Source organism: Oculina patagonica, chromosome 11 (assembly GCF_052425735.1).
Source record: "Oculina patagonica isolate OP01 chromosome 11, crgOcupat, whole genome shotgun sequence".
Lineage (NCBI taxonomy): Eukaryota > Metazoa > Cnidaria > Anthozoa > Scleractinia > Oculinidae > Oculina > Oculina patagonica.
This window is the reverse complement of record NC_135768.1, coordinates 7,055,910-7,127,998: the sequence shown is the minus strand read 5'-3', so window position 1 is coordinate 7,127,998 and position 72,089 is coordinate 7,055,910. Positions and strand designations below refer to the sequence as shown.

At 38.7% G+C, this 72,089-nt stretch overlaps 3 protein-coding genes across 5 annotated transcripts; 1 reads left to right on the top strand and 2 right to left on the bottom strand.

Annotated features, from left to right (window-relative positions):
- The first annotated feature begins 29,458 nt into the window (after positions 1-29,458).
- On the top strand, positions 29,459-35,036 carry LOC144630031 (von Willebrand factor A domain-containing protein 7-like). The gene is made up of 5 exons (XM_078488309.1): positions 29,459-29,776; positions 30,614-30,732; positions 31,490-31,796; positions 32,199-33,005; positions 33,573-35,036. Exons 1-5 carry the CDS (start codon positions 29,542-29,544, stop codon positions 34,184-34,186), a joined length of 2,082 nt encoding a protein of 693 aa, XP_078344435.1. The 5' UTR covers positions 29,459-29,541; the 3' UTR covers positions 34,187-35,036.
- Positions 35,037-36,949: 1,913 nt separating this feature from the next.
- LOC144629548 (REST corepressor 1-like) lies at positions 36,950-51,241 on the bottom strand. 3 transcript variants are annotated; one of them, XM_078487784.1, is made up of 17 exons: positions 51,026-51,241; positions 49,638-50,040; positions 49,474-49,533; positions 48,031-48,117; positions 46,743-46,795; positions 45,700-45,778; positions 44,679-44,761; positions 44,467-44,588; positions 43,521-43,578; positions 42,834-42,890; positions 42,075-42,187; positions 41,157-41,301; positions 40,258-40,437; positions 39,776-39,833; positions 38,910-39,176; positions 37,949-38,112; positions 36,950-37,358 (listed from the first exon to the last, which is right to left on the bottom strand). In XM_078487784.1, exons 2-17 carry the CDS (start codon positions 49,774-49,776, stop codon positions 37,188-37,190), a joined length of 1,836 nt encoding a protein of 611 aa, XP_078343910.1. In that variant the 5' UTR covers positions 49,777-50,040; positions 51,026-51,241; the 3' UTR covers positions 36,950-37,187. The 3 variants fall into 3 exon arrangements, with proteins under 3 accessions (XP_078343910.1, XP_078343911.1, XP_078343909.1); XM_078487785.1 differs by lacking the exons at positions 49,638-50,040; positions 51,026-51,241 and having other exon boundaries at positions 41,157-41,244; positions 49,474-49,491; XM_078487783.1 differs by lacking the exons at positions 49,474-49,533; positions 49,638-50,040; positions 51,026-51,241 and having other exon boundaries at positions 41,157-41,244; positions 48,031-48,101.
- A 2,611-nt stretch (positions 51,242-53,852) lies between these two features.
- LOC144629593 (D-aminoacyl-tRNA deacylase 1-like) lies at positions 53,853-60,592 on the bottom strand. The gene is made up of 6 exons (XM_078487832.1): positions 60,453-60,592; positions 60,182-60,272; positions 59,432-59,534; positions 55,901-56,033; positions 55,269-55,369; positions 53,853-53,978 (listed from the first exon to the last, which is right to left on the bottom strand). Exons 1-6 carry the CDS (start codon positions 60,493-60,495, stop codon positions 53,853-53,855), a joined length of 597 nt encoding a protein of 198 aa, XP_078343958.1. The 5' UTR covers positions 60,496-60,592.
- Between the last annotated feature and the right edge of the window lie 11,497 nt (positions 60,593-72,089).

Here is a 72,089-nt window from a genome sequence, read left to right as displayed (position 1 = left end):
TGAGACTTGAAATGCACGGTTTGTTTCTTTTTTGAAATCGGCCATCACATGGATTCATCCCAATTTTCATTCCAAGTCCAAAAGAATGGATTAAGAAAGTGCTACACGAACCACAGAAAGTGACGATTTTGGACCCGTGTGTTGGAATACCATCACGTAGATTTAAGCTTATTTTCTCTCTAGATCCAGCAAAACCGGCCAGATTGAGACTTGAAATGCTCAGTTTGGGTCTTTTTTGAAAACCGCCATCACATGGATTCATCCCAATTTTCATTTCAAGTCCAAAAGAATGGATTAAGAAAGTGCTACACGAACCACAGAAAGTGACGATTTTGGACCCGTGTGTTGGAATACCATCACGTAAATTTAAGCTTATTTTCTCTCTAGATCCAGCAAAACCGGCCAGATTGAGACTTGAAATGCACAGTTTGGGTCTTTTTTGAAAACCGCCATCACATGGATTCATTCCAATTTTCATTTCAAGTCCAAAAGAATGGATTAAGAAAGTACTACATGAACCACAGAAAGTGACGATTTTGGACCCGTATGTTGAAATACCATCACGTAGATTTAAGCTTATTTTCTCTCTAGATCCAGCAAAACCGGCCTGTTTGAGACTTGAAATGCAAAGTTTGGGTCTTTTTTGAAAACCGCCATCACATGGATTCATCCCAATTTTCATTCCAAGTCCAAAAGATTGGATTAAGAAAGTACTACATGAACCACAGAAAGTGACGATTTTGGACCCGTATGTTGAAATACCAAAACGTAGATTTAAGCTTATTTTCTCTCTAGATCCAGCAAAGCCGGCCAGTTTGACACTTGAAATGCACAGTTTGTGTCTTTTTTGAAATCCGCCATCACATGGATTCATCCCAATTTTCATTCTAAGTCCAAAAGAATGGATTAAGAAAGTACTACATGAACCACAGAAGGTGACGACTTTGGACCCGTATGTTGAAGTACCATCACGTAGATTTAAGCTTATTTTCTCTCTAGATCCAGCAAAACCGGCCTGTTTGAGACTTGAAATGCACAGTTTGGGTCTTTTTTGAAATCCGCCATCACATGGATTCATCCCAATTTTCATTCCAAGTTCTAAAGACTGGATTAAGAAAGAACTACATGAGCCATTGAAAATTACGAGTTTGGACCCGTATGTTGGAATACCATCAAGTAGATATAAGCTTATTTTCACTCTAGATCCAGCAAAACCGGCCTGTTTGAGACTTGAAATGCACAGTTTGTGTCTTTTTTGAAATCCGCCATCACATGGATTCATCCCAATTTTCATTCCAAGTCCAAAAGAATGGATTAAGAAAGTACTACATGAACCACAGAAGGTGACGACTTTGGACCCGTATGTTGAAGTACCATCACGTAGATTTAAGCTTATTTTCTCTCTAGATCCAGCAAAACCGGCCTGTTTGAGACTTGAAATGCACAGTTTGGGTCTTTTTTTGAAATCCGCCATCACATGGATTCATCCCAATTTTCATTCCAAGTTCTAAAGACTGGATTAAGAAAGAACTACATGAGCCATTGAAAATTACGAGTTTGGACCCGTATGTTGGAATACCATCACGTAGATATAAGCTTATTTTCACTCTAGATCCAGCAAAACCGGCCTGTTTGAGACTTGAAATGCACCGTTTGGGTCTTTTTTGAAATCCGCCATCACATGGATTCATCCCAATTTTCATTCCAAGTCCAAAAGAATGGATTAAGAAAGTACTACATGAACCACAGAAGGTGATGATTTTGGACCAGTTTATTGAAATACCATCACGTAGATTTAAGCTTATTTTCTCTCTAGATCCAGCAAAACCGGCCTGTTTGAGACTTGAAATGCACAGTTTGGGTCTTTTTTGAAATCCGCAATCACATGGATTCATCCCAATTTTTACTCCAAGTCCAAAAGACTGGATTAAGACAGTACTACATGAGCCATTGAAAATGACGAGTTTGGACCAGTTTATTGAAATACCATCACGTAGATTTAAGCTTATTTTCTCTCTAGATCCAGCAAAACAGGCCTGTTTGAGACTTGAAATGCACAGTTTGGGTGTATTTTGAAAGGCGCCATCACATGGATTCATCCCAATTTTCATTCCAAGTTCTAAAGACTGGATTAAGAAAGAACTACATGAGCCATTGAAAATTACGAGTTTGGACCCGTATGTTGGAATACCATCACGTAGATTTAAGCTTATTTTCTCTCTAGATCCACCAAAACCGGCCAGTTTGAGACTTGAAATGCACAGTTTGTGTCTTTTTTGAAAACCGCCATCACATGGATTCATCCCAATTTTCATTTCAAGTCCAAAAGAATGGATTAAGAAAGTACTACATGAACCACAGAAAGTGACGATTTTGGACCCGTATGTTGAAATACCATCACGTAGATTTAAGCTTATTTTCTCTCTAGATCCAGAAAAACCGGCCTGTTTGAGACTTGAAAAGCACAGTTTGGGTCTTTTTTGAAATCCGCCATTACATGGATTCATCTCACTTTTGATTCCAAGTCCCAAAGAATGGATTAAGAAAGTACTACATGAACCACAGAAAGTGACGATTTTGGACCAGTATGTTGAAAAAAAATCACGTAGATTTAAGCTTATTTTCTCTCTAGGTCCAGCAAAACAGGCCAGTTTGAGACTTGAAATGCACAGTTTGGGCTTTTATTGAAAACCGGCATCACATGAATTCATCCCAATTTTCATTCCAAGTCCAAAAGAATGGATTAAGAAAGTTCTACATGAACCACAGAAAGTGACGATTTTGGACCCGTATGTTGAAATACCATCACGTAGATTTAAGCTTATTTTCTCTCTAGATTAAGCAAAACCGGCCAGTTTGAGACTTGAAATGCACAGTTTGGGTCTATTTTGAAAGGCGCCATCACATGGATTCATCCCAATTTTTACTCCAAGTCCAAAAGAATGGATTAAGAAAGTACTACATGAGCCATTGAAAATGACGAGTTTGGACCCGTATGTTAAAATACCATCACGTAGATTTAACCTTATTTTCTCTCTAGATCCAGCAAAACAGGCCAGTTTGACACTTGAAATGCACAGTTTGGGTCTTTTTTGAAATCCGCTATCACATGGATTCATCCCAATTTTCATTCCAAGTCCAAAAGAATGGATTAAGAAAGTACTACATGAACCACAGAAAGTGACGATTTTGGACCAGTATGTTGAAATAAAATCACGTAGATTTAAGCTTATTTTCTCTCTAGGTCCAGCAAAACCGGCCAGTTTGAGACTTGAAATGCACAGTTTGGGCTTTTATTGAAATCCGCCATCACATGGATTCATCCCAATTTTCATTCCAAGTCCAAAAGAATGGATTAAGAAAGTTCTACATGAACCACAGAAAGTGACGATTTTGGACCAGTATGTTGAAATACCATCACGTAGATTTAAGCTTATTTTCTCTCTAGATTAAGCAAAACCGGCCAGTTTGAGACTTGAAATGCACAGTTTGGGTCTATTTTGAAAGGCGCCATCACATGGATTCATCCCAATTTTTACTCCAAGTCCAAAAGAATGGATTAAGAAAGTACTACATGAGCCATTGAAAATGACGAGTTTGGACCCGTATGTTAAAATACCATCACGTAGATTTAACCTTATTTTCTCTCTAGATCCAGCAAAACAGGCCAGTTTGACACTTGAAATGCACAGTTTGGGTCTTTTTTGAAATCCGCTATCACATGGATTCATCCCAATTTTCATTCCAAGTCCAAAAGAATGGATTAAGAAAGTACTACATGAACCACAGAAAGTGACGATTTTGGACCAGTATGTTGAAATAAAATCACGTAGATTTAAGCTTATTTTCTCTCTAGGTCCAGCAAAACCGGCCAGTTTGAGACTTGAAATGCACAGTTTGGGCTTTTATTGAAATCCGCCATCACATGGATTCATCCCAATTTTCATTCCAAGTCCAAAAGAATGGATTAAGAAAGTTCTACATGAACCACAGAAAGTGACGATTTTGGACCAGTATGTTGAAATACCATCACGTAGATTTAAGCTTATTTTCTCTCTAGATTAAGCAAAACCGGCCAGTTTGAGACTTGAAATGCACAGTTTGGGTCTATTTTGAAAGGCGCCATCACATGGATTCATCCCAATTTTTACTCCAAGTCCAAAAGAATGGATTAAGAAAGTACTACATGAGCCATTGAAAATGACGAGTTTGGACCCGTATGTTAAAATACCATCACGTAGATTTAAGCTTATTTTCTCTCTAGATCCAGCAAAACAGGCAGAGTTTGACACTTGAAATGCACAGTTTGGGTCTTTTTTGAAATCCGCTATCACATGGATTCATCCCAATTTTCATTCCAAGTCCAAAAGAATGGATTAAGAAAGTACTACATGAACCACAGAAGGTGACGACTTTGGACCCGTATGTTGAAGTACCATCACGTAGATTTAAGCTTATTTTCTCTCTAGATCCAGCAAAACCGGCCTGTTTGAGACTTGAAATGCACAGTTTGGGTCTTTTTTGAAATCCGCCATCACATGGATTCATCCCAATTTTCATTCCAAGTTCTAAAGACTGGATTAAGAAAGAACTACATGAGCCATTGAAAATTACGAGTTTGGACCCGTATGTTGGAATACCATCAGGTAGATATAAGGTTATTTTCACTCTAGATCCAGCAAAACAGGCCTGTTTGAGACTTGAAATGCACAGTTTGTGTCTTTTTTGAAATCCGCCATCACATGGATTCATCCCAATTTTCATTCCAAGTCCAAAAGAATGGATTAAGAAAGTACTACATGAACCACAGAAGGTGACGACTTTGGACCCGTATGTTGAAGTACCATCACGTAGATTTAAGCTTATTTTCTCTCTAGATCCAGCAAAACCGGCCTGTTTGAGACTTGAAATGCACAGTTTGGGTCTCTTTTGAAATCCGCCATCACATGGATTCATCCCAATTTTCATTCCAAGTTCTAAAGACTGGATTAAGAAAGAACTACATGAGCCATTGAAAATTACGAGTTTGGACCCGTATGTTGGAATACCATCACGTAGATATAAGCTTATTTTCACTCTAGATCCAGCAAAACCGGCCTGTTCGAGACTTGAAATGCACAGTTTGGGTCTTTTTTGAAATCCGCCATCACATGGATTCATCCCAATTTTCATTCCAAGTCCAAAAGAATGGATTAAGAAAGTACTACATGAACCACAGAAGGTGACGATTTTGGACCAGTTTATTGAAATACCATCACGTAGATTTAAGCTTATTTTCTCTCTAGATCCAGCAAAACCGGCCTGTTTGAGACTTGAAATGCACAGTTTGGGTCTTTTTTGAAATCCGCAATCACATGGATTCATCCCAATTTTTACTCCAAGTCCAAAAGAATGGATTAAGACAGTACTACATGAGCCATTGAAAATGACGAGTTTGGACCAGTTTATTGAAATACCATCACGTAGATTTAAGCTTATTTTCTCTCTAGATCCAGCAAAACAGGCCTGTTTGAGACTTGAAATGCACAGTTTGGGTGTATTTTGAAAGGCGCCATCACATGGATTCATCCCAATTTTCATTCCAAGTTCTAAAGACTGGATTAAGAAAGAACTACATGAGCTATTGAAAATTACGAGTTTGGACCCGTATGTTGGAATACCATCACGTAGATTTAAGCTTATTTTCTCTCTAGATCCACCAAAACCGGCCAGTTTGAGACTTGAAATGCACAGTTTGTGTCTTTTTTGAAAACCGCCATCACATGGATTCATCCCAATTTTCATTTCAAGTCCAAAAGAATGGATTAAGAAAGTACTACATGAACCACAGAAAGTGACGATTTTGGACCCGTATGTTGAAATACCATCACGTAGATTTAAGCTTATTTTCTCTCTAGATCCAGCAAAACAGGCCAGTTTGACACTTGAAATGCACAGTTTGGGTCTTTTTTGAAATCCGCTATCACATGGATTCATCCCAATTTTCATTCCAAGTCCAAAAGAATGGATTAAGAAAGTACTACATGAACCACAGAAAGTGACGATTTTGGACCAGTATGTTGAAATAAAATCACGTAGATTTAAGCTTATTTTCTCTCTAGGTCCAGCAAAACCGGCCAGTTTGAGACTTGAAATGCACAGTTTGGGCTTTTATTGAAAACCGGCATCACATGGATTCATCCCAATTTTCATTCCAAGTCCAAAAGAATGGATTAAGAAAGTTCTACATGAACCACAGAAAGTGACGATTTTGGACCCGTATGTTGAAATACCATCACGTAGATTTAAGCTTATTTTCTCTCTAGATTAAGCAAAACCGGCCAGTTTGAGACTTGAAATGCACAGTTTGGGTCTATTTTGAAAGGCGCCATCACATGGATTCATCCCAATTTTTACTCCAAGTCCAAAAGAATGGATTGAGAAAGTACTACATGAGCCATTGAAAATGACGAGTTTGGACCCGTATGTTAAAATACCATCACGTAGATTTAAGCTTATTTTCTCTCTAGATCCAGCAAAACAGGCCAGTTTGACACTTGAAATGCACAGTTTGGGTCTTTTTTCTAATCCGCTATCACATGGATTCATCCCAATTTTCATTCCAAGTCCAAAAGAATGGATTAAGAAAGTACTACATGAACCACAGAAAGTGACGATTTTGGACCCGTATGTTGAAATACCATCACGTAGATTTAAGCTTATTTTCTCTCTAGATCCACCAAAACCGGCCAGTTTGAGACTTGAAATGCACTGTTTGGGTCTTTTTTGAAATCCGTCATAACATGGATTCATCCCAATTTTCATTCCAAGTCCAAAAGAATGGATTAGGAAAGTACTACATGAACCACAGAAAGTGACGATTTTGGATCCGTATGTTGAAATACCATTACGCAGATTTAAGCTTACTTTCTATCTAGATCCAGCAAAACCGGCCAGTTTGAGACTTGAAATGCACAGTTTGGGTTTTTTTTGAAAACCGCCATCACATGGATTCATCCCAATTTTCATTTCAAGTCCAAAAGAATGGATTAAGAAAGTACTACATGAACCACAGAAAGTGACGATTTTGGACCCGTATGTTGAAATACCATCACGTAGATTTAAGCTTATTTTCTCTCTAGATCCAGAAAAACTGGCCTGTTTGAGACTTGAAATGTAAAGTTTGGGTCTTTTTTGGAAACCGCCATCACATGGAATCATCCCAATTTTCATTCCAAGTCCAAAAGATTTGATTAAGAAAGTACTACATGAACCACAGAAAGTGACGATTTTGGACCCGTATGTTGAAATACCATCACGTAGATTTGAGCATATTTTCTATCTAGATCCAGCAAAGCCTGTCAGTTTGAGACTTGAAATGCACAGTTTGTGTCTTTTTTGAAATCCGCCATCACATGGATTCATCCCAATTTTTACTCCAAGTCCAAAAGAATGGATTAAGAAAGTACTACATGAACCACAGAAGGTGACGACTTTGGACCCGTATGTTGAAGTACCATCACGTAATTTTAAGCTTATTTTCTCTTTAGATCCAGCAAAACCGGACTGTTTGAGACTTGAAATGCACAGTTTGGGTCTTTTTTGAAATCCGCCATCACATGGATTCATCCCAATTTTCATTCCAAGTTCTGAAGACTGGATTAAGAAAGAACTACATGAGCCATTGAAAATTACGAGTTTAGACCCGTATGTTGGAATACCATCACGTAGATATAAGCTTATTTTCACTCTAGATCCAGCAAAACCGGCCTGTTTGAGACTTGAAATGCACAGTTTGGGTCTTTTTTGAAATCCGCCATCACATGGATTCATCCCAATTTTTACTCCAAGTCCAAAAGACTGGATTAAGAAAGTACTACATGAGCCATTGAAAATGACGACTTTGGACCAGTTTATTGAAATACCATCACGTAGATTTAAGCTTATTTTCTCTCTAGATTCAGCAAAACCGGCCTGTTTGAGACTTGAAATGCACAGTTTGGGTGTATTTTGAAAGGCGCCATCACATGGATTCATCCCAATTTTCATTCCAAGTTCTAAAGACTGGATTAAGAAAGAACTACATGAGCCATTGAAAATTACGAGTTTGGACCCGTATGTTGGAATACCATCACGTAGATTTAAGCTTATTTTCTCTCTAGATCCACCAAAACCGGCCAGTTTGAGACTTGAAATGCACTGTTTGGGTCTTTTTTGAAATCCGCCATCACATGGATTCATCCCAATTTTCATTCCAAGTCCAAAAGATTTGATTAAGAAAGTACTACATGAACCACAGAAAGTGACGATTTTGGACCCGTATGTTGAAATACCATCACGTAGATTTGAGCATATTTTCTATCTAGATCCAGCAAAGCCTGTCAGTTTGAGACTTGAAATGCACAGTTTGTGTCTTTTTTGAAATCCGCCATCACATGGATTCATCCCAATTTTTACTCCAAGTCCAAAAGAATGGATTAAGAAAGTACTACATGAACCACAGAAGGTGACGACTTTGGACCCGTATGTTGAAATACCATTACGCAGATTTAAGCTTACTTTCTATCTAGATCCAGCAAAACCGGCCAGTTTGAGACTTGAAATGCACAGTTTGGGTCTTTTTTGAAATCCGCCATCACATGGATTCATCCCAATTTTCATTCCAAGTTCTAAAGACTGGATTAAGAAAGAACTACATGAGCTATTGAAAATTACGAGTTTAGACCCGTATGTTGGAGTACCATCACGTAGATATAAGCTTATTTTCACTCTAGATCCAGCAAAACCGGCCTGTTTGAGACTTGAAATGCACAGTTTGGGTCATTTTTGAAATCCGCCATCACATGGATTCATCCCAATTTTCATTTCAAGTCCAAAAGAATGGATTAAGAAAGTACTACATGAACCACAGAAAGTGACGATTTTGGACCCGTATGTTGAAATACCATCACGTAGATTTAAGCTTATTTTCTCTCTAGATCCAGAAAAACCGGCCTGTTTGAGACTTGAAATGTAAAGTTTGGGTCTTTTTTGGAAACCGCCATCACATGGAATCATCCCAATTTTCATTCCAAGTCCAAAAGATTTGATTAAGAAAGTACTACATGAACCACAGAAAGTGACGATTTTGGACCCGTATGTTGAAATACCATCACGTAGATTTGAGCATATTTTCTATCTAGATCCAGCAAAGCCTGTCAGTTTGAGACTTGAAATGCACAGTTTGTGTCTTTTTTGAAATCCGCCATCACATGGATTCATCCCAATTTTTACTCCAAGTCCAAAAGAATGGATTAAGAAAGTACTACATGAACCACAGAAGGTGACGACTTTGGACCCGTATGTTGAAGTACCATCACGTAATTTTAAGCTTATTTTCTCTCTAGATCCAGCAAAACCGGCCAGATTGAGACTTGAAATGCACAGTTTGGGTCTTTTTTGAAATCCGCCATCACATGGATTCATCCCAATTTTTACTCCAAGTCCAAAAGCCTGGATTAAGAAAGTACTACATGAGCCATTGAAAATGACGAGTTTGGACCAGTTTATTGAAATACCATCACGTAGATTTAAGCTTATTTTCTCTCTAGATCCAGCAAAACAGGCCTGTTTGAGACTTGAAATGCACAGTTTGGGTGTATTTTGAAAGGCGCCATCACATGGATTCATCCCAATTTTCATTCCAAGTCCAAAAGAATGGATTAGGAAAGTACTACATGAACCACAGAAAGTGACGATTTTGGATCCGTATGTTGAAATACCATTACGCAGATTTAAGCTTACTTTCTATCTAGATCCAGCAAAACCGGCCAGTTTGAGACTTGAAATGCACAGTTTGGGTCTTTTTTGAAAACCGCCATCACATGGATTCATCCCAATTTTCATTTCAAGTCCAAAAGAATGGATTAAGAATGTACTACATGAACCACAGAAAGTGACGATTTTGGACCCGTATGTTGAAATACCATTACGCAGATTTAAGCTTACTTTCTATCTAGATCCAGCAAAACCGGCCAGTTTGAGACTTGAAATGCACAGTTTGGGTCTTTTTTGAAAACCGCCATCACATGGATTCATCCCAATTTTCATTTCAAGTCCAAAAGAATGGATTAAGAATGTACTACATGAACCACAGAAAGTGACGATTTTGGACCCGTATGTTGAAATACCATCACGTAGATTTAAGCTTATTTTCTCTCTAGATCCAGCAAAACCGGCCTGTTTGAGACTTGAAATGTAAAGTTTGGGTCTTTTTTGAAAACCGCCATCACATGGATTCATCCCAATTTTCATTCCAAGTCCAAAAGATTGGATTAAGAAAGTACTACATGAACCACAGAAAGTGACGATTTTGGACCCGTATGTTGAAATACCATCACGTAGATTTAAGCATATTTTCTATCTAGATCCAGCAAAGCCGGCCAGTTTGAGACTTGAAATGCACAGTTTGGGTCTTTTTTGAAATCCGCCATCACATGGATTCATCCCAATTTTCATTCCAAGTCCAAAAGAATGGATTAAGAAAGTACTACATGAACCACAGAAGGTGACGACTTTGGACCCGTATGTTGAAGTACCATCACGTAATTTTAAGCTTATTTTCTCTCTAGATCCAGCAAAACCGGCCTGTTTGAGACTTGAAATGCACAGTTTGGGTCTTTTTTGAAATCCGCCATCACATGGATTCATCCCAATTTTCATTCCAAGTTCTAAAGCCTGGATTAAGAAAGAACTACATGAGCCATTGAAAATTACGAGTTTGGACCCGTATGTTGGAATACCATCACGTAGATATAAGCTTATTTTCACTCTAGATCCAGCAAAACCGGCCTGTTTGAGACTTGAAATGCACAGTTTGGGTCTTTTTTGAAATCCGCCATCACATGGATTCATCCCAATTTTCATTCCAAGTCCAAAAGAATGGATTAAGAAAGTACTACATGAACCACAGAAGGTGACGATTTTGGACCAGTTTATTGAAATACCATCACGTAGATTTAAGCTTATTTTCTCTCTAGATCCAGCACAACCGGCCAGATTGAGACTTGAAATGCACAGTTTGGGTCTTTTTTGAAATCCGCCATCACATGGATTCATCCCGATTTTTACTCCAAGTCCAAATGACTGGATTAAGAAAGTACTACATGAGCCATTGAAAATGACGATTTTGGACCCGTATGTTGGAATACCATCACGTAGATTTAAGCTTATTTTCTCTCTAGATCCACCAAAACCGGCCAGTTTGAGACTTGAAATGCACTGTTGGGTCTTTTTTGAAATCGGACATGACATGGATTCATCCCAATTTTCATTCCAAGTCCAAAAGAATGGATTAGGAAAGTACTACATGAACCACAGAAAGTGACGATTTTGGATCCGTATGTTGAAATACCATCACGTAGATTTAAGCTTACTTTCTATCTAGATCCAGAAAAACCGGCCTGTTTGAGACTTGAAATGTAAAGTTTGGGTCTTTTTTGAAAACCGCCATCACATGGATTCATCCCAATTTTCATTCCAAGTCCAAAAGATTGGATTAAGAAAGTACTACATGAACCACAGAAAGTGACGATTTTGGACCCGTATGTTGAAATACCATCACGTAGATTTAAGCAAATTTTCTATCTAGATCCAGCAAAGCCGGCCAGTTTGAGACTTGAAATGCAAAGTTTGGGTCTTTTTTGAAATCCGCCATCACATGGATTCATCCCAATTTTCATTCCAAGTTCTATAGACTGGATTAAGAAAGAACTACATGAGCTATTGAAAATTACGAGTTTGGACCCGTATGTTGGAATACCATCACGTAGATATAAGCTTATTTTCACTCTAGATCCAGCAAAACCGGCCTGTTTGAGACTTGAAATGCACAGTTTGGGTCTTTTGTGAAATCCGCCATCACATGGATTCATCCCAATTTTCATTCCAAGTCCAAAAGAATGAATTAAGAAAGTACTACATGAACCACAGAAGGTGACGATTTTGGACCAGTTTATTGAAATACCATCACGTAGATTTAAGCTTATTTTCTCTCTAGATCCAGCAAAACCGGCCAGATTGAGACTTGAAATGCACAGTTTGGGTCTTTTTTGAAATCCGCCATCACATGGATTCATCCCAATTTTCATTCCAAGTCCAAAAGAATGGATTAAGAAAGTACTACATGAACCACAGAAGGTGACGACTTTGGACCCGTATGTTGAAGTACCATCACGTAATTTTAAGCTTATTTTCTCTCTAGATCCAGCAAAACCGGCCTGTTTGAGACTTGAAATGCACAGTTTGGGTCTTTTTTGAAATCCGCCATCACATGGATTCATCCCAATTTTCATTCCAAGTTCTATAGACTGGATTAAGAAAGAACTACATGAGCCATTGAAAATTACGAGTTTGGACCCGTATGTTGGAATACCATCACGTAGATATAAGCTTATTTTCACTCTAGATCCAGCAAAACCGGCCTGTTTGAGACTTGAAATGCACAGTTTGGGTCTTTTTTGAAATCCGCCATCACATGGATTCATCCCAATTTTCATTCCAAGTCCAAAAGAATGGATTAAGAAAGTACTACATGAACCACAGAAGGTGACGATTTTGGACCAGTTTATTGAAATACCATCACGTAGATTTAAGCTTATTTTCTCTCTAGATCCAGCAAAACCGGCCAGATTGAGACTTGAAATGCACAGTTTGGGTCTTTTTTGAAATCCGCCATCACATGGATTCATCCCAATTTTCATTCCAAGTCCAAAAGAATGGATTAAGAAAGTACTACATGAACCACAGAAAGTGACGATTTTGGACCCGTATGTTGAAATACCATCACGTAGATTTAAGGTTATTTTCTCTCTAGATCCAGAAAAACCGGCCTGTTTGAGACTTGAAAAGCACAGTTTGGGTCTTTTTTGAAATCCGCCATTACATGGATTCATCTCACTTTTCATTCCAAGTCCAAAAGAATGGATTAAGAAAGTACTACATGAACCACAGAAAGTGACGATTTTGGACCAGTATGTTGAAATAAAATCACGTAGATTTAAGCTTATTTTCTCTCTAGGTCCAGCAAAACCGGCCAGTTTGAGACTTGAAATGCACAGTTTGGGCTTTTTTGAAAACCGGCATCACATGGATTCATCCCAATTTTCATTCCAAGTCCAAAAGAATGGATTAAGTAAGTACTACATGAACTGCAGAAAGTGACGATTTTGGACAAGTATGTTGAAATACCATCACGTAGATTTAAGCTTATTTTCTCTCTAGTTCCAGTAAACCCGGCAAGTTTGAGACTTGAAATGCACAGTTTGGGTCTTTTTTTGAAATCCGCCATCACATGGATTCATCCCAATTTTCATTCCAAGTCCAAAACAATGGATTAAGAAAGTACTACATGAACTACAGAAAGAGACGATTTTGGAGCCGTATGTTGAAATACCATTACGTAGATTTAAGCTTATTTTCTCTCTAGATCCAGCAAAGCCGGCCAGTTTGAGACTTGAAATGCACAGTTTGTGTCTTTTTTGAACTCCACAAGCACATGGATTCATCCCAATTTTTACTCCAAGGCCAAAAGACTGGATTAAGAAAGTACTACATGAGCCATTGAAAATGACGAGTTTGGACACGTATGTTGGAATACCATCACGTAGATTTAAACTTATTTTCACTCTAGATCCAGCAAAACGGCCAGATTGAGACTGAAAATGCACAGTTTGGGTCTTTTTTGAAATCCGCCGTCACATGGATTCATCCCAATTTTCATTCCAAGTCCAAAAGAATGGATTAAGAAAGTATTACATGAACCACAGAAAGTGACGATTTTGGATCCGTATGTAGAAATACGATCACGTAGATCTAAGATTATTTTCTCTCTAGATCCAGCGAAACCGGCAAGTTTGGGACTTGAAATGCACAGTTTGGGTCTTTTTTGAAATCCGCCATCACATGGATTCATCCCAATTTTCATTTCAAGTCCAAACGAATGGATTAAGAAAGTACTACATGAACCACTGAAAGTGACGATTTTGGACCCGTATGTTGAAATGCCATCACGTAGATTTAAGCTTATTTTCTCTCTAGATCCAGCAAAGCCGGCCAGTTTGAGACTTGAAATGCACAGTTTGGGTTTTTCTGAAATCCACCAGCACATGGATTCGTCCCAATTTTTACTCCAAGTCCAAAAGACTGGATTAAGAAAGTAATACATGAGCCATTGAAAAAGACGACTTTGGACCAGTATGTTGGACTACCATCACGTAGATTTAGGCTTATTTTCTCTCTAGATCCAGCATACCCGGCCAGTTTGAGACTTGAAATGCACAGTTTAGGTCTTTTTTGAAATCCGCCATCACATGGATTCATCCCAATTTTCATTCCAAGTCAAAAACAATGGATTAAGAAAGTACTACATAAACTACAGAAAGTGACGATTTTGGAGCCGTATGTTGAAATACCATCACTTAAATTTAAGCTTATTTTCTATCTAGATTTAGCAAAGCCGGCCAGTTTGAGACTTGAAATGCACAGTTTGTGTCTTTTTTTGAAATCCGCCATCACATGGATTCATTACAATTTTCATTCCAAGTCCAAAAGAATGGATGAAGAAAGTACTACATGAACCACAGAAAGTGACGATTTTAGACCCGTATGTTGAAATACCATTACGTAGATTTAAGCTTATTTTCTCTCTAGATCCAGCAAAGCCGGCCAGTTTGAGACTTGAAATGCACAGTTTGGGTCTTTTTTGAACTCCACCAGCACATGGATTCATCCCAATTTTTACTTTAAGGCCAAAAGACTGGATTAAGAAAGTACTACATGAGGCATTGAAAATGACGAGTTTGGACACGTATGTTGGAATACCATCACGTAGATTTAAGCTTATTTTCACTCTAGATCCAACAAAACGGCCAGATTGAGACTTGAAATGCTCAGTTTGGGTGTTTTTTTTGAAATCCGCCATCACATGGATTCATCCCAATTTTCATTCCAAGTCCAAAAGAATGGATTAAGAAAGTACTACATGAACCACAGAAAGTGAAGATTTTGAACCCGTATGTTGAAATACCATCACGTAGATTTAATTTTATTATCTATCTAGATTTAGCAAAGCCGGCCAGTTTGAGACTTGAAATGCACAGTTTGGGTCATTTTTGAAATCCGCCATCACATGGATTCATCCCAATTTTCATTAACAGTCCAAACGAATGGATTAAGAAAGTACTACATGAACCACAGAAAGTGACGATTTTGGATCCGTATGTTGAAATACCATCACGTAGATTTAAGGTTATTTTCTCTCTAGATCCAGCAAAACCGGCCAGTTTGAGACTTGAAATGCACAGTTTGGGTCTTTTTTGAAATCCACCAGCACATGGATTCATCCCAATTTTTACTTCAACTCCAAAAGCGTAGATTAAGAAAGTAATACCTGAGCCATTTAAAATGACGATTTTGGACCCGGCTATTCAAATACCATCACGTAGATTTAAGCTTATTTTCTCTCTAGATCCAGCAAAACCGGCGTGTTTGAGACTTGAAATGCACAGTTTGGGTCTTTTTTGAAATCCGTCATCACATGGATTCATCCCAATTTTCATTCCAAGTCCAAAAGAACAGATTATGAAAGTACTACATGAACCACAGAAAGTGACGATTTTGGACCCGTATATTGAAATACCATCACGTAGATTTAAGGCTATTTTCTCTCTAGATCCAGCAAAACCGGCCAGTTTAAGACTTGAAATGCACAGTTTGGGTCTTTTTTGAAATCCGCCATCACATGGATTCATCCCACTTTTCATTCCAAGTCCAAAAGAATGGATTAAGAAAGTACTACATGAAATACAGAAAGTGACGATTTTGGACCCGTATGTTGGAATACCATCACGTAGATTTAAGCTTATTTTCAATCTTGATCTAGCAAAACCGGCCAGTTTGAGACTTGAAATGCACAGTTTGGGTCTTTTTTGAAATCCGCCATCACATGGATTCATCCCACTTTTCATTCCAAGTCCAAAAGAATGGATTAAGAAAGTACTACATGAAATACAGAAAGTGACGATTTTGGACCCGTATGTTGGAATACCATCACGTAGATTTAAGCTTATTTTCAATCTTGATCCAGCAAAACCGGCCAGTTTGAGACTTAAAATGCACAGTTTGGGTCTTTTTTGAAATCCGCCATCACATGGATTCATCCCAATTTTCATTCCAAGTCCAAAAGAATGGATTAAGAAAGTACTACATGAACTACAGAAAGTGACGATTTTGGACCCGTATGTTGGAATACCATCACGTAGATTTAAGCTTATTTTCTCTCTAGATCCAGCAAAACCGGCCATTTTAAGACTTGAAATGCACAGTTTGGGTCTTTTTTGAAATCCGCCATCACATGGATTCATCCCAATTTTCATTAACAGTCCAAACGAATGGATTAAGAAAGTACTACATGAACCACAGAAAGTGACGATTTTGGATCCGTATGTTGAAATACCATCACGTAGATTTAAGGTTATTTTCTCTCTAGATCCAGCAAAACCGGCCAGTTTGAGACTTGAAATGCACAGTTTGGGTCTTTTTTGAAATCCACCAGCACATGGATTCATCCCAATTTTTACTTCAACTCCAAAAGCCTAGATTAAGAAAGTAATACCTGAGCCATTTAAAATGACGATTTTGGACCCGTCTATTCAAATACCATCACGTAGATTTAAGCTTATTTTCTCTCTAGATCCAGCAAAACCGGCGTGTTTGAGACTTGAAATGCACAGTTTGGGTCTTTTTTGAAATCCGTCATCACATGGATTCATCCCAATTTTCATTCCAAGTCCAAAAGAATAGATTATGAAAGTACTACATGAACCACAGAAAGTGACGATTTTGGACCCGTATATTGAAATACCATCACGTAGATATAAGGCTATTGTCTCTCTAGATCCAGCAAAACCGGCCAGTTTAAGACTTGAAATGCACAGTTTGGGTCTTTTTTGAAATCCGCCATCACATGGATTCATCCCACTTTTCATTCCAAGTCCAAAAGAATGGATTAAGAAAGTACTACATGAAATACAGAAAGTGACGATTTTGGACCCGTATGTTGGAATACCATCACGTAGATTTAAGCTTATTTTCAATCTTGATCTAGCAAAACCGGCCAGTTTGAGACTTGAAATGCACAGTTTGGGTCTTTTTTGAAATCCGCCATCACATGGATTCATCCCAATTTTCATTCCAAGTCCAAAAGAATGGATTAAGAAAGTACTACATGAACTACAGAAAGTGACGATTTTGGACCCGTATGTTGGAATACCATCACGTCGATTTAAGCTTATTTTCAATCTTGATCCAGCAAAACCGGCCAGTTTGAGACTTAAAATGCACAGTTTGGGTCTTTTTTGAAATCCGCCATCACATGGATTCATCCCAATTTTCATTCCAAGTCCAAAAGAATGGATTAAGAAAGTACTACATGAACTACAGAAAGTGACGATTTTCGACCCGTATGTTGGAATACCATCACGTAGATTTAAGCTTATTTTCAATCTTGATCCAGCAAAGCCGGCCAGTTGGAGACTTGAAATGCACAGTTTGGGTCTTTTTTGAAATCCGCCATCACATGGATTCATCCCAATTTTCATTCCAAGTCCAAACGAATGGATTAAGAAAGTACTACATGAACCACAGAAAGTGACGATTTTGGACCCGTATGTTGGAATACCATCACGTAGATTTAAGGTTATTTTCTCTCTAGATCCAGCAAAACCGGCCAGTTTGAGACTTGAAATGCACAGTTTGGGTCTTTTTTGAAATCCACCAGCACATGGATTCATCCCAATTTTTACTTCAACTCCAAAAGCCTAGATTAAGAAAGTAATACCTGAGCCATTTAAAATGACGATTTTGGACCCGTCTATTCAAATACCATCACGTAGATTTAAGCTTATTTTCTCTCTAGATCCAGCAAAACCGGCGTGTTTGAGACTTGAAATGCACAGTTTGGGTCTTTTTTGAAATCCGTCATCACATGGATTCATCCCAATTTTCATTCCAAGTCCAAAAGAATAGATTATGAAAGTACTACATGAACCACAGAAAGTGACGATTTTGGACCCGTATATTGAAATACCATCACGTAGATATAAGGCTATTTTCTCTCTAGATCCAGCAAAACCGGCCAGTTTAAGACTTGAAATGCACAGTTTGGGTCTTTTTTGAAATCCGCCATCACATGGATTCATCCCACTTTTCATTCCAAGTCCAAAAGAATGGATTAAGAAAGTACTACATGAACTACAGAAAGTGACGATTTTGGACCCGTATGTTGGAATACCATCACGTAGATTTAAGCTTATTTTCAATCTTGATCTAGCAAAACCGGCCAGTTTGAGACTTGAAATGCACAGTTTGGGTCTTTTTTGAAATCCGCCATCACATGGATTCATCCCAATTTTCATTCCAAGTCCAAAAGAATGGATTAAGAAAGTACTACATGAACTACAGAAAGTGACGATTTTGGACCCGTATGTTGGAATACCATCACGTCGATTTAAGCTTATTTTCAATCTTGATCCAGCAAAACCGGCCAGTTTGAGACTTAAAATGCACAGTTTGGGTCTTTTTTGAAATCCGCCATCACATGGATTCATCCCAATTTTCATTCCAAGTCCAAAAGAATGGATTAAGAAAGTACTACATGAACTACAGAAAGTGACGATTTTCGACCCGTATGTTGGAATACCATCACGTAGATTTAAGCTTATTTTCAATCTTGATCCAGCAAAGCCGGCCAGTTTGAGACTTGAAATGCACAGTTTGGGTCTTTTTTGAAATCCGCCATCACATGGATTCATCCCAATTTTCATTCCAAGTCCAAAAGAATGGATTAAGAAAGTACTACATGAACTACAGAAAGTGACGATTTTGGACCCGTATGTTGGAATACCATCACGTAGATTTAAGCTTATTTTCAATCTTGATCCAGCAAAGGCGGCCAGTTTGAGACTTGAAATGCACAGTTTGGGTCTTTTTTGAAATCCGCCATCACATGGATTCATCCCAATTTTCATTCCAAGTCCAAAAGAATGGATTAAGAAAGTACTACATGAACTACAGAAAGTGACGATTTTGGACCCGTATGTTGGAATACCATCACGTAGATTTAAGCTTATTTTCTCTCTAGATCCAGCAAAACCGGCGTGTTTGAGACTTGAAATGCACAGTTTGGGTCTTTCTTGAAATCCGCCATCACATGGATTCATTCCAATTTTCATTCCAAGTCCAAAAGAATGGATTAAGAAAGTACTACATGAGCCATTGAAAATGACGAGTTTGGACAAGTATGTTGGAATACCATCACGTAGATTTAAGCTTCACTCTAGATCCAGTAAAACCGGCCAGTTTGAGACTAAAAATGCACAATTTGGGTCTTTTCTGAAATCCGCCATCACATGGATTCATCCCAATTCTCATTCCAAGTCCAAAAGAATAGATTAAGAAAGTGCTACATGTACCACAGAAAGTGAAGATTTTGGACCCGTATTTTGAAATACCATCACGTAGATTTAAGATTATTTTCTCTCTAGATCCAGCAAAACCGGCCAGTTTGAGACTTGAAATGCACAGTTTGGGTCTTTTTTGAAATCCGCCATCACATGGATTCATCCCAATTTTCATTCCAAGTCCAAAAGAATGGATTAAGAAAGTACTACATGAACTACAGAAAGTGACGATTTTGGACCCGTATGTTGGAATACCATCACGTAGATTTAAGCTTATTTTCAATCTTGATCCAGCAAAGCCGGCCAGTTTGAGACTTGAAATGCACAGTTTGGGTCTTTTTTGAAATCCGCCATCACATGGATTCATCCCAATTTTCATTCCAAGTCCAAAAGAATGGATTAAGAAAGTACTACATGAACTACAGAAAGTGACGATTTTGGACCCGTATGTTGGAATACCATCACGTAGATTTAAGCTTATTTTCAATCTTGATCCACCAAAGCCGGCCAGTTTGAGACTTGAAATGCACAGTTTGGGTCTTTTTTGAAATCCGCCATCACATGGATTCATCCCAATTTTCATTCCAAGTCCAAAAGAATGGATTAAGAAAGTACTACATGAACTACAGAAAGTGACGATTTTGGACCCGTATGTTGGAATACCATCACGTAGATTTAAGCTTATTTTCTCTCTAGATCCAGCAAAACCGGCGTGTTTGAGACTTGAAATGCACAGTTTGGGTCTTTCTTGAAATCCGCCATCACATGGATTCATTCCAATTTTCATTCCAAGTCCAAAAGAATGGATTAAGAAAGTACTACATGAGCCATTGAAAATGACGAGTTTGGACAAGTATGTTGGAATACCATCACGTAGATTTAAGCTTATTTTCACTCTAGATCCAGCAAAACCGGCCAGTTTGAGACTAAAAATGCACAATTTGGGTCTTTTCTGAAATCCGCCATCACATGGATTCATCCCAATTCTCATTCCAAGTCCAAAAGAATAGATTAAGAAAGTGCTACATGTACCACAGAAAGTGAAGATTTTGGACCCGTATGTTGAAATACCATCACGTAGATTTAAGATTATTTTCTCTCTAGATCCAGCAAAACCGGCCAGTTTGAGACTTGAAATGCACAGTTTGGGTCTTTTTTGAAATCCGCCATCACATGGATTCATCCCAATTTTCATTCCAAGTTCAAAAGAATGGATTAAGAAAGTACTACATGAACCACAGAAAGTGGCGATTTTGGACCAGTGTGTTGAAAGACCATCACGTAGATTTACGCTTATTTTCTCTCTAGATCCAGCAAACCGGCGTGTTTGAGACTTGAAATGTTTTTTTTTTGTCTTTTCTGAAATCCGCCATCACATGGATTCATCCCAATTTTCATTCCATGTCCACAAAGAATGGATTAAGAAAGTACTACATGAACCACAGAAAGTGACGATTTTGGACCAGTGTGTTGAAAGACCATCACGTAGATTTAAGCTTATTTTCTCTCTAGATCCAGCAAAACCGGCGTGTTTGAGACTTGAAATGCACAGTTTGGTTCTTTCTTTTAATCCGCCATCACATGGATTCATCCCTATTTTTACTCCAATTCCAAAAGATTGGATTAAGAAAGTACTACATGAGCCATTGAAAGTGACGATTTTGGACCCGTATGTTGAAATACCATCACGTAGATTTAAGCTTATTTTCACTCTAGATCCAGCAAAACCGGCCAGTTTGAGACTAAAAATGCACAATTTGGGTCTTTTCTGAAATCCACCATCACATGGATTCATCCCAATTTTCATTCCAAGTCCAAAAGAATGGATTAAGAAAGTGCTACATGTACCACAGAAAGTGAAGATTTTGGACCCGTATGTTGAAATACCATCACGTAGATTTAAGCTTATTTTCTCTCTACATCCAGCAAAACCGGCCAGTTTGAGACTTGAAATGCACAGTTTGGGTCTTTTTTGAAATCCGCCATCACATGGATTCATCCCAATTTTCATTCCAAGTCCAAAAGAATGGATTAAGAAAGTACTACATGAACCACAGAAAGTAAAGATTTTGAACCCGTATGTTGAAATACCATCACGTGGATTTAAGCTTATCTTCTCTCTAGATCCAGCAAAACCGGCCTGTTTGAGACTTGAAATGCACAGGTTCGGTCTTTTTTAAAATCCGCCGTCACATGGATTCATCCCAATTTTCATTCCAAGTCCAAAAGAATGGATTAAGAAAGTACTACATGAACCACAGAAAGTGACGATTTTGGACCCGTATGTTGAAATACCATCACGTAGATTTAAGTTTATTTTCTCTCTAGATCCAGCAAAACCGGCCAGTTTGAGACTTGAAAAGCACAGTTTGGGTCTTTTTTGAAAATCGCCATCACATGGATTCATCCCAATTTTCATTCCAAGTCCAAAAGAATGGATTAAGAAAGTACTACATGAACCACAGAAAGTGACGATTTTGGACCCGTATATTGAAATACCATCACGAAGATTTAAGCTTATTTTCTATGTAGATCCAGCAAAGCCGGCCAGTTTGAGACTTGAAATGCACAGTTTGTGTCTTTTTTGAAATCCGCCATCACATGGATTCATCCCAATTTGTTACTCCAAGTCGAAAAGACTGGATTAAGAAAGTACTACATGAGCCATTGAACATGACGAGTTTGGACCCGTATGTTGGATTACCATCTCTTAGATTTAAGCTTATTTTCACTCTAGATCCAGCAAAATCGGCCAGTTTGAGACTTGAAATACACAGTTTGGGTCTTTTTTGAAAACCGCCGTTACCTGGATTCATCCGAATTTTCATTCCAAGTCCAAAGGAATGGATTAAGAAAGTAGTACATGAACTATATACAGAAAGTGACGATTTTGGACCCGCATGTTGGAATACCATCACGTAGATTTAAGCTTATTTTCTCTCCAGTTCCAGCAAAACCGGCCACTTTGAGACTTGAAATACACAGTTTGGGTCTTTTTTTGAAATCCGCCCTTACATGGATTCATCTCAATTTTCATTGCAAGTCCAAAAGAATGGATTAAGAAAGTACTACATGAACCACAGAAAGTGACGATTTTGGACCAGTATGTTGAAATACCATCACGTAGATTTAAGCTTTTTTTCTCTCTAGATCCAGCAAAACCGGCCAGTTTGAGACTTGAAATGCACAGTTTGGTTCTTTTTTGAAATCCACCATCACATGGATTCATCACAATTTTCATTCCAAGTCCAAAAGAATGGATTAAGAAAGTACTACATAAACCTCAGAAAGTGACGATTTTGGACCCGTATGTTGAAATACCATCACGTAGATTTAAGCTTATTTTCTCCCTAGATCCAGCAAAGCCGGCCGGTTTGAGACTTGAAATGCACAAATTGGGTCTTTTTTTTAAATCCGTTATCACATGGATTCATCACAATTTTCATTCCAAGTCCAAAAGGATGGATTAAGAAAGTACTACATAAATCTCAGAAAGTGACGAGTTTGGACCCGTATGTTGGAATACCATCACGTAGAGTTAAGCTCATTTTCACTCTAGATCCAGCAAAAACGGCCAGTTTGAGACTTGAAATGCACAGTTTGGGTCTTTTTTCAAATCCGCCATCACATGGATTCATCCCAATTTTCATTCCAAGTCCAAAAGAATTTATTAAGAAAGTAGTACATGAACTACAGAAAGTGACGATTTTGGACCCGTATGTCGAAATACCATCACTTAGATTTAAGCTTATTTTCTCTCTAGATCCAGCAAAACCGGCCAGTTTGAGACTTGAAATGCACAGTTTGGGTCTTTTTTGAAATCCGCCCTCACATGGATTCATCCCAATTTTTATTCCAAGTCAAGAAGAATGGATTAACAAAGTACTACATGAACCACAGAAAGTGACGATTTTGGACCCGTATGTTGAAATACCATTACGTAGATTTAAGCTTATTTTCACTCAAGATCCAGTAAAGGCGGCCAGTTTGAGACTTCAAATGCACAGTTTGGGTAATTTTTTATATCCGCCATCACATGGATTCATCCCAAATTTTACTCCAAGGCCAAAAGACTGGATTAAGAAAGTCCTACATGAGCCATTGAAATTGACGAATTTGGACCCGTATGTTGGAATACCATCACGTAGATTTAAGGTTATTTTCACTCTAGATCCAGCAAAACCGGCCAGTTTGAGACTTGAAATGCACAGTTTGGGTCTTTTGTGAAATCTGCCCTCACATGGATTCATCCCAATTTTCATTCCAAGTCCAAAAGAATGGATTAAGAAAGTACTACAAGAACCACATGTACAGAAAGTGACGATTTTGGACCCGAATGTTGAAATACCATCACGTACATTTAAGCTTACTTTCTCTCTAGATCCAGCAAAACCGGCCTGTTTGACACTTGAAATGCACAGTTTGGGTCTTTTAGTTAATCCGCCATCACATGGATTTATCCCAATTTTTACTCCAAGTCCAAAAGACTGGATTAAGAAAGAACTACATGAACCACAGAAAGTGACGATTTTGGACCCGTTTGATGAAATACCATCACGTAGATTTAAGCTTATTATCTCTCTAGATCCAGCAAAACCGGCCAGTTTGAGACTTGAAATGCACAGCTTGGGTCTTTTTTCAAATCCGCCATCACATGGATTCATCCCAATTTTAATTCCAAGTGCAAAAGATTGGATTAAGAAAGTACTACATGAATCACAGAAAGTGACGACTTTCGACCCGTATCTTGAAATACCATCACGTAGATTTAAGCTTATTTCCTCTCTAGATCCAGAAATACCGGCCAGTTTGAGACTTGAAATGCACAGTTTGGTTCTTTTTTGAAATCCGCCATCACATGGATTCATCCCAATTTTCATTCCAAGTCCAAAAGAATGAATTAAGAAAGCTTATTTTCTCTCTAGATCCAGCAAAACCGGTCTGTTTGAGACTTGAAATGCACAGTTTGGGTCTTGTTTCAAATCCGCCATCACATGGATTCATCCCAATTTTCATTCCAAGTGCAAAAGAATGGATTAAGAAAGTACTACATGAACCACAGAAAGTGACGATTTTGGAGCCGTATGTTGAAATACCATCAGGTAGATTTAAGCTTATTTTCTCTCTAGATCCAGCAAAACCGGCCTGTTTGAGACTTGAAATGCACAGTTTGGGTCTTTTTTGAAAAGCCGCCATCACATGGATTCATCCCAATTTTTACTCCAAGTCCAAAAGACTGGATTAAGAAAAAACTACATGAGCCATTGAAAATGACGAGTTTGGACCCGTATGTTGCAATACCATCACGTAGATTTAAGCTTCTTTTCACTCTAGATCCAGCAAAACCAGCCAGTTTGAGACTTGAAATGCACAGTTTGGGTCTTTGTTGAAATCCGCCGTCACATGGATTTATTTCAATTTTCATTCCAAGTGCAAAAGAATGGATTAAGAAAGTACTACATGAACCACATGTACAGAAAGTGACGATTTTGGACCCGAATGTTGAAATACCATCACGTAGATTTAAGCTTATTTTCTCTCTAGATCCAGCAAAACCGGCCTGTTTGAGACTTGAAATGCACAGTTTGGGTCTTTTTTGAAAAGCCGCCATCACATGGATTCATCCCAATTTTTAGTCCAAGTCCAAAAGACTGGATTAAGAAAAAACTACATGAGCCATTGAAAATGACGAGTTTGGACCCGTATGTTGCAATACCATCACGTAGATTTAAGCTTATTTTCTCTCTAGATCCAGCAAAACCGGCCAGTTTGAGACTTGAAATGCCCAGTTTGGGTCTTTGTTGAAATACGCCGTCACATGGATTCATCCCAATTTTCATTCCAAGTCCAAAAGAATGGATTAAGAAAGTTGTACATGAACTACAGAAAGTGACGATTTGGACCCGTATGTTGAAATACCATCACGTAGATTTAAGCTTATTTTCACTCTAGATCCAGCAAAACCGGCCAGTTTGAGACTTGAAATGCACAGTTTGGGTCTTTTTTGAAATCCGCCATCACATGGATTCATCCCAATTTTCACTCCAAGTCCAAAAGAATGGATTAAGAAAGCTTATTTTCTCTCTAGATCCAGCAAAACCGGTCTGTTTGAGACTTGAAATGCACAGTTTGGGTCTTGCTTCAAATCCGCCATCACATGGATTCATCCCAATTTTCATTCCAAGTGCAAAAGAATGGATTAAGAAAGTACTACATGAACCACACGTACAGAAAGTGACGATTTTGGACCCGAATGTTGAAATACCATCACGTAGATTTAAGCTTATTTTCTCTCTAGATCCAGCAAAACCGGTCTGTTTGAGACTTAAAATGCGCAGTTTGGGTCTTTTCCGAAATCCGCCATCACATGGAATCATCCCAATTTTCATTCCAAGTCGAAAAGACTGGATTAAGAAAGTACTACATGAGCCATTGAAAATGACGAGTTTGGACCCGTATGTTGAAATACCATCACGTAGAGTTAAGGTTATTTTCTCTCTAGATCCAGCAAAACCGGCCAGTTTGAGACTTGAAATGCGCAGTTTGGGTCTTTTCCGAAATCCGCCATCACATGGAATCATCCCAATTTTCATTCCAAGTCGAAAAGACTGGATTAAGAAAGTACTACATGAGCCATTGAAAATGACGAGTTTGGACCCGTATGTTGAAATACCATCACGTAGAGTTAAGGTTATTTTCTCTCTAGATCCAGCAAAACCGGCCAGTTTGAGACTTGAAATGCACAGTACAGTTTCGGGTCTTTTTTGAAATCCGCCATCACGTGGATTCATCCCAATTTTCATTCCAAGTCCAAAAGAATGGATTAAGAAAGTACTACATGAACTACAGAAAGTGACGATTTTGGACCCGTATGTTGAAATACGATCACGTCGATTTAAGCTTATTTTCACTCCAGATCCAGCAAACCCGGCCAGTTTGAGACTTGAAATGCAAAGTTTGTTTCCTTTTGGAAAACTGCCATTTCGTGGATTTATCTCAATTTTCACTCCAATCCAAACAATGGATTAAGAAAGTACTACATGAGACACTGAAATTGACGAGTTTGGACCCGTATGTTGATAGACCATCACGTAGATTTAAGCTTATTTTCACTCCAGATCCAGCAAATCCGGCCAGTTTGAGACTTCAAATGTACAGTTTTGTAATTTTTGGATAACCGCCATCACGTGGATTCATCCTAATTTTCACTCCAACTCCAAAAGAATGGATAAAGAAAGTATTACATGAGCCACTGAATAGGACGATTTTGGGTCCATGTGTTGAAATACCACCACGTAGATTAAAGCTTATTTTCACTCCAGATCCAGCAAAACCGGCCAGTTTTAGACTTGAAATATACAGTTTGGTTCTTATTGAAAAACCGCCATCATGTGGATTCATCCTAATTTTCACTCCAGGTCCAAAAAAATATATTAAGAACGTACGACATGACCAACTAAAAGTGACGAACTTTGGACCCGTATGTTGAAATACCATCACGTAGAGTAAAGCCTATTTTCACTCTAGATTCAACAAAACTGGCCAGTTTGGGAAATCAAATGTACATGCAGTTTGGGTCTTTTTGGAAAACCGCCACCATGTGGATTGATCCTAATTATCACTCCAAGTCCAATAGGATGGCATAAGAAAGTAGTACATGAGCCACTGTAAATGACGATTTTGTGATATTTTCCTTATTTTAATTAATGAATTTTCTGCAAATAGTGTGTACTTGTGTACGATTTTTGTAAATAGTGTGAAATAGTAAAAATCTGAAATCTGATCAAAATCTGTCGGTTTGAGACTTGAAATGTACAGTTTGGCCCTTTGTGGTCCTTTGTGGTCTGGAAATACGCCACCATATGGATTCATTGCCGAACATTTAACTCGTTAGTAAAATGTTCAGAAATTTTTATCTTTATCTTATTACTTTTTTTTCAACTATTAACCATCATATGCAATATTTAAACAATAAAAATCTAATATTACGAACACATAGCCAAAATGGATGGCCGAGTTTTTAGGAGAAAATCGGGCTAGAAGTATTAATTGCGATTATTTTCTTTAAAACCTACACGAATGAACTGAATCCGTCTCAAAAAAATTTCCGATGAACATTCTATGCCCTTGGCTATGACGAGAATGCGCCGTTTCTTGGTAGCATGCGCGCATACGTTTTCTGTTTCCCTTGTTTCCCGTGGAGAAGCAATGATGTCTGCATGTGGCTATTTCTCGGAAACTAAGACAAAAAAAGTCTAGTCTCCGGACAGCTGTAATGCTAAAGGAAGTAGTAATCCAATTCAATGAACTTTTTTGTCTGAAATCTAATAGGTCACGCCCAGTGTTAGCATCTACATCGATAAAATCTGTGTCTGATTTCAGTAATAAAATCGATTTGATTATCCCGATTTTAGATATAAGTGGCGTAATTCAACCAGTGTCAAGGTGAAATGTGTATAAAAAGATTGGATGAAATTATTACTAGATTTATGTACCACATTGAAATATTGAAATCAAAAGTGCTTGCAAAATGTATATTTTTCCTTTTCGGTTTTGGCACCAGAAAACAACAGGAAATACGAGCAGACTTCCGCCGTCTCGAGACACAAATTGTGTGTTAATTTGTTTTTCCCTATACTTGTTTTACCTACTTCAAAAATAAATCTAAATGCCTCGACACCCGCGCCCAACAACATAACCCCGTAAAAAACAGGGTTTAGTTCGTCTGCAACGCAGACTACGACCGAACTGAAAAGTAAAATGCAACAGATGCAGTGGTGATTTGTTGCAGCCATCAAAAAAAGAGTTTATTTACAGCTATTGTCTTTCAAAAATCCTTCCTTCCAAAGCATGTGGGCGAAGACCACCACTGACCTTTTGTTTTCATAAACTTCTTCAGGACTTCATAAACCGACGTTTTCTATTTCTTTTGTTTCCCTCGGAGAAGCAAAGACGTCTGTATATGCAGCTATTTCTCGGAAACTAAGACAAAAAATCTAGACTCCGGGCAGCTGTGATGCTAAAGGAAGTAGCAATTCAACTGAACTTTTGTGTCTAAAATCTAATAGGTCACTTCCAATGTTCGAACGGAAACTTTACGCCCTCCAACAAATTTAACCTCACTCATTTTTTCCGGTTTAGGCAGCCCCATTAAAGGTCTTTTCGCATCGACATCGACTGGCACAAAGCGCTTGTTTTTATAATTAATTTAAGAATGCTTATCCTCTTTTACGCTAAGTGATGAATAGTTAGTCAAGAATCAGTTAAAAATAATATCAGTTAGAAGAAAAAACGCTGAGCATACACAAAATTCCTCGTTCCTTCAGATTTTAAAAAATATCTGTCGGATCTAATAAACTGCGTTGACTGTCCCGATTTTATGATAGCTGGGGGTCATTCAGACCAGTGTCAAGCTGAAATCTGTGTAGAAAGATTGGATGAAATTATTTCTAGATTTCAAATAAAATTGCACCACCATTTTGTGATCAACAGATTGCATTGAAGCTTATTTTGAAACATAATGTTTCTCAATTTGAAATCAGAAGTGCAGATTTTTCCTTTTCAGGTTTGGCGTTAAGAAAACAACAGGAAATACGCGCAGACTTTCCGCTGTCTTGGATTGTATTGACCTGTATTGAGTGTTTGTTTTTCCTGAGACTTGTTTCACGTACTTGAAGATCTAAATAAAATCTGAATGCCTCCTCAGAACTGAAAAACTGAATAAAATACATGTACAACAAATGCAGTTGTGAGTTGTGGGGCCAACAAAATTAAGGTTGTTCAAAAGTTATGTCTTTCAAAAATCATTCCTTCCGAAGCATCTGGACGTGGGCGAAAACCCACACTGACCTTTTGATTTTACAAACTGAAATTTGAGGAAGTCGGGAACACTTTATCTCATATTATATATCTTTATCACAATTAAAGTATGATGTCACATCCGTTGAAACGTGCCAAAAGTGTCCCACTTCCGGTTACAGAAGATCACCGATAAAAGCGCGCGACAGAACAGAAAGAAATATTCTTCATCCTAGTAGCTGTTTTGAGCAGTAATTCTCTTCTAGCCATGAAGAAAGTTGCACTGCTAAGCATTGTGGCGCTGGCTGCGCTAGTGCTTTTACTCGATGTTTGCGAAGGCACTGGAGATTTCTTTGAAATCCTGGACCGAACAACCGCCGAATACCTTGTTGGCGAGTCGGAAGATCTCGGGACGAATCTTGATCGGAGCAGCAGTAGCAGTGCTGCGATTTCGGCGCCGCGAAATAACAAATACTTAGAAGCCTCGATGCAAATCATCAGAGGTAAGAAGCTTTTACGGTTCAGTTCAGTAAAAAAATAGAGAACAGAATTTGTTACGCAATTTGATATTGCTCATCATGGAAGATCTGCAGAGGCAGGGAGCAGGGAAATGACCCGTAAACCTAGGCGAAGTGGAGCTAAGCGGGTAAAACAGGGTATAGATATTTGCCATTGAGGCCTGAAAACATATTGCACGATCTTCCGAGTTTTGGACTAGAATTGATTATGGTTTGTAGAAACAAAAATACGTAATTTGTTCCCAGTCACGTCTTCGCAAATGGTCACGCAAAGCGGAAGTCATTCTTGAAGCTTTCAGTGGTAAGCCTGTATGTATTAGTCAGCGCTTTTGGGTCAGTTCTGTCACTTGGTCTGAATTGGGCTAGGGTTTCGAGAAGCAAAAAACTTCCCCCCGTCCCACCCCATCAAAAGTGTAACTAGCGCCCGAGTGGCGGAGGGTAGGAGGAGGGTGTAAACCGAGCGCAAAGCTATGTATAAAAGGGGAAGACAGCGCTCCAGAGCTCTAAAGGACAACGACAGTTGGACAGGACGAAAATGGGTAATTTGGAAAATGGGATCTGCTGTAAATGCAATTGAACGTTTTGCGCGTGTATATGTCATGATCTGAGGCTGTTCAGTCTGTATTGAATTGGACTAACCCTCCGTGGGCCGGGGTGGGGGGTGGAAAAAGAGTGAGGGCATGTTCCTTAGGATAATTGGAGCCCCTGCCAAAATATGACAATCTATAGAGAGAATTTTTATTCTCTGATACATTGAACTTGACACGCAGTTGCGGTACAAGCATTACAAGCATGGACATGTGTTCTTTTCTTTCTCCACAGGAATGGCTGAAGCAAAGACCACACGGGGAAGATCAAATTCAAAGCGGCTAGCAGGCTACATCAAAAAAGCCGTCAGAGATGGGGAAATACCTAAAGCACGACAGATGATCGGCCATTTGGTGAGAAATTTAATCAGAGAGAGCAGCTCTGTTAGTAAACGTGTATAAAACTGCGTGGAATGCACTCAGAATTCACACGAGTACACGCGAGCTTGCGAGGGGCGAGAACTTCCATTCGAGGGGGAATTCAAAAGTACATCGCGAGAATATTCTGGGTCTTTCTGAGTTGTTTTTGTCGTCGCGTTGTTGTTATTGTTGTTGTTGTTGTTGTTGTTGTTGTTGTTGTTGTTGTTGTTGTTGTTGTTATTGTTGTTTTTGCTCAGTGAATTGAAAGAGAAACGGAATTTCTAAAAGGAAGGAAGGAAGTTTAACTCAAAAGAAAAATATAAAGAGGGAAAGGAAAGCGGCGAAAGAAGTGATCAAGGATTTCATTCAAATTGCCATCAGTTCTTCACGGATTCTTGTTTAATTTAGAAAGACGTTCATATAACAATGTTGCAGCTTAGGGTAGAAACTAATGAAAAGAAATTCGTACAATCAGGCCATTGGGTTTAAGGGTCTGAAAAGAGTTATATGTAATGTCATTAAGCTGTTCAGAACAATTAGAAGTACTGCTTTAAAATTATTCGCTTGTTGGTGGGTTAGGTTATCAGAAAATTTTGCACTGTCAAGTATCGTCCTCATAAAATTCTTCTTCTTCTTCTTCTTCTTCTTCTTCTTCTTCTTCTTCTTCTTCTTCTTCTTCTTCTTGCTTCTTTCCTCCTCCGTTCTTTGTCTTAAATATTAATTTTTTTCTCCTTTCTCTTCTTCGAAACAGATCCGTCCCGAATGCCACTGCCCACCGGAGCAAGGCCGATGCCGGAAATCAGATCTACCACGTCACTGTAGAAAAAAGAAACCCAACAAGCACGAAAACGTGCTTAAAAAGCTTCGTGCTATCCTGGATGATACAGATTTCGATATTCTGTTGGGAATCAATGGCGACGTGTCGCTTATTTTCGTGATAGATACCACTGGTAGTATGGGCGACGAGATAGAAGCCGCTAAAGAAATTGCCCGGGCCATCGCCGCTCATCAAAGAGACGCGCCTGTGAATTTTATTTTGGCACCATTCAGCGATCCAAGTAAGTACCGTGAAGTACCTTGAAGTTAGTAACTTTAAATGCCAATAACTGACAAAACAAAGTTTAAATTTTTTAAAAAATTCTGTAGATAGGGTTCAGAGTCACCATAAATTTTCGAACTGAATAAATTAGCTCGGAAGGCCGTAACTTCGCTGTTGAAAAAGGTGGGAAGGGGAGGGCCAAGCGAAGAAAGGCCCTGCTTCTGTACAGTTAAGAAGAAAAAAAGAGAGAGAGAGAAAGAGATGTACAGCCTTTTGTTGTTTCAGCCATGCCTAGCCGTCTTTTGAGATCGTCACACGACCTCCATGTCCGTTCTTTGAGATCGTCACGAAAGGAGCTTAGCAGGTTATGGCTACCCTAGAGCCGCCACTGATATAGGTGACTTTTTTCCCTTTCTTGCAGCCTGGGGAAACACTTTCAGATGTCCTAATGAAACATCATTTGTCGAAGCTCTGAACACTCTCACAGCGGCGGGAGGCAAGGACTGTCCTGAACTGACTTTCAACGGAATCATTGACGCCATAGAGAAGGGTGACCCTATTCCAGGCTCGCCAATGTTCGTGTTTACCGACGCCGGTGCCAAAGAAGGAGAAAGGCCAAAATACACTCTAGACAATGCACTTGGTTTGGCCCTGAAATACTTCATCCCGGTGAACTTTTTCTACAGCACTGAATCTGGTAGCTGCGGGTCTTTCCAAAGCCATGACGCTCTTGTGAATCTTTTGGACGGTACTGGGGGATTTGGAATGCAGTTTAACTCCTCTGGGGAGATACAGAGAATGGGAGGTGTTGTGTCTATGGCTCTAGACGGCACAGCAACTATACTCGAAGGAAGGTCAAGTGAAGCTGGTGGTAGATTGAAACGACGCTCATCAGCGAGAGACAAGACCTATACTCTTCCTGTAGATGATACGGTCGAGTCATTAATCGTCACCTACTTCGCCTCATCTGAAGCAGATCTCGTAGAGCTGCGCAATCCAGCCAGATTACCTCAGCCTCGCACAGAAGCCCTCGCCCAAGGAGGAGTGTGGATTATCAAGAACCCCACCCAGGGCCTGTGGGAGCTGTTTATCCCGGCTGAGGTTGGAACTCACTCATTCAAGGTCAAGTCGAGCAGCAGATTCAACTTGGAGTTTGATTTCTTCTTCCTTCTAAGGAAAATGCTTGGAAGGCGATTGTATGAACATCCAATTGATTACCCCTTATTAGGTGAGGAACAGTTTTTGAGCGTTATTTTCTACACGGAACTGTTTGATAGATATTAAGTCAGAAAGAACTATTAATTCACTTTTCCACATGAACTGCAGTTACCTCCTTTCGTTTCCCCACAAGACAGACCATGGGAGATCTAGTCAGCCAGTTAGCCAGTCAGTCAGCCAGCCAGTCAGCCAGCCAGCCAGCCAGTCAGTCAGTCAGTCAGTCAGTCAGTCAGTCAGCCAGCCAGCCAGCCAGTCAGTCAGTCAGTCAGTCAGTTAGTCAGTCAGTCAGTCAGTCAGTCAGTCAGTCAGTCAGGCAGTCAGTCAGTCAGTCAAGCAGTCAGTCAGTCAGTCAGTCAGTCAGTCAGTCAGTCAGTCAGTCAGTCAGTCAGTCAGTCAGTCAGTCAGTCAGATAGCTCAATCAGTAACTTAGTCAGGCAGTTAGTCTTCTTTTGAAACTCAGAAATTAAAGCAAATTAAGCAATCAGGTGTTTCTCAAGAAGATAGCAAACTTACAAAAACGTTCTGATGCATATACACTGCGTTAACAGCAATCTCATTATTTCGCTTTCAATTTCAGGCCAAGACGCAACAGTAAGCCTTGTTATTCCATTAAAGAAACGCTTGAATCTGCCCTCTCTCCGTCTGTCTCTTGTGGACGGCTCAGGGCAAGTCCTCCTGAATGCCAATCTGGCCACGCCCAGTTTGGTTGGAACATTTCGTCCTCCTTTGGTACCTTTCAAATTCAAGCTGTCCGGAAGAACAGCTGGTGGTCGGTCCTTCCAGAGGATATCGCGCAACTTCATCAAGGCGAAAAACGTCTTGCTTCGCTTGCAGAGAGGACAGGACTACAAAACGCTGGAGTGTGGAACGACCTTACGACTGTCCTTCATTCTTGATTACAACGGTGCAAAAGGCGAGATATTTGACGTCTTCGTGAATTCATCACTGGTCACAAAGACCGCCACCAACTCTACGAAGCGTGCCATTCAAACTCGTTATAGGAAAACGGTACAAAATGTAATGCCAGATCGCGAGGTTTTCTTTACTGTGTACTTGAAAACTCCGAGAGATGTCACGGGTATTCTCGATGAATGGGACACCATCAAAGTGGCTGTGAAGAAAATTCCTGCCTCGAACGACGCAGATGTTGCGTCATTCACTGACCATTTCAAAGTGACGTGCTCACCATAAAGGAAAAAATACGCTCCTGACTAGAGAACGCTTGCTGTATGAGTAGTTGCTGCTGTATTTTGTCCAATGATACCTGCTAGTTGCTTGCTGTTACAGAACTGAAATTAGGCCAGGCCCAGGTGAATGGACGCGCCATAGTGACTCATAGACACGATTTTCAGGTGTTAGAACGTTTTTGTTTTGATTGACTGCCGGGTGTTATTCTGTGCGTTTGCTTTTAGCTTGTGTTTGTTCTTCTCTTAGTGATTTGCTGAAAAAACCCGTCGTGTGTAATCTTCTAACCAATCGGGACAAATACGCTGTCTATTCAACTAATCAGGAGTCAAACAACTTGGCTTCCGCGCGCGTTTTCTCGCGCTTACAATTTGGCGCGTGGGTTACATATATCGTGCTTCAAGTTCTGATTGGTTGAAATGACGCTGTTTGCGTTTGTTAGGATTGGCCAGGTATTGCACGTGATCACTTTCGATAGCCATCATAAAAACTTTTCTGAGAATAGAATAGATAGTTCTTGAGAATTATGGAATCGTATCAGAACAAGCTCTAAAATCGAACTCGCCCAAGGGGAAAGAAAGTAGCTAGAAATGAAAATTTTGTACTTAGTCTCGAGCTCGATTAAACTATTTGATGTGAACAGCACGCTTGCCTTAATAACTAAAATGCCTAGCCAAAATTTTTGATAATAAAGCTATCGAAGTATTAAAAGTAGGAGTCCTGTCATCGGGATATAAACCGTTTATTTATGCAAAACCCCTTGTAGAGGTACACATAGAGTTTCCAAACCTTACTATTCATTGAGATAGAGTGAGACACTCAGCTTGGCGCCACAACAGCCTCGTCAACAATTCAGGGGTTCTGAGTTAAAATTCAGACCGGCCAGGAAAAACTTCAGTAGTGTAGCAGCTCATAAGCCTTTTACCCTTTAATAATTATGATGAATTTGATGAATTTCCATGTAAAAATGTACAATATTTTACTTTGGCGGAAGCGCATAAGCCAAAATTCGATTTTTTTTTTTTTTGCTGAACCGTTCCGATTTTTTTCCTTGCTCCTTTCCTTTTCGTTTTTCTCTGCTTCCTATTTCTCGTGAGTCATAAGTAGTTGAATGGCTATTCTTTCAAATCCCGGAAATCCGGGTGTAGAATATTAAGGGTTAAGCCGGTTTGTAATTCTGCTGGTCCTCTAGTACACTGTGAGGACCTTTCGGCAAAGCCTGGGTGCACAACATAACTAAAAAAAACTCAAATTCTAGAAACAAACTGCTAAAAGACTTAGGAAATTTCTAGAAAGTAAACTGCCATACAGAAAGGACGTCACTTTTGTCAATCAAATCACTGGCAAGCATAATCCCATAACAAGCGTTTGGATTTGCAGGCAAGCCTTACCACCAAAGGTGCGTTACTGGCTGCACTTGCGACGGTTCATTCCTTGTCACGCAACGACGCATCTCACTGCTACGGGGCCGTCCTGTTATTCAATTACCAAAACAAACATCAAAATATGAATAACTGGTATTTTATTTTATTCTCTAACACAAAACACTGCGAGGTTACAATAAGGTGTAACAAGGATAAACAAAATAGAAACCAGCATTTACGCTAAAAAACGCAGTCGTTTCAGGCAGATTTGAAAGCTTGAGAGACCATAAGAACGCGAGCTGGAAATGAAACGTACGTGACAAAACGAAAAACAGTCTACGGGTGGCTGGCGTGACACAAGCCGTTACAAAGATTATTCATTGCAAATACAAATAATTTCACTCTTCAAATAGTGCCCACAACTGAAGAGAGACGGCAGAAATTTCATTATTTGCCGTTTGCCGTAAACGTCATGCTTAACCTCTCTAATGTAATTTTAAAGTTTTTTTTTTCGCTAGGAGGAAATTGAAATGGTCGTATTTTGAGGAGTGAATATTTGAGACATGTGGAAGGGAGATGATCTTGCTAAATTAAATACTGTGCTAAGGAAAACAAATTTATTATATCGCCTTCAAGGAACTTTTGTTTGTTTCTGTACAGCTTTTTTTAACCACCTCCACCTAAAACCCTGTTATTCACCTCGACACTGATCAAAAAAGAAAACAAAAAACAATTGCTAGGTAGATTCGAACAGTGTATTGTAGGTGGTTTAAATTCTCGCGTGTTGGTGAGGTCCTCAAGTGTGGCCATTAAAACGAAAGATTTTGTACAGTTTGTTGTGCGGTACAGGGTGGTTCTAACTTTTAAGTCTGTGGATGAAACCCCAGTGTACGGCCATTCAAATGAAAGCTATTGAGCAGTACTGTTTATTATGCTGTACACGGTGGTTCTCTTTCAAGTCTGTGGATGACCCTAGTGTGTGACCATTCAATGAGCTATTGGCAGTCTGTTCGTCCGGTGGTTCTCACTTCTCAGTCTCTTGTGCTCTGCTGCCATCTGCTGGCATTACTTTCATTTGGTGCTGTTTATTATGCTGTACAAGGTGGTTCTAACTTTCAAGTCTGTGGATGAAACCCAAGTGTGTGGCCATTTAAATAAAAGCTACTACGCAATACTTTCATGTGGTACTGGATATTATGCTGTACAAGGTGGTTCTATCTTAAACCGTGGATGACCCTAGCGTGTGGCCATTCAAATGAAAGCTATTGAGAAGTACTTTCAAGTGGTGCTGTTTACCAAGTAGAAATATTTGTGCAAATTTGTGCAATTTGGAAGTTGGCTTTCTTAGGACTGAAAGGTTTTAAAATGGAAGATGTCAGAACATATAATAAAGAACAAACGGTACCAATTTTCTGATTTTCAATTTTAAACTAAACAAACTCGTAGTCTCAAATACCTACAGGCACAATGCTACTTACAAATAACATTATTTTCAACAACAACAAAAAACCGATTCAATTGTTGAAGACGAGATTTCAACTGAAAAACGCACTTATAATCTCAATGAAAAATATCGTTTTTTAAATGAATTTTTTGCTAGCTTCTAAGCGTTGATTCAATTTTCTGACTGCAAAGCACCATCGTCACATGCCAGAGCGTGTCTGTCTCAAGGGAGGGGTACCAGAGGCGCTATGCGGTGATTCTGATCTCCCAACAGGACCTCCGAGGGGTTTTTGTTCCATCATTTGCTGAATTAAATGCGGAGGTGCGGGTGGGGATTGTCGCATCATCGGGTTGGCTTGAGGGTGAAGAGGCTGAAATTAAAAGAAGAACCAAGTCAGAACGCACAAAGACGAATTTCTTACAATAATTCTTACAACAGTTTCGTATCCAATCATTCCCCCCCGCGCAATGTGTGAGATCAGTGCCAAGGAAAGATTTTGATTAATTTTTTTTTTTCCTTGAGAAAAATCGAATTGGCTAAAAAAGAAACGTTAATTAAATTTTCCATATTCGCCAAAATGAAGCGTTGCGAAATCTCGCTTTTTCAAAATTGTGAAATCAAGTTGTCACAAAAAATTTTGTGTAATATAAAACAGTAACCAGATGCTGATAAGTTGCAAACACAGTTGCTCTTTGATAAGCTTAAATATTTGGGAATAACGAGAAACCAACATGTTAATGTCCAAAAGTTGACAAAGATCAATCAAGAACGCTAGTAAGCAACCTCGTTTCCACGGTCTCTCTCTTGCGGGGAGAGAGAGACCCTGGGAGGCTGGGAACGAGGTTGGTTAGTAAGCGGTTTTCGACTGGCAGTTACATGACAGGGGTGGACTGCATTGAAGAGATGAGACTCGCCCCAGATTTCTGCTCGTTTCTAAAGTCAGTGCGAATGTAGACTTACTTGTGGTCGTATAGGTGGAACCATCGGTTTAATCAGTGGAGGTGGTCCTTGAAGGCCCCCCTGGCTGGACCGTGGAACTCCAACTTGAGGTTGTAAGGGAGGCGGATGGCGCTGAGCCTGTGATACTGATGGTTTTAAAAGCGGAGGTGGTTGACTGGGCATACCTAAAAGTAAAACAAGCGTGGTTGTTCAGTGTCAACTCTTTGCTCCCTAAGATTACATGTAAATGATTATCATAACGAGCTGGCATGCAGTTCTCCCGATATCAGCTCTAAAAATTTGCTATACAGTGTAAGATACATGCAGAACAACATCCTTTTGTTCGCAATTTTCAAATCTTTATTTCCGTTTGACAAATTAATGTATAGTCCTGTGACAACAGTGAAATTACACAATTTTGGAACCTCCAAGCGAAACGGAAACAGGTTCAAGAAATCGTAAGTATTATAGCAGTTTTTGATCTAGTGCAGTAAATAACACAAGAGAAAGGAATTTCGGTTCGAGCTGTCGGTAGGTTCGAGAAAAAAACGTGGGTTGACGTGAACAGTCAAATACTTGAAAAAATAGTTTAAAGCTAGCTGGCTATTATCAATATTTTCACTGACAATTCTTAAGTCATTTTTAGCAGGGTTTTTTTGGACCACCACAAAAAATGTCAACGAAAGAGTCTGAGTCAAATGCTGTCAACCCTCATGAGACACAGGGCTTAACCTACAGGGCTGTACCTATTGGCAAGAGGAGGCTCGAGTGAGCAGAGTTCATGAGAAACACCCCCCCCCCAAAAAACAAACTGGCTCTTTTAGAAAGTGTTTTTGGAAAGTCGTCCATCATTTCGGTTTGTTTGTCTGAGCTTTGTCTGAGTCGTGACGTCACTCGCGCGTTTCGCTATTCTAAGGGGGGGGGGGGGGGGAACCCCCCCCCCAAAAAAAACCCCAATACATGTAGTCATACAAAAGCTTACCCTGGGTGGGGATGGACGGGGAAGACCTGTCTTGACTGGGTGATGAGTTGCCACTGCTTCCCGGTGAGCCTGACATATGTAGAACCTGTAAATCATCGTCTTTTCTATCGCTGCTTGTGATTCCCTGCTCAGCCTCGTACTCTTCTAGAACTTGCTGTAGGTTAAAGCGTCTTCTGTAGTTCACGAAGAAGTTGCGGCACTGACTCACGCTCTTGTTGCCTAGCACCTCGGCCATGGCTTGGAAGTCTTTTCCGTAGCGTCTAACAGCTATGAAGTAAATCAGTTGTGCATTCAACTCGATAAAAGTGACTCATCCATGGCAGTAGAAGTGACTCTCTAAAAATGTCGTTAAAGGGGCTATGTCACGCAATTTCGGCACTGACCAACCGGTCATAGAAGTTACTTGAAATATCACAATAACAACTTAAAACTGTAGAATAACTCAAAAGAAACACTGAAAGGCCAAAAAGGGGCATGGATGGGCACAATTCGAGAAGCTCAAAACGGATTGCATTCGGGTAAACTTGAAAAACTTCCGCCCGACTTTTTCAAGTTTATCTCAATTTCTATAAAAGTGTCATTTACAGTACTCCAAATCCATCCTTGTTTGCCTTGTGGCCGTGATTTTGCCAAAAAATGACTTTTCCTCTGCCAATTTGAAGTTTAGAGCTCTTAATTAACGAAAAATAAATAAATAAAATTTCCTAAAATACCGTGACCTAGCCCCTTTAGCGATAGTGAAGAAATCACTTCTATGGATCTAAAGGACAAAACCATGGCGATGTTTTGATTCTGTTAGGAGAACTTGCCGTTGATCAGTCTTGGAGCTAAAGGGTTAAGTGGAACACGTGCTACATTGTACTTACATTGAACAGCTAAGAGCAACTCTTCATTTGACCACCTGGCGTTGTTCTTATTACTTTGCTGAAAGGGCACACAAAAAAAAAAAACATTTAATATTTGACATAGACTTGCTATCTTGAACTCAACATTAGTGGTACGTAACAAGGCAGCCGTTTCCATTTCTATTTTTTTAATTGCCTTTTTTTTCTTTCCTTTTTTTTTGCACAGTAACGTAAGTAATGTAAAGTAACTAGAATGCAAAGCAATGCTACAATTCTTTTTTGTGGATGTATGTACATGTAACTTAATCCTGTAAATGTTGCTCTTTTTGCTTTGTTTGAATAAAGTTTACTGAAGAAAAAAAAGGGCAGCCAGATAGTGGTTGATGAAAATAAAGCTTTGAAAAAAATTGTTTGCCAAATCTTCGCACTGCAACTTCATTGTACAGGTGTAAACTCCTACAATCTCCACCAGCCAAACAAGTTGTTTAAAACGCTGCTCTTACATCTCCAGGTCTGACGGCCTCAACTCCATTTTCCAGTTGATACTTGTGTTGACTTATTGACTGCTTATTTGCCTGGATCTGCCGCTTGAGGTTCACTATTTCCATCTCCAGCGGGCGCACGTGGCTGTCACCATGGGTACCAGACACAGAGACGAGATACTCTTGCGACAAAACCATTCCCTAAGACAAACAAATACACACTGTTATAACAGTAATTTGAAACAAAGTTTTCTAGAAACTGTTCAAGAAACTGTTGCACTGCATCGGCATGCAACGAAAACATAAATAGTAGATTATCAAATAAAAAGGGATAAAGGTAAATTTATTTATTTATTTATTCATTTATTACAATTTATGGCTAAGGCTAAGAAAAACAAAGGCCAAAGGATGAACTACAAAAGAGTCAAGACCCCATATTAAAGCAGATCACCTAAGGTACGAAGATAAAAATACAAAAAACAAAGTGAAATTATAATAGTAATAAATAAGTAAACAAGAAAAATATTTAAAAATTTTGCTGATCCATAAAAAACTTTCTAACTAATGCTCTAAAAGAGTTCACACTTGTTGCCTCACGAATGAAAAGCGGAAGCGAATTCCATGTTCCCACTACTCTATGAAAATAAGAATATTTAAGGACGTTCGTTCTTGCATATCTCATCTTTACTGTTAACTAAATAAACCGCCATAGCGATTTTGAAAAGCTGGCAGTTTGAACTGCAGCCCTTCGCCATCACACAAGTCATAGAAAAGTAGGTGATTATGATGGATTTCACCATCTCCCCAAAATTTTATTTTACTGAGCGTGAATAGCTGGTATGTCCAGGATAATTTTTCCTGGTTGTTGGAACTTCTGAGCAGCGAACCTGGCACACATACATGTGTAGAAAATAACAAACCTTAGGTGCTTTTCTTTTAACTTTATTTCCACGGTGACCAGTTCTAGTTTCTCTTCCTTCATGCCTCGGTCGCAGAGTGCCAGTTCTCCTGTAAAATGAGGCCAGACTCAAAGTTGGTACTGCCAAATTCTGATGTACTTTTTGACTAATAGCAAAAGATTAATTTCACACTGTCAGTTTGGGTTAGTACAGTTAGAACATTGAACACATCATAAACATGGCACTGGCTAAAATGTTCAGTCTGCATTCGAGCCAAGTGGCCCATCAGGCCAGAGCTTTTCCCGGTCTTAGTAGCATGAAGTAACTAGGAGTATTTCTATCTCCCCCCCCCCCCCCGGATGGGACACTTCATGTAGTCCATCGCAGGGTTACACCCAGCATTAAATTCGCCAGTACCCATTTATACACCTGGGTGGAGAGAGGCGCTGTGAGCCCACCACACAATCCCAGCCAGGGCACAAACCCAGACCACTCGACCTGGAGTCCAGCGCGCTAACCATTTGGGCACTGCACCTCCCACACAAGGATCAATGTTTTAAAGGGGCATTGTCACAAACATTTATTGCTACTTGAAAATCCAATAAAAGTGTTGGTAGAAATCCACTAATAGTGGCCTGGCTTTGCTGTACTAGTCACGAAAATTGTTAAAGTGGTGTGGCTACGGATAGATAGGAGAGAAGTAGCCTAAAACTTGAAAAAGTCGGGCTGACATTTTCAAGTTTGACAGTGCTATTTTAAAAGAAATCACTTAAAAACCACTGACTAAGGTGACATCTTGGAGAGTGAATTTATTCCTTTCTTTTGTTGTGCCAAGATTACTTTGTTGGTCAGTAAGAGTGCACAAAAACTTAGAAGATTAGAAGACTTCATGTGACACTGCCCCTTTAATTCAGACAAATGCTAGTTTTTGAGTTATACCTTAAGAATTGATAGCACGCACTGCACATGTTTCCCTTCTGGGTAGCATGAAGTTGGGAACTTTGTGTGCGACAGTTAACACAAGGTCCAGTAATGGCTGGAGTTGTTGGTCCCTGTGAAAGGAGAGCAACAATAATTACATTAACACAAAAGGACATAATGTACTGAATACTTCACAGATTATAGTGAATGCCTAACATAGCAACATGTAAAAATTAATACATGTTTACAAATAAATTAACATGGATTTTAGCTCTTTTGTATTATTTTTTCTCAATATATCATAAGGCTGGCTTTCACTGTGGAAAGAGTCAGATTCAGAGTCAATCAGAATTGCAAAGCATTATGATCTAGTGTGGGTACTTGAAATAAACGAACATTAAATTTGAGACAAATTTTAGCAAGTACTAAATTTAGCGATTTTCTACCAACTCGCTAAAATCACTAAAATAAGTAGCTGCTAACAACAGTAACCTTACACCCAATTTCAGTGTTTCATGCATAGCAGCTGTCTTCTGACATCCATCTTTCGGCATGCTGTTTGAAATGAGCCAATCAAAACAGATGCATCACAGTGTTTGTTTCATGCAAATGAGCTTGTAAGTTCAGAAGGTCATGCCAGTGGGCTGTGATTGATGAATTTCAGTCCATGTTGTTTGTTTAGCATGTCTACACTGTATAGATGGATGTCGTAAGATAGACGCTATGCACATAACACTGAAAGTAGCTGTACAAATGCAAGTGAACACATGTACATACAGTGGGTTGTTTGTTGATCAGCTTTGGTTTGCTCTGGCCATTTGTTTGTCTTGATTGCTGAAAATACATAAAACATACAGAGTACTGTCATTCACAATTAAGTATTAGAGTTATACAAATTATTCAGGGTTGTCAAAATGATTTGAAGTAGCCTGCAGGAGATATTTTAATAGTAGATGGCACCAGGAGCTGGAGGCCCCCATCATGTGGGGGGTTCTGGGGACCGGAAGGGCCCCAGGTGAGGTACAGGGGCAGCACCCTGTTGGGGGTCTAGGACGCAAAGCCCTCGGGAGCAAAATGGATTTGAGGTTTTTACACTAGTTAGCTGAAAATGCCTCTTCTCAAAGCAATTCTCTCAATTATAAATCCCACCTTTTCCAATATCATGCTACTAGCATTCGGAGTAGCCAGCACAGTATAGAATAGCCGGTAAAATGCGCTGGTTCCCGGCTTGTTTTGACAACCATGATTATTTATTCACCATCAATCATTGTCCAAAGCTTACACAGCCAACCTGTGCCTTTTCTATGACTACAACTAATAAAATTTGTTCTCTTAATCTCTTCTTAGTTTAATGAGATTTTACAGTAAAGCATGTTTTCTTGACAGGGCATTTGAGACCACGTCCCAAAACTGACATTGAAATGTTTAACTGAAATGCAAAAGGTACCATCCCATCATTTATACCTCCTTTTCTGGCTCAAAGTCACTGTCACTTGAATCACTGTTGTCACTCTCTGGATCACTGTGTCGAGAAAAAAAAGAGATACTAAGTAACACTGGTTATCAAATTTTATGAAGGACTTTTCATTTATTCAACAATTTTATTGCATCCCATTATATAAACTGCAGTGGTATAGCGAGTGGTAGCAAATCGATTAAAATGGTAACACACATGTGTGGATAAAAATGATATCCACACATGTGTGATATCAAACATTTTTTACCAATCAGCTCGCTTGTACAGTTTGCCTTGTTTTTTGCCTGTAGTATGCCTTGTTTCAATGCTGAATGAGCCAAGTTTATCGATATTAAGTTGAAACATCTTTGGATCGTTCTCGACAATCTTCCGAAAACTTCGGAAAACTTCAGAAAATTCAGAAAATGTTCGGAAACATTCATTCCACCGTACAACATTAGCAAATCTTCGGAAATGATCAGAAATCTTTGGTAAAACGTCAAAAAACCTCTTTATTAGTAGGTTTACATGTATGTAATAAAGGGCTTGTGAGATGTCGATTTGAACATGAGAAGACAAATTTCATATCTCCAAGCAACCATGTATTATATCCTCTACATTGCATTTATCCTACACTATACATCTCCTGGATTTTTCCAAACCCACACCACCCGGGCTCCAATCTTATAGTAGAACAGTTACAATGTACATGCATATTGTATATTACTGTCTGTTTGATTAAGGTGGCTCATAATGGTCCAGACATGTGGGTCTTTAATGTTCTATTATTGCAGCTTCACCACTAGTAATAAGTATTGAGGTACACTGTAACACATTAATTTCTAGTACAGATTTGTACAGTTGTAAAGGCTTTACCAATGAACAAATTGAGGTCTTCATACATTTTGCATAGCACTAGTTACAAAAAATTAGATGCTGATCACAATGACTCACTTGATGGGCTCCTTTTGAACAGCCATTTTCTTTGCTTGCCGATCAATCAGACTGGTTCGGCTTCTTGTTTTCTTCCACGAGTAGTAATATTTTACCAGAGAAGCCACAGATTTGTCTGGCAACTAAAAGACAAATCAAATTGTAACATGAACTCCAGGGCTAATTCAGGGCTTGTGAAAAAAATTGAAGTCAACGGGTGGTGTTCTACTCACTATTTGTTGAATCCGTTTGAAGCTTTTCCCATGTGAGCTGTAAGCTTGTTCAAACAGGATTTTATCCTCCATGCTCCACTCATCTGGTAAAAGAATGAATTATATAATAGTTTAAAATAATAAATTGCTACATGATAAAGTAGTATACCTTTTTTCCTTCACCAAATTGCAATTCATAAATATTTTACAAAATACAGCTGTATATAGTTAACTTTAGATGTGTCAATTTGGGGGTACTGTACATGTACAAACACAACAAAATTCTCTAGTTTCATTTTTCTTTGGTTTTAAATTTTTCAAACCAGTTTATTGCGGTTTTCAGTGAAATGCGAACTCTGAAATTCAAAATCCAACTAACGATTGCGTTTTTCGCTGCCGTCAATCATAATTATGGCGACAGCTAGTGAACCATGAAAAACAGAAACAAACAAAATGGATCGAAATCTACCAATCACAATCGAGAGACGTGACCGTTTGACCCAGGTGAAGTGAGCGTCTGTTTCCCGAGAGGTCCGCAAAGATGATTGACGGCAGCGAAAAGCGTAAACCGTTGGTTGAGGATTGAATTTCAGAGTTCGCATTTCACTGAAAAGCGCAATAATTTTTATTTCTCATTGTCTTATTACGTGCCATTATCATAATCTGAAACAAAGGGAAAAACAAACTGGTTTGGACAACTTTTAACCAAGGAAAACTTAAAACCACAAGATATACATTGTAAACGAGGAATTGATCTTTTGCAGCCGACAGACAACCACAGACCATTGGGCATTTCATGTTACTGTAAGTCAAGTTTGCAAAAATAGTACAAAAACTTAATTATTATATCCATGTGCAGTGTACATATATAATAGGACTGGATATTTTTTGGAACAACAGATAAATTTTGTTTCTGACATTTCCCCACCAAAAGAGATCTCATAAAAAAATGAATCCTCTGGACATTTTGCAAACAATGCAGAAAATATGAAAAGCACATTCATTTGCTGAAAATTCAACATTTCAAGTATTTCATAATTACCTGGGAAAGGCGTAAAGTTAGCCAAATCAGTTAATGACTTATCCAGATTATGCTTATGCCAGAACAGCATTCCAAGTGCCTGAAAACAAAAGAAAGAGAGTACAAAACATTTTAAAAATCTTGAATGAAGATGAAGTCAGCTAAACAACCTGAAAATTTGCACTTTGGCCAGGAGATCAATAGTCAAAATTTTTATGGCAAAGTTATAATTTCAAGACTATAAAATGGTCACAATGTTAAGCCTGGTTTTCACTAGTGACACAAGCACAAGCGCTAGCACAAGCGCAAGAATAACAGCCCTTTTGTCACCGTGAAAACGGCTTCGACTCAAGCAAAAGCACAAGCGCATTGCAGTTTTATGCTTGTGCTTGTGCTTGTGGCAAGCACAAGAACAAGGATCAAAATTTGTCCTTTTTGCGTGATTGCGCTTATAATGCTTGCGCTTGTGCTTGCGTCGCTGGTAAAAACCAGGTTTTACTGTTATCTCAAAATAGCTGCAATTTAACAGTGCCTTCTATAAGATTTGGACTTGGTCTGGATCACTTATGTCAAACCACTGAGCATTATTTGCAAGTTCAATAGATGACAGACATAGAGGACAGACAAATACTCCATTTTAGACCCCATGAAATAAAGTCAAGAATGCATGCATGTACAGTTTGTACATGTACATGTATGTATTTTTGTTGTGCATAAATTATGCTTTTCATTAATTATTAGATTATGATCACTGTGAGACAAAGAAAGACATCAAAAGCTCTGGTTTAAAAAACTGTAAACCAAAAAAAAAATAATAATAACATGTATAGATACATGTTTACAGTGGAACCTCAAAAGAAAATGAAAATTTGTTTGAGAAATTGGTAGCTCAAGAAATCAGGGTTAAAATTGCACTGTTCAACTAAGGAAAGTAAATCCAAGGGAAGCATATTTTGGTTCGAGTAATCGGGAGGTACAAGAAATCAAGTGTTAGACAAAATAGATTCCACTGTACTTGTACAATCAAACTGTGAGCTTTTCAAGTTAGTTAAGTTGCTCCATACCTGTTCAACATTGTATCCATGCTTGTCCTTTGCAACCAGCACATAATCATCCACTAAAGAAATAAGCCAGGGAATAATTAAAAATATTAATTGTATGTTTTACATGTACTTCCAACATTGTATAATACAGTACATATGTTTCTAAAATAAATTGAACAAAACACTACTCTTACAATAAAATCAATACACGTCTACACATACACCTGAAAGCTTCAATTCATGAATTAACATGTAGGAGAAGGGTACCTCGCATCTCCTTAGTTTTTTAAAATAAGTTGAACTTCCCATAAGAGGACAAACCTGAGAGAGTGACTGCTCAAGAGAGGCATCCACTTATGCATGTTAAAAATGTAGTGTAGTGGTTGTCGGTGATTGGGACCATAACTAACTGTCTGCTTATGGGAGATGGCGGCATTTGCTTATGGGAGATGTTCTTCAGCAGAGGTATGATTGTAATTGAAAGCAGCAGGAGTCGAGAGTGGCATTTAATCAAGTATTTATAATAATTACCGGTACTACAGTAATTCAAAATAGTTTTAAATACTTTACTATGACTGAAAACCACTAACTATAGAAATACATTCCAGGCATACAGTATAGCATGTTGTAGATCAACAAATTTCACTTTTATGCTCAAATAATTAATAATTTTTTTAAAAGTTTTTTTAACAATTTTCTTTGCAAAAATTGAAATTCCATCATAAATGTACATTCAATCCAAGTATGATAAATACATTTATTATATAAACTGCAGTGGTATAACGAGTGGTAGCAAATCGAGAAAAATGGTATCACACATGTGTGGATAAAAATGATATCCACACATATGTGATATCATTTTTGACCAATCAGCTCACAGAGTTTGCCGTGTTTCAATGCTCAATAAGCCAAATTTTATCGATATTAAGTCGAAACATCTTCGGATCTTCCTCGGCAATCTTCAGAAAACTTCGGAAATTTTCAGAAAAGTTCGGAAAATGTTCGGAATCATTTGTACAACCTTTGGACAACATTTTGACAATCTTCGGAAATCTTCGGAAAATGGTCGGAAATCTTTGGAAAATCGTCAAAAACATCGTAATAATTTAGTAGGTTTATATAATAAACAGAATAATACATGGTTGCTTGGATATATGAAATTTATCTTCTCATGTTCAAAACCGATATCTCACTCATTCGCTGCGCTCACTCATGAGCTATCGATTTGAACACTTGAAAATAAATTTCATATCACCGCGCAACCATGTATTATCCTCTATGTAACAAAAATTATGAACAATGAACTTACATTTTGTATTTGGAATTTCATCTACAGGAGCCCAAACAAGAAGCGCATTGTGTCGAAGATTTGGGTCATGTTTTGCCTCCTCTTTGTCTAAACAAAAAACAACAACAACAAAACAAAAAAACATTAATAATGTTATACAAAAACACTTGTTATTTTATAATAATCAAATACACAGTGGAACATTGCTCAGGGAGAAGCTAACATTAGCATTATGTGATTCCTGAAAATATCCATAACAGCCCCAAGAAAGGTCATGCAAAATTGTGAGGGGTGGGAATCTCCAAAATTTTTGCAAACAAAGCTTTTGTAAGGCAAGCTACATGTACAACATGTATGTCTTCAAAAAATTGCCAATAAACCCTTGAAAATCATGTTAGCCTTGAGGAAGAAAAAAAATAGCCCCTTAAACAATTCACCATGGCCCTGCTTTCTGACCCAGGCTTTCTGATAGGAATAACTATCTGTAGCTTTATATTACGTGTATAACACTAGTAAATTAATTTTGGTATAGATGTACCATTTTAATTCAATGAATTGTATTGATCTCTCATGTTAAACCATCTCACGGGATAAAAAGAATTTACAAAATTACATCACATAAAATTTGATGCAACAAGCTTTCTTAAACCAGATGTACAAATAAAAGAAAGACTTGCTTATACAAGGTATAAATTATTTACTACCCTAAAAAGCAACATTTGAATTTCATTTCACTCAAGCCAAGGTCGCAAAAACTATATAACTAAGAGTCAAAGAACAGTTGAGCTAGCTTCTGAATACTTAAATGTGTGTGTTTTCTACGAAACAAAACAGTACAAGAATCATTTAAAATCGATTCTTGGATGTGTAAACTTTTCCCAAAACTGCAATTCCCATCCATTCAATTCTTGTCAGATCACCAAACATAAACTTTACGATGACTTTTTACTTTAAAATCACAATTTCCTGGGAAACATATAAATACAGTGGTAACTGTAGGTTTAGGATTCTGGCTAATCATCATAGAAAGCATAAAAATGAGGAAAATCTCACATTTGTTTAAAGATTCCCCATAAAACGCTAGTAAACTATAAAGTGACAACAAAAGTTCATGGTTCCCCAAGTTTAAACTTAACTTGTTGGTTTAATAAGCAAGATTTTCAGAAAGCAAATCGTTTGTAGAGTTTTTGTGCGTTTAGAGTTTCCTTAAAACGTTGGGAAAATGATTAAAAGTCATAAACGATTAAAGAAATTAACATTGCAAACAATTAAGATAACTGGACGCAAACGAGCCGGCCGGCGAACTTACGCTAAATCAACTCGGATCTCACACTAAAATATAATCGTTAACAAGCTTACAAGCCACAAGCCAGCTTGACAAGGGCTTAATTTAATCACTTACCTCGCTTTAGAGAAAGGAATACGAATAATCATTGAAAAAGCAAAACAAAAACATACACTTACCTTCTGAAACCAGCTCCGGAATGGACGCTTGGTAATCGTGACCCACTCGCATCCCGGGCTCTGTGCGGATAAAAACATTTCAACAACAATTCCTTTCAGTATTCCGCTTCCTGGATTAAAATTAATTTCCCCTAAGGAGAAAATTGTGGTATTCAAGCTCTAACCATGGTGCTCTGTGTCGCTATCGCTATCGATCTTATCCACGTGTTGAACATTGTCAGTCTCCATTTCTTCCAACCCGTCTTTCTTCCCATCCACTCTCGTGTGATGAGCCATTATGGAAGTTCTCGCTTCGGACGCCATTTAAATCACCTAAACTCTTTCTAATCCCGTAAATACACAAAAGGGAGTTTTTAAAAACGCTTGACGTCTCAAAAGACGAGGTAAATAAAAAATAAAATGAAAAAATTACGCGATTTTCCCACTTTGCCGAGATGAACGGCGAAGCGAAGCCGACGCAAATCGGACGAGATCACGTGACCAAACCCTTATACGCTAATGTATTCGTGAATAAATTATTCAGGAATGCGTTACCTTTGTAATGCCCGTTCCCATTTTCTTTCTTATCTATTCGAAAAGAAAACAACATAAATTTATCTGATACGCGTAAAGCGCGATAACAACAACAAAAGTTTAATTAACCGCACTCTCATTGAGTTCGCTGTATTTTATTATAAGGCTTTTAATATGGGGCCAGACAATTAATATAAACCAAATAGATGAGATCATGTCTTTACAATCTCTCAAGGCCCCTACCAGTCGCCTAGCGCCTCAACTTAGAAATCACATGGGTTTTTAATTCGCATGTCTGTCAGACATAACACATTGCCGGTTTATTTCATCGCTTTTCATTCAAATAGATCGCGGAAATTTATCGCCCCGCATGACCATGATATGATATTAGTAGTAAATATTGTTCTCGGTGTAGGAAATACCTGGGAAATACGAAAATACACATACACCGGTAAATAATTTATAGTTTGTGGATGCCTTCCGTGAAGAATAAAACTATAAAATGGTTCCAGGCTGATGGAAAAAATCAAAATGTCCGTCAAAGGAATTTTAAAACAAGGAACCTAAAAATGCGAGATCTGTCATATTTGAGTAACATTGCTTAAAGGTTGTCCGTGTTACTTAAACCCTGACCGGAAATGAATGGGAAAAATTATCCCGCACCATAAAATATTATTCCTCGGCGCTATTTGTCGTAAGAGGGCTATAGTACGCCTTGGAGAACCAATGTAAGACCTTGAAGTAGAAGGTCTTTGTTTGATTCCGAAATTCAAGATTTTGTTTCGTGCTGAGCCGCGCGACAGACTTTAGAATGAAGTTTCCGCGAAGTCACGCGTTAAAAATTTTAAAACACTTCGCTTGATGTGGTTAACTTAATCAACGGGTAGCAAGCGCAGACGGCATTTCAAGGCGAACGGCAAGGGCAGAGAAATTAAAAATGTGAACAGAGCGCCGCATTATAAGTGCAAGCAGAATAATGTATGTGTAAAATGGCATGGGATTGGATTAAATATGAAGTTAACAAAGGTTATTTACTCACCACCTTTCATATTCCCCCGAAAAATTCTGCTTATCCCACAGCTGTGTCGCCCGGGACGAAGGAATCCCGACCTCGGTGTCTCTGATTGCCTTCTGTTCGAGTTTTCAAACTTCGCCCGAGAGACTAACTTAACGGGTAACCAAACGCTCTCGAAGAGTATTTATAAAGTCATATATTTCCCTTCCACATGTCTGTATGTATGTTAATTTCTCGTGGTATTCAAAACCAGTCAAGTGCTAAGCGTGAATTGTATCACGTGTTGGATTTACATTTGAAAGCGTTGATTGGCGAGTGTTATCCGGCCTTGGTGATCTTTTCGATGAAGCGGGCAGGTTTTTGATACGGAAACGAACGCAGCGTTTTATAACTTGTTTTGACTTACATCGATTAATAGCGAGCATCTGGGAAGATGGGTTCATGTATCAGTTAGGACATTATAGCGCTACAATATCATTTGTAGAGGTCTCGTCTTTATCTTTGTTATTGCGAGACGCGAGAAGTGAAAAATGGGAATGGATGGGATGAAAGAAATAGAGGGGTACAATAGCGACTGTTCATGAAACGACTGTTCTGTGATGTGTCTAGTTTATGTTTTGTACAAAAAGTTTAGGTGCAGGGGACCACGCAACGAAGAATAAAACTGTTTGGCCTCTCTGTTGCCGGATCTCTTGTTCAAGAAATTCTCGTACCAGACGTCACTCAAAGTGTAAACAAGCCAAATTGATTGCAAGGCTGGTACTATGGCCGAAGGGCTAAATTTATTGGCCAATATTTCAACTAGCTGAGATAAACTTTTTCAGGGCCATGTCTATAATGTAAGTAAAATATCGGCTCTGCAATTTGAATTTGAGTACAAGTATAGATCAGTATACAGTGAAGATTGTAATTGTCTTAATAAATGCACACAAAGGATATTCAACTATGCCTCCGCTGAATGATTCTAACGAATTAGCTGCGAGGGGTCGAGCTATTTCCGCAACGAGATTGAGATTTCCGGTCCCAAAAAAGCCCCTTGGCTCTATACTTAATTTAATATACCGCATGGTATACTTCCCACGCGAGATGCGCGTCAAGCCACGCGAGATGCCGCGCAATAACACGCGTAGTCTGCTTAGTAAATATAAAGGAACAAAGCGGACGCCAGAACAAAACAGAGATAGAGATCTTCTGTGTCGGGTTGTTCAAAGCACGATTAAGCTAATCCAGGATTAACGTCCTCCAGTTTTGATGTCGACTAATCTAAAACTGTACAAAACAAAAGCAATAAAAACACTTCAATACAAAAGAAATTGAACCCTTAATATCCCCGGTCTACTTTTAATTCTGGGTTAGGCCATCCCAATAAAATGTTTCGTTTCCCATCGCCCCGTCTCTTGTGATGGTGGGTCGGTCGGTCGGGCAAAAAAAAAAAAAAGAAAAAAAGAATGAACACTTGAAGGGTTCTGGGTTCCAGAAAAGGCCGGGATGCTAAGTAAGAAAGCCTGATTACAAAGTCAACTCGAAAACGTGGTCCTTTCGTTCGTTATTCCTTAACAGTCTTTAAATAACGTAGTATCGATGTTTATTAAAGACAAAGACATCACATCATACCAATTGTTGTTAATAAAAGAAGATTATGTGCTTGTAAAATGAAGTACTTGCTTCTTTGATTAGTGAATCTGGATTTTTTTTTTTTTTTACTTTTCGAAAAAATTGGGTTGGTCGGGCGATGGGAAACGAAACATTTTATTGGGATGGCCTTAGCGCTAATCGGCTTTCGACCAACCCGGCCATACTCAAGAAGGTGAACTCGGAGAAATAGTGCAAAGTTAACAGGCTTGCCAGACTGCAAAAAAGCCCGTATTTTAGCGCAATTTCGCTGGTAAGACGGATCTTGAGCAAGTGCGAGTCGAAGAAAGAAACTAGAACGAGCTCGTGGGCTGGCGCGCGAGCCTCGCGAGTCCTCCAATTAACGGCTTCGCACAACAATAACTCGAGTAAATAAGGAACTATTTTGCAGACTTTGGACTGAAAGTCAGTCAGTTGCGGTCTATAAAAAATAAAGCGCAAGTAGAAAATTGTTCGACTGGTCTTTATTGATGTGGCTAGGTTAGGAAATTGCTTGATAAGAATTTACGCATCGTGCTTATTGAGTGTGTTCAGAAAAAAAAAAAAGGCGCGCGGAAACTGGGGGCGGGAAAGGCGTCTATGTGAAGAAGAGAGCAGAAAAAGAATGAGGATAGACGCCATTTTATTTTTTCTTGTTGTATTGCTAACTGTTCACCATCCGAGTCGCTTTCAATGACATGAAACTATTGTGAACGAGATTTGTAAGGTAAGATCAACGAACAAAACACATTCATTTAGGGGAGAAACAAACGGACTTGAAAATATTTTGCATGCATTCATTGCTTTGCTTTGTTTCAATCAATCAATCAATCAATCAATCAATCAATCAATCAGTCAATCAATCAACCAATCAATCAGTCAATCATTCAATCAATCAATTTACATCGATTACACTTTTAGAGGGCTTAGCTGAATTACGTTTCGGAACGAAATTACGAAAAAGTAGCTGATAATGTACACATAAAATAAACAAAGTGAGAGCTAGGGGAAATGGAGGTTTAAAAGATGGAGAAAACAAACTATACCCAGCATAAACAAAATTTTATCATTCTTTTATTATACTCAACTATTTAAATATTCACATTTTCTACAGTAGGAGATGTGCCTTAAAAATATAAATTCATCCCCGGTATAAATGTATAACTTATCTAATAGCCGCATATTAAATATAACATTGCAATTGCGGCTTGAAATTTATTGATCTAACTTTATAGTAACTTCAATAACTTCCCTGTTTTTCTTCTAAGCTAAGTTCATCAAAATTGTCAATTTGATCAGATGAACTGTTTGAAGCTCCTTTGTCCTCTTTTCTCTTCACAGCTTCGCTGCCTGATGTTCCTTTCCCCTAAAACAAAAGAAGCACAGTAGCTGAGTATTTAGTCGAGCTGGCGAGCGCGCGAGGGATTAACTTCGCGCGAGGGCGAAAGCGCTTCTCCTTGCGCGCTTGCGTGTTTACCGACCGGACTGACCTTGAGTAACTGGAAAGTACTGAACTAACTCTCAGGTAATTTTATCGAATGCTGTAATTGAACCAAAAATTTCCTTCCGGGCGTTTGCGCTAGAATGGAAAACGGGGACCACAATGGGCAAAGGATAATTCTTTGACCTCAAGGGGATTCAAACCTACAACCTCTGAATTAGCTCATCGTTGCTCTTCCGACTGAGCTACGAGGTCAGACGAGAGCAGATCGTGTGTAATTAAGGTGGTAATTAATTCATGTGGTCCCTGATGTCCTGTCTAGGGCTCAACATTAACGATTGGTTGAGTAGGTGGCGCGAGATATATTTTTAAAGCCTCCGAAAACAAGGAAACATTTTCCCCAAAAAATGCTTCCTTAGCACACAAACGGTGAAATACTTGCTTTGGAAGCAAAATGCTTCTGAAAAGATTCAGAACTGAAACATTTTTTGTTTCTCGGAAACAAAATTGCAAATTAAAGTTGCTTCGGCAACAAATGTTGCGTGTGCGCGAAATGAAATGTTTCCGCGAGAATCTTTTTTCGTTTGCGGGCGCGCGCTTTTAAAACCAACCCAAAGCGCGGGAAAAAATCACCTGTGACGAGCGCGCGAAAATTTATAAAGGCTGCTTTTCAATAGCGACGGAGTCGGAGTTGTAATCAGAAGCGCAGAGTGTTACGATCTAGTGAAAATCAAACCGACGGTGAAGTTAAGAGTTTCCGATTTCCGTTTATGGCTACGTCGGTTAAAGCAAGTAATCAGAGGCCTAAGAACTAGTGCTGTGATTGGTTTGTTCTCAGTTCCGCTTCTGCTTGTGATCCAGACAATTTAGTTTTCACTGGATCGTAAGCGACGGAGTCTTAAACGGAATCGGAAGAAAATGGAAACATTCTGATTCTTGCGACTACGATTCCGTCGAGCTTGACTCCGTATACGACTCCGATTTTCGATCTTCACGGGGTCGTAAGCGCTCTTATACGTCTCCGATTAGTCGACTCCGACCCCGAATCTGACTCCGTCGTTAGTTAAAACCAGCCTTAACGACGGTTACCAAGTTGCAAAAGCGCGGGAAAGTGGTTAAGGCCATAACAAGATACTTCACGATTGGCTTCCTTTTGAGCTTGATTGGCAGGAAAAAAAAAACAGCGATGAACAAATATTTGGTGGGCTGACTTACCTGTTTTTGCTGAGCTGGTTTTGGTGATGGTGTCTCTATCGATATTGTAACAGGGCCGTCATTTTGAATGTGAACTTGCATATATGCTGCAAATTTTCCATCTAAAACAAAGAAAAACATTTATTGCTGTTTACTCGGTGAAAGCGCTGAATTAGTTTTCCCTTAAAGGATGAGCGCATGGATCGCCTGATTTTTCCCGCCAAGTTCGTTGTGATTGGGCGATTTAGAAAGACGCTGTGCGGTGATTGGCTTACATTTTTAAAGCAATCACCAGACTTCCAAAACTTTCCCGCCAGTGCAAGACGCGCGACGTCCAGGGTCACTGCAAATGGTTAATTTAGTGAGCACTGTGCATTAATTGGCTAGCATCTAAAATAACGCTTGTTTTGCATTCATTAGACATCCGAAACTTTCCCGCCAGTTTGCGATACGTGACGACGACCAAGTATACTGCGATTGGATGATTTAGCGAGACACTGTCCGTTGATTGGCTAACATTTTGTGTGACGCTTGTTTACACTCACTGGGCATCCGAATCTTTCCCGCCAATACAGGACACTCGACGACCAGGCGTATTTTGATCGCATAATTAACAGAGAGGCTAAAAATTATTTTAAACCAGTTGTCACTACCTTTAACTGCATCAGCTCTGTACACCTTTCTCATATGCCGAAGAAAATCTTGATAAAAAGCTTCGCTCTGTTCAGCACCCATAGCCAAGTGATAATCTGGTTTGTTACCTTTAAGGACTGCTTGTAGTGTGAACTGAAAAAGAAGAAGTGTAATTTACTTATAATTTCTATTTCAAAAGAACACATTGCAATAATTTGCTCTTGATTTTTACAAAGAAATCGTCGATTTGATCATTATTTTACTTAACTCTATTGTTGTCTTGGGCAAGCTGCCAGCATAGCATATGGTCAGCTCAATATTTCATAATCTCAGCTGAAAAACGTTTTTTCCCTAGCCTGGAATGAAGACACTTGCTACTGTCAATACTTTGTGGAATATTTTGTGAAAGAAAATTAGTTTTGATAAAGGAGGCGGCGTGGCCTAATGGTTAGGGCGCTGGAGGACCCAGGTTCAAATCCTCCTCCCTGCCACTAGATGGATTTGTGTTTGGTCATCCCGAATTCAACTCCTCCACGCTTTGAAAATAGCCAACTGGTCAGCCTCCTGCCAGTTAGGGTTTTAAAACAAGTTTCTGTTCGATTTATAATATTTGTTTATTTTTTTACAGTGTCCTCAATTAGCACAGTAGTGATAAATACACTGACACTTAAATAAAGAAAGATATATATTTATTTATTTAATTTATTTGTGATGTTTCAATTATGCTTGGTTGGGTAAGTGGCTGCATAGTCCCAAACAGGGATGTGTGGTGACCTAATGTTTGTGCACTGGACAGCACATTAAAAGATCTGTGTTTGAGCCCTAACCAAGGTTTTTGTGTTGCATGCTAAATGAAACAGTCTACATTCAAGACCTGAGGTGGGGGATTTACTCCCTTATAAGGGCTTATCGGGTATGTGCAACCCAGCTTTTTTTGCCTTGAACGGGGTATCTTTATATGGACCAATGTCAAACAGGATAGGCTTATATGCTTGCAGAGGTGTAAATTCATACAAACTTAGCCACAAGTCGAATTTTCACAAATTCTTCCGCATTGCTGAATTACATTGCTTTTGGCATTGATCCTTAATTCACAATTACAGCAAAGCCAGTGAGGTACTTGTTTGTGTCTTAGATGGTTTATTGGCATTGTGTCTTAAACAGGTTAGGAAAAGAAGAGGTTTGTGTCTTAATAAGGGTCAGGGTTTAGGTTCTGCACCATGAGTATCCTCCAGCAGTTGTAGAGCGAGCCCTCCAACGCGTCAACAGCATCTCCCGCGAAACTGCCTTGCGACCATCTAACGACGGGCAATCCAACGAGCAAGTTATCCCCTTGGTGTTAACTTACAACCCAATCAACCGCCACATGAAGAACATTCTTTCAAAGAACTTCTCTCTGCTCAAATCAGATCCTGAAACAAAGGAACTCTTTGACAACTCGCACGTACTCGGTGCTTACCGCCGGGACACCAATTTAAGAGATTCCTTGGTTCGCAGCAGTCTTCAATCCGGCGCTAACACACGGGATGAACCCCATGGAACCTTTCCGTGCCACCGCCCACGATGCAGGACCTGCGCCCATGCCAATCCAGCCTCCCAGATCAACACCCCTGGTGGACCGCTGACAATACGACAAACTATTAAGGTTCTCGTGCACGACCAGTAACATCGTTTATATTATCACTTGTCGTGCATGCACCATGTCGTACATTGGCGAAACAGGACGTAGGCTCGGTGACAGGTTCTGCGAACATTTAAGATCTGTCGAGAGGAAAGCTGACCTGCCCGTAGCAAAACATTTCTCCTCGCCTGGTCACACAACAGATGACATGATGGTGTCTGTTGTGCGATCAGGCCTTACGAACATCAGAGAAAGACGCAGCGCGGAAGGCCGCCTGATCTTCAAATGCCGCACTCTACAGCCGTGCGGCATAAACATTGACTTTGCTTTTATTTAAATGGACTCAGTTAGCGCGCGCGCACGCAATGTTGCCACATTCAAAGAAAATGACGCGCGCTGACTTTAACGGCTATTTTCCACTAATGAAGGGACAGAAGTCCCGAAACGTCTGGATTTATTTACAAAAATTAGCGCATAAACGAAACTCTAACTTTATTATGTGATCAACAGACTGCGCTACACAGTTTTTAACAATATTTTGACAATATTGTGATCTTATTATCAGGGTTTAGGAGGCGGGGCTGCATCTCCATACCTGAGATTAGGTCGATAACTCTCCCCCCCCCCTCCAGGATTAAAGCCTAGTGGCCCAACAGACTGGAACTTATCCTGGTTTTATTAGTACTGAGCAACTAGGAGTATTCATACATCCCCTGGATGGAATGCTAGTCCATCGCAGGGTTACCCCTAGCATTAAATTCGCTGGTACCCATTTAAACACCTGGATGATGAGAGGTACTATGAGAGTAAAAGTATTTTGCCCAAGAACTCAATGCATTGGCTCTGGCCAGTGCTAAAAACAGGGAAGGCTCAATCTGGAGTCCAGCACACTAACCATTAGGCCATTGAACCTCCCTAAATGAGGAGGAAGATTAATTCCCGATCTCACAGTGTCTTCCTCCACCTTGGAGTATTAATACAGTTGAAGCTCTCGTAAGTGGACCCCTCGGTACCCGAAAAAAGTGTCTGTAACTGGAGCTGGCCGCTTACAAGAATGGTTCTGGTAATTGGCCAGTAGAGGTGTAGGGGATAGATGGCCGCTTACGGGAGCTTGCCCAGCTTACAATAACCGGACAGACGTGGATGACGACAAAACAAACACTGAAATATGGTACTGCAGTTACTGTAAAATCATTGTGAGGAACGGCGATGTCGAGTTGATTAATAAAAACAAGATACAGAGGGGTTTTTTTCGGATTTTCTTTGGGGTGTCCGCTTATGGGAGCTTAAAAACAAAGGGGTGTCCAATGGTAAATGCGAGACTTTGCGAGACGGCAAGACTGATATTCTTTTGCGAGCCCGAGACCTTTTTTAGCCTTGCAAAAGAAATCGAGACTGCGAGAAGGCGTCAAAGAAAAATTCAAGACGACGAGACCCCTGAAATTTGGCTTAAATTTTGCGAGACACACAGTTTTTGAAGGACCATTCACCACCCCTAAACAAAGAAAAAAGGAAAGTCATATCCTGTGAAAGTGTCCGCAGCCGCTTACGGGAATGTCCACTTACGAGAATGTAAAAATACAGAGTTTGTATGGGAGTTAAAACAGGGTTTCAGACAAGGCGGCCATAAGTAGAGCTGTCCGCTTACGAGAGTGTCCATTAAGAGAGCTTCGACTGTAGGCACTGGTGATCTGACAAAACATTTTTGAGGAATAAGTAAAATCACAAATGGGGAACAAGGAAGAAAATGCAAAAATTGTAAGGGAACTGACCAGTACCCCCTTCCCCTGGGAGGTCCTCATACTGACTTCCATAACTTCAATAGCTAAGGCAAAGGAAGCTCACAGTCAAATGGATTGTAAAATAATAATATTTTTCACAATTAAGGTGGATGCTAGCAAAATGCAGTACGTATGAGTACAATTCTTACCTGACTCACACACAAAACTTCATGATTTTTATCCACAACAGACTTCTTCCATCGCTGCCCATTTTCATCATCAAACACTCTTAAGTTTAAGATTTTTCTCACCCTTTAAAATAAAATCATCACCTCAGAAAAAGGTAATCTGTAATAGAAATTCTCCTTGCTTAAATCTCAGTCCACACATTTCTGAGTAGAAATTAACTGGTTAACCTGACAATCTTAAGATCTTTGCCTCCCAGTGCTATGAACTGAGTAGTTACACTAAAGGGGCTACATGTATGCCACGAATAGCAAATCTTGAAAAAAAGGGCAATTTTTTCAAGTTTGAAAATGATTTATAAACAAGGGCAAAAGACTATAAAAAGATCATAACAGAACATTTGTCTGTCTGTCTGTCTGTCTTTCTGTCAGTGTCTGTCTGTTTGTTTGTCTGTCTGTCTGTCTGAGCATCTGCCCGTATTGCGTGGTTCTGTGAAATATCCATACCCACCCCAAGGATGATCATTGGAAATTCCACAGGGGAAGGGCTTTCAAAAGCCAAAGTTTTTTAAGGAAAGTATGAAACTAAACTAAACTTTTTAGAGGGGTAGCAGAAGATTTACAAATATTTTCTGGAACCATAAAAAAAGTTATAAATTTCATGATTGTAACCATAACAGGAACTGAGGAACAGCTTATCCAGACAAGAAACTTTATCAAGTATTTGAGGACATAAAAGTTACTATAAGCTTACTACAGATTGTTTCAACTCACATGTATTCGATTTCTTTGAAAGTGTCATGTTTTGATATTCCCAGTAAAACACAAAGTCCTTTACCGATGGAGCTGATGACTTCACCATCAACTGAAAATATGAATAATAGATAAAAATAAACAAATGATAAAAAATATTGATATTACAAGAGATTCTACAAATAGAATTTCTATTTGTAATTAATTTTGATAAAGTAGTAAAAATCGGAACATGATCGGAATGAATGATGTTCTAGTTGGCTGCAAATTATCCGATTAAACCAAATCCTACCGGATACACTGGCCTGTGTAACACGCTGAATAATTGCTCTCATCAGGCTTAATATCTGGGATATAATAAGGTTCGCTAAAGAATCCAAATTGGCAAAAATAAAGATCGTAGAAGACTTTGGAAAAATCGAAATGTTTTTAAAAACCCGGCGTTACAGCCCAGCGGTATTACCCAAAAGCATGCGTAACAGAATGTATTTCCCCAGGCTTCTGCTCGGCCATCCGCAACCTTAATAAAAATCGTCTATTTGATCAAAATTTTTATTGTTGTCGTTCGGGCAAGATGGCGTTCGGTTTATTTGTGGGAGCTATCGCGCTTTGGTACCACGTCTCAGCCTTCTGCTTCCTTTTGAGTTACTTCGTGTCGCAGTTGTGAACGGTGAAGATCAAGCCGATTTTTGGACATTCGAGGCGGGAATGAAGGGAGGCGAAGTGTGTTATTAAAAAGTCGTGGCTTTCGTACACGCCGCGAGTACAAAAGCGGTAAACTCTGGATATATACAGGTGCATCAATGTAGCTACAACAAGAAATGACGCCTGGATCCTAGATATAACACTTTTCTTACAACTACAGCGAAGTTTGAAGACTGATCGTAGAGAAATTGAATCATTTCTGGCTTTAGAAATTCTATCCCGCAGGCAAGCTTCTCCGAAACAAATTTATTCGACACAAAGGGCCTCCTTATGTAAACAAGTCTCCATGGAGGAAAACGTGCTTCTTCGCGGACACAAAAACTAAAGACGATCGCAAGATGGCTGGCGACTTGATCGCTTTCACAAGAAGATAAAATGGAAGTCTTTCACAGTTCAAGTTCTTGAAAGATCGCCCTGAATTTCAAGACAAAGTTTTGCGTTTGAAATGGACGAATGAAAGCTTCCTAACAGGTGCGACTAGCCGGGAGATCGGAGAGCTTAGCGGACCACGCGTCTTTGACTGAAGAACGACTTCTGTCGATTGTATGGAACTTGATTTATTTTTTCCTACTGAAATCGTAAAACCGAGCTGCAACAAACCTTTTTTTTAAAAAATCCGCCGCTTGTTTTTTACTAAATCGTCAGTTTTTGAACCTTTTTCGTCATTAGCGTGTGACTTATTCTCGATTCGAACGCTTTAATCGACTTTTATGGTAAAACAACAGAGAACTCATTAAAATTCGCTAAGCAATAAATTCGAACAACTGATCGGGAAATGGAGTGTAATAAATATTACTAGTGCGGCACGCAATCGCTGGCGTGTTATCTGCATAATTTTATTCGCTTCACGAAAATCATTCAGCTTGTATGGCAATTGGCAGTCCTTTAGGCTTGCAAAACAAACAATTTTGATTCTGTACACAGCGCTAGTAATCAAGATAGTACTGTAATTTTTACTTCTGTCAAATTTACAATGGCATGGTAGATTCTGTGGCATTTGGCGTCAGGCGCGTGTCACAGAATTGACGCCCTTCTAATCAACAGCGAAGATGAAAACGTCAGCTAAATGTCATATTTGCCAATGTTGGTTTACACAGGGAAGAAATAGAGAATATTAATTTAAAAAATTAAAAATTGACTATTTGTAGTTTTATTCGAAGAAATTTTAGAGCCATTTTTAACTATTTCTTCACCTCCGACAAAGATCTCGTTTACATGCAAATAAGTCGTTTAGTTAATGGAAATTATCGATTTAAGATCGCGGGACCATTATTAATAAAAAAAGAAAAATAGTATCTGAAATATTGTAGTTCATTAATGCAGTAAAACTGCCCTTGTAAAAATTATCAGTCTTGCTTTTAACGATTGAAATTAAAAGATCCCAATTCGAAATCGTTTCGTTTATTTCGTCCGTCCGCAAATGATCTTTGTTTTGTTTTTACGCAAGTAATTTATTTTGCGGTAAAACCACCTGCTTTAACCAACAGTCATCTGTCTTGATAAATACGAGTTTTATGAAAAGATTATGAGTTTTTGCTCACGATCTCGCGTGGCTTTGGTCTGATGGTATTAAAAAAGCGAAAAATCGCTCAGGAGACCGCACGGAAGGAGCCAGTCAGCTTATGCGATCTTTTTCCGGCATCCCTGCTTGAAATGTATACCGAATAAAAAGAAATTAATTTTCGATTAACAACGGCGTTGCGTGTCTTTATTCTTAACGTTATTGTGTAAATAATGTTTATTTCTTTATGTTAAGTAAAAATTAAATTTAACAGAACGAAGCGTATGCACTCCGTCGCACCCTTTAGATCAAATCCATTCAAAACATTGCTGATGTTTTTTTATATATATTTTCTTTATTTTTTAATTAATAAAAGTCTATCTGAGCATTTGCATAATCCACTAATACAGAATATGAACTATATTTTTTAATTTCTTTTTTTTGCCAAAACGTTATGCATCAGTCAATTGAAACCCCGGCCCCCCGACCCCCGGGACTTACCGGGGAATTTAACATTTACCAAGTGTTAAAACCCGGCTTATTTCCCCAACCTAGGGGCCTAGACGTCTGTTAAAAACCCCGCATAGCGGGGGCATCCGAATCGACTTTCAGGAAAAAAAACGGACAAAAATCTTGATTTCGTGGCCGAAGTTGAAATATCTATTTCTTTCATTTATTGTCCATGTATAGTTACGAGGTCGGAAAGAAACCTGATGTAGTTTGTTTCCGCCAAAAACTTATAAAAAAAAATTGTTTTTCGTGGTCAGAGACACAAAGTTGTCAAATTTAAAACCCATAATTAGCCATTATGAACACGCCTGCCGGAAGACCCATAATATCGGGGTGTGATTGCCCTACAGAACGTATTTCAGCTTTTGTTGACCATCTACTTAAGCCGATAGCACAGCGACAAGCTTCGTGCGACAGACTTTAATAACTTCATTGAGAAGATTACAGTGCCATGCCCAAACAGCCTAAAAAAAGCTTTCCTTTTCTCATTAACACTGTATGCGAAGCATACGGAGAATTTCATCAAGGAAACCCTCCCGTACAGGGCATTTGCCATAGAAGAGGCAAGATCTTGCTAGGGGGAACTGGAGGCATGCCCTTCAGAAAATTTTGAAATCTAGAAGCCCTGAAACTCTTTCTTCAAGATTTTTCTTAAGGTATTTCTTGAGAGAAATAAATCTTTTTTAACTTGGGATCATTTTCCCAACAAAAAAATTTGTTATTAAATTTGGGTTAAAATCTAGACGAGGTAAGTGCCTCGTCTTGCCTCTGGCTAGCTACGGCCCTGCCGTACTAGTTAAGAGAGTTGCTCAGTGTGATCTTTCAAGAAAGCTCGTTCCAATTCAATGGAAAAGATTATCTTTAAGCACATCAAACAGCCATGGGCACGACAATCGCCGCAGTTTCCGCTGTCATCTTCACGGCCAAAATAGAAAACGAAATACTCAGACAAGTAGCAATAAGCCTATCCTTTGGAAACGATTTATTGACGACGGACACAAGAAGTGACAAAATAGAAGAATTTCTTCTAAAGGTAAACAGCTTTCACCCTATGATATGATTCACGGCTGAAATCTCAGAAACAGAAACTACTTTCTTGGAGACGATAGTGTACAAAGATGGCAGATTTCAAGTACAATGAGTCTATTTTTATCGTGTGAACATATTAAATACAAACCCAGGCGTCGCGAAAGGCTTTAAATATCAAGGAAGAAGCGTGGAGACTTTTCAGAAGGGATTCCTCAGAACGAACATTTTGAGAAAAACATTTAGTCCTTTATGTTAAATCCCGGCTGCCGTCCCCGCTTTAAGTGATCGCGTGCTGTTAAATCACCGCTCCATGGCCCCGGTCTACTGACATTTTGTTAAAACCACCGCCCACCGGGGCCAACGCGCCGTTAAAAGTGCGTTAAATCCCGGCTTTGGACGCGTTAAATCCCCGCTAAGTCCCTGGGGTCGGGGGGCCGGGGTTTCAATTGACTAATGCATTATCTCTGACATTTAATTAATATGACCGGGGGTTGCAATTCTAAACAAAGAGAATTTTGACGGAAAATCCAATATTCCTATGCAAATTAAAACTAATACTTTTTCTTGCCCCTGCGGATGAATAAAATCGTCTTTCCCGGATTTTGTTTCGATTTCCGTTCATGTCCATCTTAACGAAACAAAATGCATTTCGTGAAAGAGCCATGATTATAATTTCACTGAGTAAACACATGCTTTGTCTCCGATCTTCGTTTTAAAATGGCTTTAAAAACTCAGAATTAAAACTGACTGCTATTAATTAATTTTTCAGTCCATCAAGTTTATAGTATTTTTTTATTTCCATTGGAATGCTTTACTGAATACACTCTGCAATTACAAAGAATTGTTCGTATTTACAAAAATCTAACACTTTTCAATTGTAACATGCTATAAGAAATTAAAATGGCTAATTAAATTACCATGTTATATTACAAGCACTCATTTACATTAACAAAACACACTCACCACACAATGCTGCTTTCGAGATGCCTACAAGTTTCTACTACTCTAATACTTGTTGATAGTTTTAAAGCTTTTTAACATATTATCCTTAAATCGATTGAAAACTAAACAATAGGGGTCAAAATTTTCTCTTGGAGTAAGCGTACTATTTCCTACAACATCGAATTTAAGAGGAACTATATATTAATGGCCTTAGGTTATGCCAATCTCTTTCCCTCAGAGCCCGCTTTACTTTTGGTCAGCACCAATAACGCGGACCGAAACTTGATTGGCTGGTTATCAAAAATGTGCACTCTGCCCATGCTCAATAAACGGACGCCCAGAGTCCGCGTTCTTGGTGCTGACCATGAAAAGTGGGCTTTAGGGACGGAATTGGTCTTTTGCAACAAATGATCACGCGGTACAAAACCTGTCACCATTCTAAATGACAAAAGAATGCGACAGCTTCATAAATGAAAGCGACTTCAACCAGTTCAGGATAACTTTAATTTTCTTTGTATTTGGCGACGCCGTTCAGATCTAGTCTGTTCACAGCCCCCTATTTTCTCATATTTTTCTTCGATCGTTGAACACGGGAATAGAAACGCGAGAGAACTGGACATCAGCGCAAAACGGTAGGCGCGAGGGGATGGCGCCGTTTCTCTCGCGTATTTTTTCTTTCTTTCTTTCTTTCTTTTTTTTTTTTTCTTGCGTTGAAAAATAGTGAAGGACGACGTAAATTAAACAACAACAAGTTTTAATCTAAATACGAAAACGTGATAAATGTATTAATACCGCAAAATGACCTTGACGAGAACATTGATTCTGAATTTTTAAAGTGCCTATGAAATGAAAACCAAGTTGAACTCATATGAAAGGCCTTTCAAAATAAAGAAAGATGGTGTTTTCCTTTTCCTGATATCTTTTCTCGTTCCAGAGATATTAACGATTTTGCATTATGCAAATTAGATAACTGATGACGTCATAAGTTTGACAGTAATTGGTGTAAAAACACAAAATCAGTAATATCTCTGTAAATACTAAAGCAAAGTAATTGAAACTTGGCACCAGTATTGTACCCTAAGAAATACACCACATGTTGCATATTTTGGTGTTGTTATGGCAACACTCTCGGTTACAGATCTCTTTCATGAGGATATGGCAATCCCGGGTTTTGATCCATTCCAAACCACATCTCCCATCTTTAGGGTCATTTAGGTATCTAGCGCAATGAGCACATTACGTATGTTTGGAATGACACCGTTTACTTCTACCACGCGAAACCCTATTATCACATCTTATGAATTCCACTGACTACTTTGTAAACATTAAGCTGATCTCATTTATCTCAGCATGCTTTGAATTGAGAGACAATCTCGTTACAATGATCACCACTTCGAATAGTTAAATGAACAATTATTGTTAGTAATTCTTTCCTAGATTATTGTTATTATTAATATTATTATTTTCTATGTTATGTTATGTTATTTCCAACTTAACTAATTATCCTAGTTAATGAAATTATATGTAATTAAATTCAAGTAGCTTTCGCAATACTACCAAACTTCTACGTAGTCATGCAAATAAAGCTTGTTGTTGTACTTCTCCATGTAAAGCCATAAATCGGAACTTTGGAACTTTGTTTGATACCATTACAGTATTTACAGCAAATTAAAAGAAGTATCTACATAACATATTAAGGGGAAAATTTGTTAAATAACAGAGTTTTCTTTAACTGAGAACAAGAACATTGAGAAGCTTGAGAAGCTTAAAATCGGGCGCTTTGCCTTGAAAGGCAGGGTTCAGTACAGCAGAAACCACGAAGCAGTTACTTAAGTAGCACTCAGTCCGACTGGGTTTGTGTAAGTCACGGGGCTTGCATGAGCTGTATTAGTGTGCATAACATAATATCTAGAACGTTGTCGAGATTGCATTATTACTTAATGACATGATGGTTTCAATTTATAAATGTATTTCGCACAATACAAATAAATGATTGAAGTATCTAGACGACTAGAAAATGTAAAGTTTTAAGACTTAGCAAAGTGCAGTGTATTGGTAATACTGTAAGGTGCGGTTTCACCTGAAGGTCGTGTGCTTTTCGGTATTTTCCAGCCATTGCACTTTGATGGGACAGTACTACAACTGTTTACCGGGGAACTACTATTGTCAAGAAAATGATCACAACTTGTTGATGAATGATTGGACATTTGTTTCATACCATTACTGTAATAGCAATTGATGAAGTATTTTAGTCCTGAACCAAAGTATAAGGACTGAGAAATACTGAAACCCATTATCAGCCACCTTAAACGGAAATATCTTGTTGGTGTTTCAAGGAATCTAAGGAAACTTCACTCATCCCATGTATCTATGTATTGCGGTATTTTGTAATTTTTTGAGTGATTTTTGGGGATGTTTGGCAGGTGATAGTTTTTTTTTAAAGAATTAGTAAAATTTAGACAACTAAGAAATATTGAAAATTTAATGTGAATTTAACATTGGAATTTGAAGTTAGAAATTGGCAGACGGACACCAAACAGTCCCGTGACATCCTGGAGTGTTTTTGCATGGGGGTCAACTGTGTGATGATGTTTCCATTTTTGTCTTCAATCCCCACTGATAAAGAACTGTTGTTGGTGTTATGTTGGTGTTATCACATGTCAAGCCTTTAACAAGGTAGAAAAGAACACAAGGATTTAAATTATTCTGGTGCTCAATTTTTGCGTAACTAAAATTAATGTTACTCAAATTCCTGATGGATTCTGTCTTAAACTGTTACGAGCTTAGTATTTCCAAATTATTGCATGTCAATGTAAGGCAAGACAAGACATGCCTTGGTTCTTATGTAATTCTCTTAAAAAGATATAAAATATTGACTATAATTTTTTCTGTGCTATGGTAATTCACAGTGGGGTGGTCTTGATGTGTCTTTAACTTGTGGTATATTATTTTTTTTTTCTACATGGCAGTGTGCAACTGTAACAGGCTACCAGAGACAACGAGGCGTAATAACTGTGGCCAGTGCTTCATTGGAAGACAACAACCTCTATGTCAAATGCACAAAAATACTATACATTTAATGGACTTGACCCTCTGCGTCTTTTGTAAACAGAAACTGTAAAGAAAGACTGAAAGAGGACTTGTTGGTGAAATTGGTTTGCATCAACAACTATTTTTTATAACGTTTCTTAAAATATATACTTTGCATATGGTTGTACCAGAAGTACATGATCTAGAAGTCGACATCTCTGGTAATGGGTCTTGTGCTATCGGATTTGCGTGTGTGCTATTTTTAGAACAGGCCTCGCGCGCGAGACGCGCGAGAAAATTACGTAGACGGCTTTTGGCGCGAACTAGTAACCAATCGCGTAAAAGTATTTTTTACAGCGCGCCTTTGATTGGTTGAACAAATTTTTGAAGTTGAGCAAGAAGAGCCGAACTGCTGAAAACAAGCGAACGGCACCACGAAATTTCTTACTGTTCAAGTTGTTGTTTATCAAAATGTGCATTTAGTGAGGATTTAAACCTACCGGATACGAATCACTGGTCTCCTCTTCTGTCGATGATTACAGCATTGAAGTCGCTAAAAACATTGGAGCATCCGGTAGAATGTGTTGTGTTTTGGAGTCAGAGTAGAGTAGGCAGCGAGCGTAAAAGAACCGACTGCTTCGATTGCTCAAATTCAAAATGTAAAGACACTTCAGATGAATGGAACTCAAGAGAAAAAGACGGCTATTACATATTGGAGATGCCTTTTTACATCTTGGTACAGGTTTATTGCTATTGTAGAAAAGTCCGGCTGTCCCTGAAGTGGTTAAAATCGAGCGCATCGACTGTCAGATACACTGAAAGTGCGAACACCAGTTTGATCCATACATGTGACAACAACTTTCTGCTTCACGATTAAGCCCTTTTTCGAAGCCTAAAAGGACAGGACGGCTACACAAGAGAAAGAAAAATTTTGGTGACTATTTCTGTGGTTCTAAAGGTGTCTTTGGAGTCCTTATGCGTGCAGAGCGGTGAAAGCACAATATTTCTGAACTCAAACAATTGTAAGGGAAGCCCGAGTACCGCATTTTAGAAATGCATGCCGTTTGCCTTTCGGATTCGGAAAATGGAGGTTCTTTTCGAGAAGTAAATCTGAGAACTTTAATTTAAGGTAATGTACTTGTTTATATATAAATGAAAATGCGAGTTAAATTCACTGAACGATCATGTTTTCATTCATGCTTTTCCAATATACCTCAAAGTGTACAGTTAGTTGGCGCCGCAAATAAATAAATTATAAATTTTCTATTTGTTGTTCAGTAATTAAGCTTAAATACGACGAAACTTTATACTTTCCATATGAATGTTTAAGGTACTAATGTTCATAACTCTCTCGTTAAAATACAAATATTCTGCATGTTTGTTTTGGGAGGTCGCTTATGGAAACCGGCGACCGGTTGTCTTTTCACTTGCCTACAAACTTCAAATTTCAACACTGTCAGACGGTTATAAATTAAAATCAAAATTTAAGAGTAATACGACTGTCAAAACGCTAGAGTTAAAAAAATAATGGCCAATGAAAATAATGTGTTTTCAATTGTTGTATCGCTCGCTTTTCGAAAATATTCCCAAACAATTTTTAGTTGGCAGTTTTAATATCGAAATTCAGAGAACGAGTATTCCAAACGAGCTTCAAGTCGTGGTTGTTTTTGTAGCTCAGGAGCAAGACAATATTATTTTGTTGATGTAAAGACGTTCAGCAAAGCGAAACATACTTTCTTTAACCAAAAACTAAATATTTTATTCTACCAAAGGTTTCGTTTTCTACGGTTTTTGTTCCCCCTTCGAGCGCGCATAATTTGCTTGTGTAATATTAAATTCAAGGCCAGTCCAGTCCTCGAAATACAGTATGCCAAAACTCCCCGCCCTCTAAAGATAAGTCCTTGACGGTTCTTGTCGTTTTTCGGTGCCTATTCTGATCTTCGGCATCTTTCTCATCCACCTCTCGTTCTGTCCTGTGTCTGTCATCACACGAAAGAAAAGCTGATTCTCAAAAAATCTGCCACAAAAGGAAATTAACAAAAACAATATGAAAACCATATATCGAAAGTTTCTTATTCTAAAATTTTATCATACGTCTTAATTCAGAGCTACAAAGAAGTTCCTCCTTTTGAGTTATTGATACTGTTCTTACAGTACCTCTTTCCACTAGCGAAATTTTACAAAATTCCTTCGCGGCGAAAAGGTAGCGCGAATCCAGAACAGACTCCAATCGAGAGTGGGTTAATTCTAGATTACTATTAATTAACTATTACAACATTCATTTTTAAAATAGTTTCCCAAGCCGACTAAGCTAACTAAACGTCGAGTGTATCTTTCAGTAAACAAAACATGCCGTTATGACGCCGGAAATCCAGCTCACGCATACTATACCCCGTGCATGACTCACGCAAACCTCCGACTTACGTGCTACTACAGTCATTCCTTTCTAAACATTTTTTTTTGACCACCACCGTACCTTTCTACCCAAAAAACTCATGAAACCGCCCGGTTTTAACCTGTTTTAACCTTTCAAAAATTAGAGCGTTCGAAACTAAGTAAGATCCGTAATCACAAACAACATACGGCCGTTTACCAGCACTCTTTAAAACTCCTGAAACCCTTCAAAATCAGGCAAAATAAATCTTTGAAATAACCTTTATCAATGTTTCTTATTTTTTATTCAGTTCTATAAAATGCCTTTCATACACTACTGTCAAACAAAAATTTCAATTTCCTCAAAGTTTCAAGACAAAAGAATAACAAATATTTCGTGCACAATGTAATTTGATTAAGCCAATATTATCACGTCTAAAAATACTTCAAGCAATTCAGTGAAAACCCGTTTTTTTTTTCGTATCAACGAAAACCACTTTCGAATAATCAATACATGAAAATAACAATAAGATCAAAAGGAAGAAAGGAACCTTTCTAATTATTTGAAGACTTTCAAAGCCGTGATATTATGCATCCAATCCGCGATAAAATTTAATTACAACAAAATCCAAGTTCTCATTTTGAAGTCCATTTTTTTCAGTTGATACCTTTATCCAACTTGTGAAAAATTCCATTCAAGTTCCTATTAATACTGTACATTCCCAATGTTTTGCTCAGGTCTTCAGAAGCGTCTTACTAACCAAATCTAAAATAATTCCAAAACATGCTGTACAAACATTCTACTCTTTGTGACAAACGACTTGACGACCAATTGTTCAGAAATGAAAATCGACACAGTTCTTGCTAAATAAAAAAAAAGTTTTACGGCGGAGTCAGGCTCAAAAAATATACCGCAAGATCACACCCCCATTCATAGTCAGAAACCAGCAAACCATCTAGTTTGCTAAAAAAAAACACTGCGTGACATCAATGACGTTACCTTTTTCATTTACAAAAATAACTTTAACTTGTCAAAGTAAGTGCAATTTCACAATAGTGAATATCTGTACAGTATGGGGCCCAGTTCTCGGCCGGGTCCAGTTCTCGGCCACTTTGTGTTTAACGCGTTTTTTCACACTCCAGTTGAATTAAAAGAAAAAGGTATTTCCTTCAAACGATAGACTGATTCATGTGCTTTAAGTATCTTGAGTTTGATCGTTCAATTCGATATAGAAAGCTCACACGTCGAGTTTACGCGGAGGTAGGTGAATTTGCATTCCCGAAAAATTTGTTTGTTTACGGCTCCTTAAAATTCATGGATGTAGTTAAATTCGTATTTTATCCAAAAGCCCCCACCATACGAGCTAATTTTTGGCATGTGAAACGTAGAATAATTCAGCTTTCTGCTTAAGTTAACTTTTCGTTGTACCGTTGTATTTTTTGGTCTTAATTTACTTCGAAATTTTTTCTTGCGACGTTTGCGTATTTGCCAGTTCTCGGCCACCCTGCTCGCTATCACAGCTTAGCGCTTGGTTTTTAATATAATTTCATCTGCTGCTGCCAGAATGAAAGAAATAAATGTTTTAAAAATAAAGTTCAATCTTATCTCTAAGTTTTGAGCTGACTCTTCTCTTGTCTATTATTTCTACAACACCTAAATCTTTCAAGACCTTTTCACTGCAAAATAAACCATCTAAATGCACGGGTCACACAATGCGGTTTTGCCAGAACCTGCACATAGGCAACTAGGCGCGTTAAAATCCTTCTTTTCTAAAGTAAAACAAAGCCTCATAAAAATAATTTGGGATCGATATAACATAAATAGGTTTACAGAGTGAT

Bases quoted from the DNA above. Each gene is read 5' to 3' on its own strand.
- LOC144630031 (XM_078488309.1), top strand. From the start codon at position 29,542: ATGAAGAAAGTTGCACTGCTAAGCATTGTGGCGCTGGCTGCGCTAGTG. The intron at 29,777-30,613 runs GTAAGAAGCTTT...CTTTCTCCACAG, and splicing joins CTCGATGCAAATCATCAGAG to GAATGGCTGAAGCAAAGACC. The intron at 30,733-31,489 runs GTGAGAAATTTA...TCTTCGAAACAG, and splicing joins GACAGATGATCGGCCATTTG to ATCCGTCCCGAATGCCACTG.
- LOC144629548 (XM_078487784.1), bottom strand. From the start codon at position 49,776: ATGGCGTCCGAAGCGAGAACTTCCATAATGGCTCATCACACGAGAGTG. The intron at 46,796-48,030 runs GTAAGTTCATTG...TTATTTCTTTAG, and splicing joins TGAAATTCCAAATACAAAAT to TGGATGATTATGTGCTGGTT. The intron at 43,579-44,466 runs GTGAGTCATTGT...TTCTCGACACAG, and splicing joins GTTCAAAAGGAGCCCATCAA to TGATCCAGAGAGTGACAACA.
- LOC144629593 (XM_078487832.1), bottom strand. From the start codon at position 60,495: ATGAGAGCAATTATTCAGCGTGTTACACAGGCCAGTGTATCCG. The intron at 60,273-60,452 runs GTAGGATTTGGT...TCATATTTTCAG, and splicing joins TACACAGGCCAGTGTATCCG to TTGATGGTGAAGTCATCAGC. The intron at 53,979-55,268 runs GTAAGTCAGCCC...CTTTTGTTTTAG, and splicing joins AACCAGCTCAGCAAAAACAG to GGGAAAGGAACATCAGGCAG.